Genomic DNA, 72,089 nt, shown 5'->3' on the forward strand with positions numbered 1-72,089 from the left:
GGTTAGGTTTCAATTTCCTAGTGAACCCATCATTGAATGGAAAGGGAACATTACTACACTGAAAGGTAGGTTTATTTCCTATCTTAAGGCAAGGAAAATGATCTCAAAAGGTTACATTTATCATCTCGTTCGCGTTAGGGATGCGGAGGCGAAGCCGCCTACTCTACAATCAATCCCCGTGGTCAACGAATTTCCAAATGTTTTCCCAAATGAACTCCCAGGCCTTCCTCCTGAAAGGGAGATTGAGTTTAGCATTGATGTATTTCCTGACACTCAATCGATCTCTATCCCTCCATACAGAATGGCCCCGGTAGAGTTGCGAGAGTTGAAGGTGCAGTTGCATGACTTGCTGGATAAGGGCTTCATTAGGCCTAGCACTTGACCTTGGGGTGCACCAGTCCTATTCATGCGGAAGAAAGACGGGTCATTACGGATGTGTATCGACTATCGACAGTTGAATAAGTTTACTATAAAGAACAAGTATCCACTTCCAAAAATTGATGACCTGTTTGACCAACTCTAGGGTGCCAAGTATTTCTCCAAGATTGATTTACGTTCAGGGTATCATCAGGTGAGGGTTAAGGAGAAGGATATTCTAAAGACGGCCTTCCGGACAAGATACATGAACTTTGAGTTCTTGGTGATGTCGTTCGGGCTAACAATTGCCCCAGCAGCTTTTATGGATCTCATGAATACTATATTTAGGCCCTATCTTGATGTGTTCGTGATTGTATTCATTGATGACATTCTAGTATATTCTCGTTCAGAGGAGGAACATGCGGGCCACTTGCGGATAGTATTACAGACGCTTCAGGATCGTAAGTTATATGCTAAGCTCTCCAAATGTGAATTTTGGCTGAACTTAGTAGCGTTCCTTGTCCATGTGATATCTGACGAGGGTATTAGTGTCGACACTCAGAAGATCGATGTAGTAAAGAATTGGCCGAGACCTACAACACCATCAGAAGTCTGCAGCTTCCTAGGGCTAGCAGGATATTATAGGCGGTTTGTAGAAGGGTTTTCCTCTATATCATCCCCATTGACTAAGTTAACACAGAAAGCTACCAAGTTCCAGTGGTCTGACACTTGTGAACGTAGTTTTCAGGAGCTGAAGAATCGATTGACATCCGCACCAGTGCTCACTCTCCCTGAAGGAACAGAAGGTTATGTGGTATATTGTGATGCCTCAGGTATAGGTTTGGGGTGCGTATTGATGCAGCGTGGGAAGGTGATTGCTTATGCATCAAGACAATTGAAGAAGCATGAAAAGAATTATCCAACCCATGATTTGGAATTGGCTGCAGTAATATATGCTTTGAAGATATGGCGGCACTACTTATACGGCGTCCATGTTGACATCTACACAGATCACAAGAGTTTACAATACATCTTCAAGCAGAAAGAGTTGAATTTGAGGCAGCGTAGGTGGCTTGAATTATTGAAAGACTACGACGTCGAGATATTGTATCATCCCGGTAAAGCCAATGTTGTGGCAGACGCTCTCAGCCGTAAATCAATGGGAAGCTTAGTACATATTGAGGCAGGTAGATGGGGGTTGACTAAAGAGCTTCATCAGCTAGCCAATATGAGAATCAGATTGTTAGACTCTGATGACGGAGGTGTTACTGTACAGAATACATCAGAATCATCTTTGGTAGCCGAGGTAAAAGCACGGCAATATGAAGATCCTATCTTAGTACGATTAAGAGAGAGCATTCAGCAGTGTAAAAGTATGGCTTTTGAGATCGGAAGAGATGGGGCACTGAGATACCAGGGCCGATTATGTGTGCCTAATGTGGCAGGGTTGCGAGAGAAGATTATGAATGAGATTCATCAATCCCGATATTCCATCCATCCCGGCTCGACAAAGATGTATCATGATGTCAAGGAGCAGTATTGGTGGGATAACATGAAGAAGTCTATTGCAGAATTTGTAGCCCAGTGTCCCAATTGTCAACAAGTAAAGATAGAACATCAGAAACCCGGTGGATTGCTTCAGAATATAGAGATTCCGACCTGGAAATGGGAGGTGATTAATATGGACTTCATTATTGGATTACCTCGCTCTTATCATAAGTTTGACTCCATCTGGGTGATAATTGATCGACTTACAAAATGTGCCCATTTTCTGCCAGTTAAGACAACTTACACGACTGAAGATTATGCGAAGTTGTATATCAAGGAGATTGTTAGGATTCATGGTGTGCCGGTATCTATTATATCAGACCGAGGAGCTTAATTTACAGCTAACTTTTGGAGGTCTTTTCAGAAGGGTTTAGGCACACAAGTGAATCTCAGCACTGCATTTCATCCGCAGACTAACGGACAGGCTGAACGTACCATTCAGACATTGGAAGATATGCTACGAGAATGTGTTCTAGATTTTAAAGAAAATTGGGATGACCATCTTTCACTCATAGAATTCGCCTACAATAATAGCTACCATTCTAGTATTAAAATGGCCCCATACGAGGCACTATACATGAGAAGATGTAGATCACCAGTTGGATGGTTCGAAGTCGGTGAAACAAAATTACATGGGCCAGATTTGATTCACCAAGCTATTGAGAAGGTGAAAGTGATACATGAGCGATTGAGGACGGCACAAAGCAGGCAAAAATCTTATTCCGATGTCCGATGTCGTGATCTGGAGTTTGAGGTTGGTGATTGGGTTTTCTTGAGGATCTCACCAATGAAGGGTATTGTGCATTTTGGGAAGAAAGGTAAGCTGAGTCCAAGGTATATCGGGCCGTATAAAATTCTTCGACAGATTGGACAGGTTGCTTATGAGTTAGAATTGCCATCCGAATTGGAATTTGTCCACCCGGTATTCCATGTATCTATGTTGAGAAAATGTATTGGAGACCCTTCTCGAGTCATCTCTATCAAAGATGTATAGGATACAGAGGACCTATCATATGAAGAAGTGCCAGTAGCTATATTAGATCGACAAGTCCGCAAGCTGAGAACAAAAGATGTAGCTTCCATCAAAGTATTGTGGAGGAACAAGAATATGGAAGAAATAACATGGGAAGCAGAAGAGGAGATGAAGTCTAAATACCCATACCTATTCCAGAATGAAGATAACAAGGATGCTGGTGGAACACATGATACATTGGAAGGTGAAATGGCTCTATGAGGTAAGCAATAACTTGAGAATACTCTTCCTTAATACAAAATGGCGATATGCAGATAATGTACATGTCCATAATGCTTTGCATACTCTTGTAAGGCCATACGTTGAGTTAACCGCTTGCAAGTTTGTCCTCTATTTATGGGAGAAACTTGGCCGGAATCCACGATGATTTAAACCCCCCATGAACCCTTACATTCGAGGACGAATGTTCCTAAGGGGGGAAGGGTGTTACAACCCATATCCACACGCGTTAGTTCATGCCATATATTAGTTAACATAAATCCAAGAAGGAATTACCTTTGAGATGATAAGAAGTTAATCCTATTGGTCTTAAGTGATACAAGGGTGTATAAGGGTGATTAACAAGTATTAGAAGTTAAACGAATCAAGGATGTTGTAACTCGTATTTTCAGGTAAACCTAGAGGTTCTTAATACACTCAAGAGGTCATGTATTAAGGTATTTGAATCATATAATATCCGTATCATAAGTCTTGAAGTCAAACGAGTTATGAAATAAAAGTCGACAAACGTTGTCGCAACTTAGGTTCATAATTTTACTTAAACATTAGGTCAAATGTTTCTAAGCTTTTCTCCCAATTTACAAGGAATTATGGGGTGATATACCCACCAAATTAAAGATCTATGAGTCTAGTTTCCAACTCATTAAACCGTTTGTCAATACAATCTCGGAGTATAGAGATATTCATATTTTTGCAAGTATGCGCAGATTGGTAGATGACAAGTAGGTGCATCACCTACTTGCCAAAATGATAGGAGAAAATTAAAAGACCTAAGTCGGCCAAGAGAGGACTTTTAAGGGGTTATGAATTCAGTTATTTCATCCATATTTCAGACCCTCAAAACCAAAGTTAACCCCTGCAACTCCTCCCCAAAAATCTCACACAAACTCTATTTGAAGGTAAAACCTAGAGTTTGAAGAACCAAGGGAAGGGCTGAGTTATCCAACAATAAGGTAAGTTTCCATCTTTCATACATTTTTCTCTGCTGTGAATTCATGGTAATTCGTTCTATACATGTAAGAACTCACAGGACGGTGATCGGAAGCCGTGAGTTTGAGTTATTCACTTGTAGCCGACTGTTTTGTGGACTGTTTTGTGTTGCTATTGAGCTGCGTGTTTTACTACTGTTTCGTGGAGTTTTGGAGGTGGAAGGGTGTGGAGAAACACCATATATATGTAGGGTTATGGGCTAATAGTTATTCGTAACATTTCCGGGTCGTTTGACATGACTACGGTGGCCGTCGTATGTATGATGTAATTAGGTTGTGCGTGGACTGTTTTGCGAGGCTCAATATGTTTATTATTGATGTTTTTAGGCTGTTTGGTGATTGTTTTGAATGGTGTGAAGTCATATATATAGGGTAGGTGTTGTCCGTTTCAACGCAAAATAGGTTGTGGTCGATACATAATAGTTATGACGCTTAAATGATAACGATAGTATCGTTTCTCTTATTGTAGACTAAGGAGTTGTGACAATTGCATAGCTTGAGATTGGGGCAGTATATACAAGGTATGTGAGGCTATCCCTTTCCTTCTTTTTCACGACTCCGATTGTACATAATGTAATGAACGAGCTTCCAAAGATACTCTACTCTTAGAAGCTAGCAGTACTTACATTGCTTTCCCTCTTATGGAATGATTGATGTTAATGTTGCTTCTCTTATTCTTATGTTATCAATGTTGTTGGTACTTCCTGATTCTTATAAGGTTCATAGTGAAGAGTTAGTCCTAATAACGTGTACAGAGGATACCGACCTTACATCACTCCGAAAGGTTTAGAATGTGATTCCATGAGCCGAGCATGCATTATATATATGTATCTATTTTACTCTACCGAGCCACGCTATAGTCGGCCGGGTACGACACCTATTGTGCAACCACCGATCAGTTGGATTTTACCAAGTTCCACGTGGCCGGGTACGATACTACAGAGCCTTATGATGGTTGGGTACGTTTTTTTTACCGAGCCTATTACGGTCGGGTATGATATGATGATGATGATGCCCACAGAGGCGTATGATTTAAAAGTTTATGTATTTATATATATGTATCATGCATTTCATGTCAGTAGCCCTCAGAGGTACTCAGATGTTACTGGTTGTATATTCTCTATTCCTGCTTACATTACTGTTCGTATTTACGGTTCCCTGCCTTACATACTCAGTACTTTATTTATACTGACGTCCTTTTGTTTGTGGACGCTGTATGTCGTGCTGCAGGCCCTGATAGATAGGCAGGTGCAGCTCTCCCACCACAGTAGGTTGTCCAGTTCAACAGTGATTGGCGAGATCCCTTCTCCGGACTTGCCGTGGTCTTGGTATGCATTTTTGTTGTAGACATTATGGGTATGTCGGGGCCCTGTTCCGGCTATGTTGCAGCACTTATGTTCATTTAGAGACTCATAGACAGGTGTCGACTCATGTATATTTTGGTATGCCTTGTCGGCTTGTTTTTGTTGTATAGTCTTTCATGGTAGCGTGGTATCTCGTACCTTATATGTAGTTTCTTGATTGTCTGGTCATCCTATGTTATGTATGTTCATGCCATCATATTTTATTATTGGTTGTCCATGATCCATGTCTACCATTTATATTGATATCGTCAACCCTAAAAGATAATAAAAAAAGGTTATATAAAATGTACGTTGATGCTCGGCAAGTATGGTCGGGTGCTAGTCATGGCCCTCCAGTTTGGGTCGTGACATTCAGGTTGATCCAAAGAAGATAGAGGCAGTTCAGAGTTGGCCTAAACCGTCCTCATCCATAGAGATTCGTAGTTTTTTTGTGTTGGTAGGCTATTATCGCCGGTTTGTTCAGGGATTCTCATCTATCGCATCGCCTTTGACCAAGTTGACTTAGAAGGGTGTTTCATTTGTATGGTCGGACGAGTGTGAAGAGAGCTTTCAGAAGCACAAGACAGCTTTGACCACATCTCCAGTATTGGTTTTGCCATCAGCTTCTGGTTCGTATACCGTATATTGTGATGCCTCGAGAGTTGGGATTGGTTGTGTATTGATGCAGGGGGGTAGAGTTATTGCTTATGCTTCTCGTCAGTTGAAGCCCCATGAGAAGAATTACCATGTTCATGATTTGGAGTTGGCTGCCATAGTTCTTGCATTGAAGATTTGGAGGCATTATTTGTATGGCGTATCTTGTGAGGTATTCACTGATCATCACAGTCTTCAACATTTGTTCAAGCAAAAAGATCTTAATTTGAGGCAGCGGAGGTAGTTAGAGTTGCTTAAGGATTATGATATCATCATATTGTATCATCCGGGAAAGGCCAATGTAGTGGCCGATGCGTTGAGCCGAAAGGCAGTGAGTATAGGGAGAGACCCCTTACAGTTAATGTTCAGGCTTTGGACAATCGGTTAGTGAGATTATATATTTCGGAGCCTAGCCAAGTGTTGGCTTGTGTGGTTTCTCGATCTTCCTTGTATGATCGCATCAGAGAGCGCCAATATGATGATCCACATTTGCTTGTCCTTAAGGACAGAGTTCAGCATGATGATGCCAGAGATGTGACCATCGGTGATGATGGTGTGATAAGGATATAGGGCTAGATCTATGTGCCTAATTTGGATGGGCTTCGGGAGTTGATTCTGGAGGAGGCCCATAGCTCTCGGTATTCTATCCATCCGGGTGCCGCGAAAATGTACCAGGATTTGAGGCAGCACTATTGGTGGAGAAGAATGAAGAAAGATATTGTGGGATTTGTCGCTCGGTGTCTCAACTGTCAGCAGGTAAAATATGAGCATCAGAGACCGGGTGGCTTGCTTCAGCAGATGGTTATTCCCGAGTGGAAGTGGGAGAGAATCACTATGGATTTTGTGAGTGGTCTTCCTCGGACTTTGAAGAAGTTCTATGTTATTTGGGTGGTTGTGGATCGGCTAACCAAGTCCGCGCACTTCATTCCGGTGTGTACTACCTATTCTTCAGAGCGGATGGTAGGGATCTTTATCCGAGAGTTTGTTCGATTGCATGGTGTGCCAGTGTCTATTATTTCAGATAGAGGTACTCAGTTTACTTCTCAGTTTTGGAGGATTTTTCAGCGAGAGTTGGGTACTTAGGTGGAGTTAAGCATAGCATTTCATCTGCAGACAGACGGGAAGTCCGAGCGTACTATTCAGATATTAGAGGACATGTTGCGTGCTTGTGTTATTGATTTCGGAGGTTCTTGGGATGAGTTTTTGCCGCTTGCAGAGTTTGCCTACAACAACAGCTATCAGTCCAGTATTCAGATGGCCCCGTATGAGGCGTTATATGGGAGACGGTGTAGATCTCCAGTTGGTTGGTTTGAGCCCGCGAGGCGAGGTTATTGGGGACATATTTGGTTCAGGATGCCTTAGAGAAGGCGAAGTTGATTCAGGAGAGACTTCGTACAGCGCAGTCGCGTCAGAAGAGTTATGCAGACCGGAAGGTTCGAGATTTATCTTACATGGTTGGCGAGAAGGTCTTGCTGAAGGTTTCGCCCATGAAGTGTGTTATGAGATTTGGAAAGAAAGGGAAGTTGAGTCCGCGATTCATTGGGCCTTTTGAGGTACTTAGGAGGATTGGGGAGGTGACTTATATGCTTGCTTTGCCACCCAGCTTGTCGAGTGTGCATCCGGTATTTCATGTTTCTATGCTCCGGAAGTATGCTGGGAACCCGTCTCATGTCTTGGACTTCAGCATGGTTCAGTTGGATGATGATTTGACCTTTGATGTGAAGCCAGTAGCTATTTTGGGTCGTCAGGTTCAAAAGTTGAGATCAAAGGATATAGCTTCAGTGAAGGTACAATGGAGAGGTCAGCCCGTGGAAGAGGCTACCTGGGAGACCGAGCGGGAGATGCGGAGCAGATATCCTCACCTGTTTGAGGCTTCAGGTATGTTTCTTGACTCGCTCGAGGACGAGCGTTTGTTTAAGTTGGGGAGGATGTGACGACCCAACCCATCGTTTCATGAGTTACCGCTCCGTTTTCCCCGTTTTCAGCTTCTTTATGCTTCATTATCTGTAATTGGTGTGATCGAGTCAATTTGGATTGGTTTTGGTAGAAAATGAGACACTTGGTCTCTTTAAGGAAGGCTTAGTTTGGAAAAGTCAACCAGATGTTGACTTATGAGTTAGAGGTCTCGGATGTGATTTCTGGTGATTCGGTTAGCTTTGGGGGATGATTTGTGACTTAGGAGCGTGATCGGAAGGGGTTTTAGAGGTCCGGTTAGAAATTAGCTTGTTTTGGCGAAGTTAGTATTTTGGCGATTTCCGGTTGGTAGGTGAGATTTTGATCGGAGGGTCGGAACAGAATTCCGAGAGTTGCAGTAGCTTCGTTAGGTGATTTGGGATGTGTGTGTAAAATTTCAGGTCGTTCGGAGGTGATTTGGTCGGGTTTTTGATCGAGTGCGTGTTTCGGAAGTTTTAGAAGAACTTAGGCTTGAATTCGATGTGAATTGACGGTTTTGGTGTTGTTCTAGGTGATTTGATGATTGAAACAAGTTTGAATGATGATTTAAGATGCGTTGGTGTGTTTGGTTGAGGTCCCGGGGGCCTCGGGGTGGTTTCGGATGGCTAACAAGAAGAGTTTGGACTTGTGTTGTTGCAGATTTTCTGGTGCTTCAGGTATTTTCGCACCTGCAGTTTGGGGACCGCAGGTGCGGTGTCACAGATGCGGGTTGGGGGTCGCAGAAGTGGAAAAGGCAAGGATTGGCTGGGACCGTAGATGCGGATAGGGTGCCGCACTGCGGAGCCGCAGATACGGCCAGGCGGGACTTATGAGGTTCCGCAGATGCAGAGTATCAACCGCAGAAGGGGTACCGTAGAAGCGGCTATTTGACCGCAGATGCGGTTATGGCTGGGCAGAAGGTATTTAAGTTCTTCTTTGCGAATTTGGAAGGGTTTATCATTTCTAACTTCGGACTTGGAGAATTTTGGATGATTTTGAAGAGGGATTTCAAGGAGCTTCGATAAGGTAAGGATTTTTGGACCTAAAACACAATCCTATGGTGTTATTACATGAATTAAGACTGGAAATTTAAGAAAATCATGGACTAAAAATGGAGGTTAGGGCTTAAACTTAAGAGAGCTAAGATTAGGGATTTGAGGGGTCAATTGAACTCCGATTCTTGTGATTTTTATATGTATGAACTCGTGGCGAGATAAGGAATCAATGATGTAAAAATTTCTAAGTTTCGAGAAGTGGGCCCAGGGCTCGGGGCTCGGGTTTTGCCAATTTCGGGATTTTTGATATTTTTCAATTGGGTATTATTCCCGTAGCCTATTGTGACGTATTCGTTGTGGTTTTGGTCAGATTCGACGCGCGAGGAGGCCTATTTGAGAGACAAGGGCATAGCTAGCTAGAGTTTTGGCCGGCTTGAGGTGAGTAATGATTGCAAATGATGTCCTGAGGGTTTGAAACCCCGGATTGCACATTGTAGTGCTATATTGAGGCAAGATACGTGCTGGATGATGAGCGTGTGGTCTTTTACTACTGGGGATTGTGACTTGGTCCATCCCGATTGATGATTTTACCGCGTATCTGACTGAATTCATTTGTTATCATCATGATTTGGGCTGATTGCCATATTTGGGCTTCGTGCCAACTATTTGAACCCTTCGGGGATTTTTATCACTGTTTTCTCACTGCTTGACTTATTATTTGAACTCAGTCCTGTTGATATCTACTATTTTACAAACTCAACCACTTTTACTCAGATTTGAAATTTAAATGATATTTCTACATCATGTTTTGGGCTGAGAACTACTGTTTTACTAATGCCCAAGGGGCTTGTGATGATTTTTGGACTGAGTGAGGCCGAGGGCCATATGTGAGGATATGCTGAGTGATATGAGGCCGAGGGCCTGAGATACTTTATATGCCACGAGGTGGCTTGAGTGATGTGAGGCCGAGTGCCGAGTGATGTGAGGCCGAGTGATGATGCCACAAGGTGGCTTGATATAGCGCTTGGGCCGTAAGGGGCCCCTCCGGAGTCTGCACACCCACAGTGAGCACGGGTACCCATTATGATCTGAGAGTGAGCCTGAGGGGCTGATACTGTTCCGAGTGATTGATACTGAGCCCGAGGGGCTGATATTGTTCTGAGCAATTGATACTGTGCCCCAGGGGCAGATTTCTACTTGTTATTTACCTGTTAAATTACCTGTTTTGCTTGTTTTTAAAAAGGAATATCATTTGATTTCTTCACTGATTTACTGCTTTAAGTGATTTTACTACTTGATATAGAATTGCTTTGTGTCTTTACGTGTTTTCATACTTTCAGCCATTATTTATAATTATTACTCACTGAGTCGGAGTACTCACATTACTCCCTGCACCATGTGTGCAGATTCAGGCATCGTAGAGTCCGCTCCTGAGTGCTGATTCTCCCAGTTCAGGCAGTGATTCAGAGACTACGAGGTAGCTGTTTGCATTCGCAGCCCCGTGCCTCCCTTATCTTGTCATTTTCATGTTTGTAGAACTATTGTATCAGATTTAGTGTTCAGTAGACTTGTATCCGGATTTCTTAGTTGCTTATGACTTGTGACACCCTGGTTTGGGCTGTGTCAGGATGGTTTCTACTATTGTTATCGTTAATTCCGCAATTTATGGATATTATATCATACCTTAGAACTATTTATGATATTTAACTGTTTGAAAGAGGTGTTCTGTTTGGTCTGGATGGCCTTGTCTTCACGAGAGGCGCCATCACGACCGGGTTCGGAAATTGGGTCGTGACAATTACCTTAAACTTATAGTGGCCCAAATGTGTTCTGAAAGCTGTTTTATGGATATCTTCCCCATTCATCCTAATCTGATGATACCCTGCTCTTAGGTCTATCTTATAAAACACATAGGAGCCACTTAATTCATCCAGTAAATCATCTACTAATGGAATTGGGAACTTATTCTTAACAGTCATCTTATTAAGTTCTCTATAATCAATGCAAAACCTCCAACTACCATCTTTCTTTTTAACCAAAAGTATAGGTGATGAGAATGGAGAATGACTAGGTTGTATAATACCATTAGATAACATGTCTTTAACTTGTTTTTCTATCTCATTTTTCTGGAAGTAGTTGTACCTGTAAGGCCTGATACTGATTGGAGTTGCTGCTGGTTTCAGGGGTATGAAGTGGTCATGCTGTCTTTTAGGAGGCAAGGAATTTGGCTCTGCAAACACATCACTGTACTGCTGTAGTACTCCTGAGAGCTCTGAAGGTAACTCTTCTTATTTTCCCATCTCTGTTGCTGTTAGTGTGAATAAGTGTCCCCGGAATACCTTCCTTTTTTGAACAATTGTCTTATGCTGCCACTAGATATACTCTGCAACATGGCCTGGTTGTACATACCCTTGAGCTCCACCCTTTTACCCTTATGTGACACTACATCTCTATATGCTACAAAGTCCAATAGAACTGGATTATGAGCCTTCATCCAGTCTCCCCCTAGTATCAGATCACAACCCCCTAACTGAATTAGTCTCACTAAGTTCTCAAATTCTATCCCTTGTATCTTCCACTTGAACATAGGGCAAGAATAAAGACTCATCAATTGATTTCCATTGGCCACAGTAACTCTCATAGGTCTAGCTTCCTTATGTATGCATCCAATCTACCTAGCAGTCTCCATATCCAAGAAGCTATGGGTGCTTCCTGAATCTAAAAGTATAGTTAACACCTTCTTTTTGGCTGTGCCATTCAAAGTGATTGTGTTTGGGACCTCTGTTCCAGACAAGGCATTGAGGCTAACAACTTCCTCTACCATTTCTAACTCCTGTGAGTCTTCAATGAACTCCAATTCTTAAGGTAGGTTATTTGTTTGGTCTGTCTCCCTTATTTCTTCCTCAGCTGTCATTGCATTGAGCTGCTTATTCTTACATCGATGACCAGGAACCCATTTATCTTCACACTTGTAGCACAAATTATGGTTCCTTGTTATCCCTGCATTGGATGTGTTCCCTGCCCTTCTCTAGACCAATTCCCTTGAGATCTGTTCACTATAGCATTAGTATTCTGCACTGGGCCCTTGTTCCAAGTGACCTTGCTCTTCCTCATTTGAGTTTCAATAACCTTCTTCTGGAATCTAGCCTTTTTCACAGCTTGGATCAATGTATAAGGGTTGAGCATTTTCACAGTGTTTCTGATTTCTTCCTTGAGCCCTTCCACAAAGAATTCTAAGAAAAATTCTTCTGGGATAGTAGGTCTCCTAACTAACACCCAAGTTTTGAGTTCTTCAAACTTTTCTAGATATTCATTGATTGTACCTTTTTGTTCTAATTTTTTGAATTCACCAATTAAATTGAACTTACTATTATATCCTTCAACAAATCTTCTGCAGATCTCTTCACAGAAATCCTTCCAGGAGATAGTTCCATGGCTCACCTGATATGAGAAGAACCAAGCCTCAGCTTTGCCCACCAGATGAAGCATTGCAGCCTCCAGTTTTTGTTGAAGATCTAGTACCTGGTTATATTGGAAGTATCGTTCACACCTCGCAGCCATGAACAAGGATCAAATCCAACTCCATCAAAATAAGGAAATTCGAATCTGTGACTGAAATGTCCTCTCCCCTGTGAAGATTCTGCTGCATCCCCATACCTATTCCTAGCTCCAGAGTTTTCCAACTGCAATCCTTCTCGAGGACCACTTCCTAAAATTCCATCGTGAGTGGGAAGAAGCTTCTCCATTAGAAGATCCAGTTTGCTGCTCAAATCCTCAAATTTCTGGTTCATCGAGGCCATGTGTTCCTGTAGTTGATTCTCCACTCTTTTAATATTTTCTTCAGTAGATTTTGATCTAGTCTTTGTAATTGTCATTGTTTTAGGGCCAAGAAAGTGCTCTGATATCAATTGTAATAAACCTCACTATTGAATGAATTGTAAACAAAAGGAATAGCGGAAGTTTTTGGGAAATTTTATTAGCTCAATCAATGTATTACAATATTATGAAACAGTAGCTACAAGCTTTCACAAGGTCTTCAATGGAGTCCTGTAGAAGAAAAAGAAGGAGAGAATTGGGTTAGAAGATAGAGAGAGAATCGAGAGAGAGAAGGAGGTTGAAGAAAGAGAAGAGTTAGTTGAATACCGTATTTGCTTGCTTGATTCTGTTGAGAATCTGTTATTAATAGGAGTTTTTAGAATATTCCCCATTAGATCTCCACCCTTGAATCTTATTAGAAATTGTAATCTAGGCCACACATCATAAGTGCTCTTGGACGCTCCAGATACTGCCACGTCACCCTTTTATTCTTTCATTTCTAACCCTACTCTTTATTCATTTCATTTCCTAACTCCTCTTCAGCCGACAACCTTAGGTTCATTATAGTATCATAGCCACCATAGTTAGGGATTAAGATCAAAGAATTAATCTTGAGTTCTAGAATACGTCATATTCTTCTATCAATTTGTCGGATAGTGATACAATACAGAAAAAATCGTTTCACTGTGCGGCTGTTTTCGGCAGCCTTCTGGTCGACGGTTGTAATCGTGTACATTGTTTTTACATAATGGGGTTTAACCCATATTTAAAGTCACAATTATCAACCAAAAGAAAACGGGTATAAGATTTGATACTTACCGACGGAATGGTGGAAACAGTGGTCAAAGATCTTTTGTTAGTAAAACGTTTGTTCTGATTATTGCGTAATTTTGGAATAGAAAGATTCTCGTATTTGGTTTTCGTTAATATCCTTAGAAATTGGGTAACATGAGCTTTATATGAAATTATTTTTATGAGAAGTTGAGATTTGTAGTTAGCTGACATGAACCGCTACAACGGTTGTCAGTTTGATAGTATATTATTTGTGATCAAGTTTTCTTATAAAGACCTGTTGTATTTCGTGCCTAACATGATTGTTGTATTAAGGATTCTATTTAATGATGTTGCTTATAGCCAGAGAATGGATTCAAAATTAATATAAGAAATAAATTGAAAGGTTTAAATTATATGGGTGCTATTTTATCACATGTATTAACGTGTATAACTAAGAAATTATGATTAATAAATAGGGTCACCAAAGTGGTCTGTTTATTTAGAGTCACTGAAAAGTTCTTAATATTATATACATGTGAGATCATTTAATACATCGGTTGAGAGTTATGATTAATAGACAACTTTCATCAAAGTGGTCTGTTTATTTGAGTCATTGAAATATTCTCAATGCACCATGTCTAAATTATCCTTTATAAGTGTACACTAGTGTTGGAGATTTTTCTTTTGATACTAGTGATGCTAAATTAATGCTAAGGATAAGTTGTTGTAAGAGGAGGTTTTTGTGTCTCTTACCTAAAGGAAGAACACAATGTATGCCTTGTACTCTTGGATAATTGGGGGACGTTTTATATCCCTTGCCTAAAGGTGAGGATGCAATGAATGCCTTGGACTCCTTGATTTTTTAAAAAGGGGAGACATTGCATTTTCTACCCAAAGGAGGGGTGTAATGGATGTTTTTGACTTTTTTGATTTATATATTCCTGCCCATAATTTATCTATTTTTTGTGTTGTTTACTTATACAACTGTTAACAACATGACTACTCAGTTGAATTCTATTGAAACTCAAATTAGTAGCAACTATAAGAAGTGGAAACAGGATGTTGAAATAGTATTAGGCCTGATGGGCCTGGACTTTGCATTGATTAAACAGAAATTCGCTGAACCCACAACTACTAGCACTGCTGATGAAAAGGCTAAGTATGAGAAATGGATGAAGGCTAACAAATTGAGTCTTATGATCATGAAAAGATCCATTTCTGATCACATAAAAGGTGCAATTAAGGATAATGGAAATGCAAAAGATTTCTTGAGTGCTATTGGACAGAAATTCCTAGAATCTGATAAAGTTGAGATAGGTAGCCTGATTAATTCCCTGTCTACCATAAAGTATGACCTTGTAGGTAGTGTCCGTGATCATATTATGAAATTGGTTAACATTGCTATCAAACTGAATAATTTAGGTGTAACCATTACCGATAATTTTCTTGTTCACCATCTCTAAGGTCCTTTACTGAGCAGTTTAACCAGCTTAAGACAACCTATAATGCACAAAAAGATAAGTGGAGTGTTGATAAACTTATTACTGTTTGTGTGGTGGAGGAAGGGAGGATCCAAAAAGAGAAAGTTGAGGGTGTAGTGAACTTTTTTAGTTCGTCTGGATCAGCTGATTATCCCTCTTATTAAAGAAAAGGCGGACCCAAATTTCATAAAAAGAAACATGGTCAATCTCATCATCCGGGTGGTAATAGTGGTCATACTAATAAGCCTGGTGTTAACCAAGATCAATCTCATAACCCTCTTGGTCCTCAAGCTGTAATTAAGAAAGAAATCAAGTATTGGGATTGCAAACAAGTAGGTCATAAGAAAGCTGCATGTCCTCTGAAAAAGAAATCAGGTAATCTTTTGGCTTTTGTCTGCTTTGAAACTAGTCTTGTTCATATTCCTTTAAATTCCCGGTGGTCGGATAGTGGTGCAACCGTATCCATGTAACCAATAACTTGCAGGACCTAGTAAGCAGACGGAAGCCAAAAGAGGATGAAGCTAGTGTTGTTGTGGGCAATAGACTCAAAGCAAAAGTAGAGTTTATAGGGACATCTATTTTACCTTTTAAAAATAATTCTAGTATTCGTTTAGAAAATAATATTTTTGTACCGTCTATGAGACGGAAATTAGTTTCAGTTTCACTTTTGGACAAAGATGGTTATTCATTTTAATAAGATAATAGTATTATTAAAATTTCCTATGATTCACATGTTGTTGTTAATGCCTTTTTAAGTGATGGTCTATATCGCTTGAATGTGTTGAATGAATTTTTTTCTGCAATGCATATTGAAAATATTACCCACAAAAGGTCTGCTATGAGTAAAACGTCTTACTTGTTATGGCATAAGCGTCTTGGTCATATTTCTAAAGAAAGAATTGAACGATTGGTAAAGGAAAATATTTTACCTATTCTTAATCCAAAAGATTTTGAAACTTGTGTGGATTGTATTAAGGGTAAAATGACCAAGTTTAAGAGAAAGGGTTCCACTAGGAGCTCTAAACTCTTAGAAATTATTCATACTAATATTAGTGGACCTTATGTACCTACTTTGACCAATCATAAGTATTTTATTACTTTTATTGATAATTTTTCAAGATACTGTTATATATATCTTTTAAAAGAAAAATCTGAAGCACTTGATAAGTTTAAAATTTACAAAATTGAAGTTGAAAAACAGCTTGGGAAGTCCATTAAGATAGTGAGGTCTTACCGTGGTGGTGAGTATTACGAGAAATATGATGAGTCTGGTCAATGTATGGGGCATTTTGCTTTATTTTTTCAAAAATGTGGGATAGTAGCACAATATACCATGCTAGGTACTTCTGAGCAGAATGGTATGGCTGAAAGACGGAATCGTACTCTCATAGAAATTGTGAAAAGTATGATGTCAAGGACTAGGCTACCCGAGTCTCTTTGGGATGAAGCCTTAAAAACAACTAGTTATATCCTGAATAGAATTCCTAAAAAATCTGTCTTGAAAACTACCCTTTAAGCTATGGGCAACCCGAAAACCTAGCTTGAATCATTTTCACATTTGGGGATGTCCAGCTGAAGTTCGTATTTATTCGCCCACAGAAAAAAAACTGATCCTAAAACTACAAGTTGTTTCTTTATAGGCTATCCTGATCATTCTAAAGGTTTTATGTTTTTCTGTCCTGAGAATGGCACTAGAATCGTTGAGTCTATTAATGCAAAATTTCTTGAGCATGATGTTTGTGATTGTTAATGTGGTAAGAAAATTGTATTGAAAGAGAAGGAAGTTATTGTCCCTGTACCTATTGTACATGAAAGGCAGTAAACCAACCTATTCATGAGGGGGAGAATCAAAGGAACAACGATGCAGATCCCATAGTTCCTGAGCAAAATGTACACAATGAACCACTCCGCAGGTCACAAAGAGAAAGAAGGTCTTCCATCTCTAATGATTTTATCGTGTATATAACTGAAAATCTTAGTGATACTGGAGAGCTGACTGATCCTTTATCATATGCTCAAGCTATTTTCTCTCCATTTGTCGATAAATAGCATGACGCAATGAAAGATGAAATGCGCTCCATGAAACACAATACAGTGTGTGAGTTAGTTGAATTGCCTTTAGGTTTTAAGCCTATTGGTTGCAAATGGGTGTTTAAAACTAAAAGAGACTCCAAAGGAAACATAGATCGTTATAAAGTAAGGTTGGTTGCAAAGGGTTACACTCAGAAAGAAGGTATTAATTATAAAGAAACATTTTCTCCTGTTTCATCTAAAGACGCATTTAGAGTTGTGATGGCTCTTGTGGCTCATTTTGATTTAGAGTTATACCAGATGGATATTAAAACTGCTTTCCTGAATGTGAGTCTGCTTGAAGAAGTTTATATGTTTCAACTTGAAGGGTTTAAAGAAGCTGATAAAGAATATCTAGTGTGCAAGCTTAACAAATTCATATATGGGCTTAAACAAGCTTCCAGGCAGTGGTACTTGAAATTCGATGAAATTATTACAAAATTTGAATTTGTGAAAAATAAGCTTGATGAATGTGTTTATCTCAAAATAGCTAATGGTAATTTCATTATTATGGTTCTCTATGTTGATGACACTCTGCTTGCCACAAATGATTTGGGCTTGATGAATGAGACCAAACAATTTTTGTCTAGGTCTTTTGATATGAAAGATCTTGATGAAGCTTCTTTTGTTCTTGGGATAGAAATTAAAAGAGATAGGTCACGTGGTTTATTGGGTTTATCACAATGTTCCTACATCGAGAGTGTTCTTAAAACTTTCAATATGCAAGACTGTAGGCCTGGTGTTGTACCTGTTGTAAAAGGTGACAAACTTAGCAAGGATCAATGTCCGAAAAATGATGTTGAAAAAAGAACTATGAGAGATGTGCCATATGCAAGTGTTGTTGGCTATTTGATGTACATACAGGTTTGTACAAGGCCTGATATATCATTTGATGTTAATATGTTGGGAAGATTTTCTTCTAATCTTAGGTGCGCACATTGGGTGGTTGCAAAGAAAGTGATGAGATATCTACAACGCACCAAAGACTTCATGCTTGTGTATAAAAAAGTTGATAATCCAGACCTGCTGGTATATTCAGATTCTGATTTTGCAGGTTATCAAGACACTATAAAATTAACTTCTGGGTATTTCTTGAAAAAGTGATAAACAGAGTATCACTGCTATATCCACAATGGAAGCTGAGTTTATTGCTTGTTTTGAGACTGCTTCACATGCTGTCTGGATGAAGAATTTTCCTACTAAATTATAAATTGTAGATTTTATATCTAAGCCGGTGACTATTTTCTGTGACAACAGAGCAACTGTGTTCTTCTCTAAGAATAACAAGAGAACCAGAGGCTCTAAGCATGTTAGCCTTAAGTTTCTTAAGATTAGAGACATGGTAAAAGAAGGTGATATACGTATTGAGCATATTAACACAGAATCTATGTTGGATGATCCTTTGACTAAAGGTCTTAGGCCTGTAGTGTTTAATGAACATGCTAAAAATATGGGTATTTTAGAGTCTATTGATGTGCTTTAGTCAGTGTCACGATCCAAAATTCCCACCTTTGGGGCCGTGATGGCGCCTAACATTTTACTTGCTAGGCAAGCCAACGTTAGAATAATATTACTTATTTTTAAACCCATTTAATTTAATTTATTTAATAACAACTAAACAATACGGAATTGAAATCTGAAATAAAGTGATTAATCCATAATAATAGCGACGTCTATAAACCATCCCAGAACTGGTGTCACAAGTGCACGAGCTATTAGAATAATACAAATAAAGGTCTGAATGAAAATAAAGCTGGCTGAAAGAAATACACAGCTATGATAAAGTGGAAGGGGATTTTAGAACTGCGAACGCCGTGCATCTATACCTCAAGTCTCCTGTGAATAGCTGAATCCGAGCAAGTCTACTGTAGTATCAGTACAATCGACCCCATGTACTGGTAAGTGTCGAGCCTAACCTCGACGAAGTAGTGACGAGGCTAAGGCGGGTCACTTACATCAACCTGTACGCAATAATAATAATAATAATAACAATAATAGAAGACATGAATAGAAATAAAATAATTAACTCATATCAACATTCGAAGCCAACTCGGGAGTCATAAATAATTATTACTTCGATAATTTCCTTTGCGACGTGCAACCCGATCCCATAATATATTCATATTCAATTTTGTTGCGGCGTGCAACCCGATCCCATAATATAATCAAATTAAATTCCGTTGCGGCGTGCAACTCGCTCCCATAATATATTAATTTTTATTTCCCTGCGACGTGCAACCCGCTCCCATAGTATAAATTAACAGTTCTTCCAAATGAAATTACTCCAACAAATGCAACAATTAATACGAATTCATAAGACAATAAAGTACACAATAATTATGATTCATTTGGGAAATAAATAATGACAAGTAGCAATTAAGTCACATAAATTCACATAAGCATGTAGCATTTATAGCATGAGTTCAAAGCATAATATTGAACAAGTTGATCCAATAATAACAAGTAACACAGTAAAGAAAAATACACGGCATCACCCTTCGTGCTTTTACTCTCAACCTCACCATATAATTAACAAGAAATGGCACGGCATCACCCTTCGTGTTTTACATTCTTCCTTGCATGATAATGAATATAAAATGACACGGCATCACCCTTCATGTATTAACTCTCATAATATGGCACGACATCACCCTTCGTGCTTTAACTCTCATAATATGGCACGACATCACCCTTCGTGCATTAACACTCACAATATGGTACGACATCACCCTTCGTGCATTAACATTCACTCACCAAAATATTGCATGTCATCACCCTTCGTGCTTTAATACTCTTTCTCACCCAAACAATGAGCAATATCAACAACGAGATAGAAATATTAACAACAAATCTTACCTCAATATATGGTTCTACAATATCAAGCACAACTTTGAATTCAATACTCAATTATCACCCAAAAAATCCGTAAATATGATAAAACCGATCAAAGTAACAATACTAGTTTAAATATAAATAACATGATCAAAGAAAGTAATAATTACAAAATACCAAGTAACAATTAATTCATGATTTAAAATGATTTATGATTTTCAGAAAAATTATGCAAACAATTAATTTGACGACATATAGGCACTTGTCACCTTGCCTATACGTTGTACACATAAAATTCACATAACAAATAATTCAAGGGTTCTATTCCTTCAAGTCAAGGTTAACCACAACACTTATCTCGCTTAGCAACCAAATTCAAGAATCCAATAAACCTTTGACTCACGAATTCATGTCCAAAAGCTTCAAATCTAGTCATGAACAATTCAATATACTCAATACAAATATTAGGAATTAATTTCATATGAATTTGCTAATTTTCCGGATTAAAATCCGAAATCTAACTCAAAAATCACCCATGGGGCCCACGTCTCGAAATCTGACAAAACTCACAAAATCTGACAACCCATTCCGATACGAGTTCAACCATACAAAAATTATCTAATTCCGACATCGGATTGACTTTCAAATCTTAAATTTTCGTTTTTGAAAGATTTGCTAAAAATCTAATTTTTCTTCTATAAATTCATGGATTCATGATGTAAATGAGTATGAAATCATGAAATATAATCAATACAGGATAAGGAACACTTACCCCAATGTTTTTCTGTGAAAATCGCCCAAAAATCACCCAAGAACCGTTCTCCAAAAATCCAAAACGAAATGAAAGAAATGAACATTTTTTGGTCCTTAAGTTTCTGCCCATCCGTCACTAAAAGTTCATTTTCGTCACTAAAAGTCGTCACTAAAAGTCCACTAGAAATAACTTTATCAGCCCTTATTCAGTCAATCATAACTTTCTGTACAAATATTCATATGATGAATGGTTTAACTTTATGGAAACTAGAATGCAAGGACTACAACTTTTATGTTTTGCAAATTTTTAGATTCCTTATAGATTTCGAGATATAAGCTTCCAAAATAGGCTCCTCGCATCAGTAATTTCTGGGGAAATTACAAAACAGCTTTACTAGCCTTCATGCAATCATTCTTAACTTTCTGTATAAATGTCTACATGATGAATGGTTTAGCTTTCTGGAAACTAAAATCGAAGGGCTACAATTTTTATGTTTTGCAAATTTTCAGATTCCTCATAGATTGCGATATATAAGCTTCCAAAGTAGGCTCCACGATTGCACAATTGCTGTCCAAAGACAGCTTCTGCAGCAGAAAATTCCAGCAGCCTCTTTTGTCCGAAATCCATTCCGTTAACCTTCTGAAATCCACCTGAGTCCCTCGGGACCTTAACTAATTATACCATGTCCCAAAATACAATGCGAACTTAATAGAGGCTTCAAACCACGTCAAACAACGCCAAAATTACGAATCATGCATCGAATTGAGTTGTCAGTTTTCAAATCTTCCAACTTCTACATTTTGCACCGAAATATATCAAATCAATCCGGAATGACTTCAAATTTTGCACACAAGTCATAAATGACATAATGGATATGTTCCAATTTTTAGAATCGGATTCCGACCCCGATATTAAAAAGTTAACTCTCGGTCAAACTTTCCAAAAATCTTCTATTTTCCAACTTTCGCCAAAATGCGCGGAATCGTCCTACGGACTTCCAAATCCAAATCCGAACATGCGCCTAAGTCCGAAATCATCATACAAAGCTATTGGAATCATCAAAATTCCATTCCGGGATTATTTTCTCAAAACTCAAATCTCCGGTCAAACTTACGAAATCTTTAGTCTTAGATTTCTAGATTCCGTTAAATGGCGATAATTTGAACTAGGGACCTCCAAATTCGATTTTGGGCATATGACCAAGTCCCAAATCACGATACGGAACTACCAGAATAGTCAAAACTCGGATCCAGGTTTGTTTGCTCAAAATGTTGGCCGAAGTCAACTCAGTTGAATTTTAATGCTCTAATTCACATTTTAATCCATTTTTCACATAAAAACCTTCCGGAAAATTATACGGACTGCGCACGCAAGTCGAAAAATTATTAATAATGCTTTTCAAGGTTTTAAAATATTAAAATAATTATTTAATTTAAATATAACATTTTTGGTCATCACAGTTAGTGGGAGTTACTTTGTAATTGTTGACTGAAATATTGCTTTAAATAAATTCTCTTTTTATGCAAGCTTGTGTTATTTTATATTTGTTATTCTTATTGACTAACATGATAATTTATTTATTTTTTATTTCCAATCGGATATTGCATAAACTCATGATATCTTTGAGTTTTGTTGTTTGTTGCCTTGATTATCCCGGGTAAGGCACAAGGAAAACTTCCTAAGGTGATATGATTTTAGTGTCATTTAATTTGGAGGCTCCTGAGGTGACATGATTATTATATCACTTGGAGGATTATTTCTTTCTAAGAGGTGTGACTCTATCACCTTGATTATAAAGATAATATGTTTAGCACACATGTTTGATCCATGATGATGGAAAATCTAGCATATGTGGTCGTAGATAGAATTCATACCTTAAAATGGTGTGATGCCTGCTACGATTCATTGTTAGTCTTCTCTATTGAGACTAGATGGATTGTTATATGGGTAATTCTATCCTTGGCTATGTGAGTAGTGTGGCCACTGTAGAGTCTAAAATATTTTTTTAAAATGTTTTCCTTAAACTCAAAAGTTTTAAAATTGCTTATTGTCCTCAATTAACGTTGGCGTCCAAGTGGGAGAATGTTAGAATTTGGGCTTACGTTAATTGGTTATAGCCTGAAAGGATAGTGACGTGGCCTAAGTGATGAATAGATAAAAGGCCTAATATTAAATATTGTGTGTGTGGACAAGTGAGGCTCAGTAACTATTAGCCTGTGATGGGCAGACACTCTTTATAAATAGAGGCCAACCCCTCTTCCCTAGCTATTAGAAAATCCTAGCGTATTCTGCCTCTTGAATACCTGGTAACGGTAGACGTCCTATCAGTCAAGTTCTCCGAGTTGTGAGAGCGCGTAGCTAGTGGATCGTGAAAGTTGGTCTCAGGCTTAATCACCGCTTATTGTTGCTGCTGTCTATGGAGTTTAACGGTACGCTTCTTTATACTCTAACTCAAGATTATGAAGTCTTAATCTTTGCTGTGACTGCGAATTAATAATCTAACATCAACAACTTGATACCCCTATAGTTATTGCAGTTTTGGATACCCACTTGTTCTTGTACAATGGAATCATCGTACTCCAACTCCACTCTTAATGCATCTTCCTCGTACTAAAAAATACGTTAAGCAACCTAGAGATTCCAAACCCGCCTTACCCACGCTCTTCCAAAATTTTACAGGGATCTCGTCTGGACCGGTCGCTTTACCCCAGCCCCACTCTTATGCGTCTACAATACCCAAAATCTCGATGTCGCTCCGAGTTCTCCAACTCACCCAGCACAATGCTCCTATATCCCTCTTCATTCAAGAGTTTATGAAAATAAGACTGCCATCTCTGTCTAATTTGAGCCTCCTCCAACAAAACTCTACCCTCCTCATCTTTTATGCACCTCACTTGGTTCTGATCACGGGCCTTCCCCCTCTCTCTCTCATCTTCGTCAGCCCGTACAATTTCTTGTCCCGCTTCTGTCCCCAAGTTCTTCATATAAACGACCAAAAGTCGCGGTCTTAGCCGCAGGAACCGCTAACTTTGCCTCCTTATACCACTCCTTGTTAGTCCTCTTCTTTTCCTCATCTATGCTCTCTACTAGCTTCAAATACGCCACTTTCTTAACTTTCACTTTTCCTAGAACCTCTTCGTTCCACCACCAGTCCGCTTTGTGACCACCAGAGAAACTTTTCGAGATCCCTAACACTTCTCTCGCTGCCTCTCTAATACAATGTCTTAAACATAATTTTTAAAACTTCATATGAGAAAAAAAACACTATTAGAACACGCGTCTGTCAGAAATATACTTATCGAAAATTAATTCTCACGGATTTTCAATAGAATTTCAATGAGAACATCTGTCGAAAAAACATATATTTCTAGTAGTTAATATAATAGTAATTATAAAGGAGTACTAAAAGAAATATTATATCGTTTCATAGTAAAATAAGATGTTATTCTTTAATTTGATAACACATCATTTCTTGAGATCACAATATACTTGAAGAACCCCAATTCTAGACTAGATAAATATACGAGAAGTTTTATTGTGTGCCTCACACAACTGATATTAGTTGTGTGAGACTCCTTTTTGTCTCACAAATTTGTCGACCCCAATCTTAAACTTCTGGGTCCACAACTGGGTTCACTAAACTGTGAGACAAAAAAGATATCTCAAGCTGTATAAGAATTAGACACAAAATAAATTTTTTCTAAATATACTAATTTGCTTGTGTTTCGTATCTGCACAGGGTACGGTTTTCTTGGATTTTGACAACAACATACCTTCTTGAATAAAAAAAAGCGATTTGCAGTAGTAAAAGGTGAGGTGTAAAACCTGTTTAGATTGACTTTTGGAATTAACAATATTAAGATCACTCTACAAAATAATTGTGCAATTAAATTAAGAAAAAGTATATAATGATTGATTATATTAATTGCTTAATGGTACACACTTTTTTCTTCTAAAAGACACTATGAAAGAAAAAGTTTCTCAAAAAAGTTTACTTAATCTACACAGTATTAAAAACACGGAGATATTTAGCGAAATACTATTTGTCTTTTTAACCTTTTTAAGAATTAATTTTATATTAAATGAAATAATAATTAAATTATTTTTCTAATATTTAACACTTTACAATTAACTAAAATTTTAACAATTAAATCTTTCCTTATATGAATTATGGCAATTCCTAATATCTAGGAATTAAAGTCAAATTAGATTGAATACATTACTTATTTAAATAGGGTAAAATAATGATTAGCCCTTCTTTATTAGCATGCGTATATACGGTTAAAACCGGGCCAACCCGATTTTACTATTTGACCGAGACCAGAGAGTCGCATCGAAGGTCGGCCTCGCAGTGGATCAGACCAAAACGCGGGGACAAGGCACCGAGTTCGGGAATCGAGGTACCGGTCGAGATCGAGGCCAGTGGCGATCGAGACCAAACGAGAAAGACATCGAGCAAAATCCGATGTAGCACAATAACATAAAGGCGTGATATCCGCGACTGGTCGAAGATCATGGCATTAATTTCGGAACGGATCAAATCAGGAACAATTAATTAGCTAATCATGGATCTCCTTCTGTAATTAGAGTTATACCATAAGTAGAGTTCATCTATTATATAAAGGTGGGTTCTAATCATTTGTAGGGACATTGTTCTCATGTACCAAGGCAATATAATACTTTCTCTCTAGTTTATATTCTTGTTCATCAGCTTGCTTGTATCTTAACTGTTTTGGCGTTAAATAGTTCAAGGGCACTGTAGCTCGAGGGCTGAACTACGTTACAACACTGATTTTCTTTGTCTTATTGTTAATTTCTATTATTAATCTTCATATTTATCAATTGGTATTAGGTGAAATCACGTATCCTTAAAACCACATTATAAGTTTAATTGTTATCCAATTTTTAGGGTAAACAATTTGGCGCCCACCGTGGGACTAAGGATAATAGTGATTGCCTGGTATTAATTCTCATAACACACACTGCTTTACGCTTGTTCTCGTAAGTATCTTTGATTTCAGGAATCAACATGTCAAACTGTCAAATAGCACTCACTCACACAAACAACGACCTTGGTCTCTATGGCGAGAACAAAACATAGTCGTCCCGGGAAACGGAGTACCTCCAATCAACCTTGACGGACCGCCGGCCGTAGACCCAGTCGATGTCAGCTCCCATATTGCCATTAATGGGAATTTGGGTGTCGACCCTGAAAATAGAGTCCGCAGAGATGCTCGAGCAGTCGATCAGAACGCACAGGGCGGTGAAGAAGGCAGAATTAGCCTTCGAATGATATTTGAAATATTGCAGACTCAACAAGCTACGATAGCACAACTCCAAAATTAGAATCAAGCACCAAGAAGAATTGAGCTCAAAACATCACAAGAAGTTGTTCATAGAGCCGAATCTGTACCAGAGAAATCGAACACCAATGAATCGGGAACTGACCCCGCTATTATGAAAATGCTCGAGGAGCTCACTAAATGGATTGAATCAGGTGAAAAGAAAATCGAGGCTAATGACAAAAAGGTCGAAACGTACAACTCTCGCATTGACCAAATACCAGGGGCACCGCCGATTCTAAAGGGTTTGGAATCGAAAAAGTTCGTGCAGAAGCCTTTCCCTCCAAGTGCAGCTCCGAAGGCCATCCCGAAGAAATTTTGCATGCTAGAAATTCCCAAATACAACTGAACCACCGATCCTAATGAGTATGTTACTTCTTATACATGCGCAATAAAGGGGAATGACTTAGAAGGTGATGAGATTGAATCCGTTCTACTTATGCTGAAAAAGTTTGGAGAAACTTTATCGAAAGGGGCGATGATATGGTACCACAATTTACGGCCCAATTCCATCGATTCCTTCGCCATGCTTGCAGATTCCTTCGTAAAGGCACATGCCAGAGCAATAAAGGTTGTGACTAGGAAGTCCGACCTCTTCAAAGTGAGACAAAAAGACAATGAAATGTTAAGGGAATTCGTATTTCGGTTCCAGATGCAATGCATGGACCTACCCTCGGTCATAGATGATTGGGCTATTCAAGCCTTTACTCAAGGTTTGAATGAATGAAGTTTTATAGCATCACGACAACTAAAGCAGAATTTAATTGAATATCCAGTTGTGACCTGGGCCGATGTACATAATCGATACCAGTCGAAGATCAGGATCGAGGATGATCAATTAGGAACCCCTTCCACTTCCGTTTACTCAAATAGGCCTGTCGGCAGAATTCAAAAGGACATCCCCAAAGAACCCCGATTGGACATTAATAACCATATAGTGCAGATCGTAAAATAGCGGCCCATGATGTAATATCGTTCGAAATGATCGAAGGAATGATTAAGGACAGAGATCTCGAGGGCTCATGAGTAAAAGTGGCTTCGATAAACATGTCGAGCCCATAGAAGCACCACGACTATCAGAATATAACTTCAGCATTCGATGCATCTGGTATTGTGTCAGCCATTGGACGGATCAAGGATACTAGATGGCCCAGACCCTTACAAACTGATCTAGCTCAAAGGAACCCTAATCAAATATGCAAATACCGTGGTACCCATGGACATAAAATCGAAGATTGTAGACAGCTGAGAGAGGAGGTATCTTGTTTATTCAATGAGGGTCACCTTCGAGAATTCTTAAATGATCGGGCCAAGAATCACTTCAAACACAAGGATTCAAACAGGCAAAATGAGCAAGAAGAGCCACAGTAAGTGATTCATATGATCGTTAGAGGGGTCGATATTCCATAAGGACCGGTATTCAAACGCATCAAGGTGACGATCACAAGGGAAAAGTGAACTCGGGACTACTTACACGAAGAAACCTTGTCTTTCAATGAAGAGGATGCAGAAGGGATCGAACAACCTCACAACGATGCACTGGCAATATCTATCCTTATCAATAAAATTTAAGTTAAACGTGTGTTGATTGATCCAGGTAGCTCGGCAAACATTATTCGATCAAGGGTCGTAGAGCAACTCGACCTCCAAGATCAAATCATGCCCACAACTCGAGTACTTAGCGGCTTCAACATGGTAAGTGAAACCACCAAAGGGGAAATCATTTTTCCAGTAAATGTGGCCAGGGCTATCTAGGAAACAAAGTTCCATGTGATCGAAGGTGACATGAGGTACAATGCGCTGCTCGGAAGGCCTTGGATTCATAATATGAGGGCAGTGCCCTCGATGCTTCATCAAGTCTTGAAATTCCCAACATCAGAAGGAATCAAAATGGTGTACGGTGAACAACCTGCCACCAAAGAAATATTTGCAATTGACGAAGTAGTACCGGTATCGGAGCTTTGATCAACAAAGGGATTGGAGTCGAAGGGAAAGCAAGAAGTCAAATAGCAATCACAGTTACCGGCCTCGGCCAGATCGGAGGAGCAGGAAACTTTCGAGGATGATGATTATATGATGCCTCGAACCTTCATAATCCCCGATGATTCTGATGCAACGAAGTCAACAGTCGAAGAGCTGGAACAAATCATACTGATTGAGCATCTGCCCAATCGAAAGGTATACCTGGTCATGAGGTTAACTCCCGAGCTCAGGAAAAAACTCGTTCAATTCCTTTTAAATAACATAGATTTTTTTGCTTGGTCCCACCTAGATATGACAGGGATCCCACAGGAGATCACTGCACATCAACTGAGCTTGGACCCGAAGTTCTGCTCGATAAAACAAAAGAGAAGGCCCCAGTCCGAGGTAAAACATGCATTCATTAAGGACGAGGTAACAAAACTTCTCAATATAGGATCCATTCGGGAGGTAAAATATCCCGAATGGTTAGAAAACATAGTTATAGTCCCTAAAAAGGGAAACAAACTTAGAATGTGCATAGATTATAAGGATTTAAATAAGGCATGCTTTAAAGATTCCTTTCCTTTGTCGAATATCGATTGCATGATCGATGCCACGGCCGGCCATGAGATCCTTAGTTTTCTCGATGCCTACTCCGGATACAATCAAATACAAATGAACTCAGAGGATCAGGAAAAAACTTCGTTCATCACTAAATACGGCACCTATTGCTATAATGTAATGCCGTTTGGACTAAAAAATGCTGGTGCTACTTATCAACGCCTAGTAAATCAAATGTTCGAAGAACAAATAGGTAAATCAATGGAGGTTTATATTGATGATATGCTAGTTAAGTCCCTGCGAGCAAATGACCATTTAAAACATTTGCAGGAGACCTTTGACATACTAAGAAAGTACAACATAAAGCTTAACCTGGAGAAATGTGCATCCGAGGTTTCGGGCAAATTCCTCGGCTTTATGGTATCAAATCAAGGGATCGAAATCAACCCCAATAAAATCAAGGCAATCGAAGATATCACAGTTGTTGATAATGTCGACGATGTACAAAGGTTAACAGGGCGCATAGCCGCCCTGGGTCGATTTATTTCGAGGTCCTCGGATAGGAGCCACCAGTTCTTCTTACTTCTTAAGAAAAAGAGAAATTTCTCATGGACCCCGAAATGTCAACAGGCCTTGGAGGAACTCAAGATACCTGTCGAGCCCACCATTGCTTCACACCCCGAAGGCGGACGAGCAACTTTACTTATACTTAGCGGTCTCGGAGATAGCGATAAGTGGGATCTTAGTTTGAGAAGAGAAAGGTACGCAATTTCCTATTTATTATGTTAGTCGGACCCTAGGTGAAGCCGAGATCCGGTACCCATACTTAGAAAAATTAGCGCTTGCTTTAATAAGCACCTATAGGAAATTAAAACCATATTTTCAATGTCACCCAATTTGTATTGTAACCACATATCCCCTTCACAACATTTTGCACAAGCCCATACTCTCGGGTCGATTGTCCAAATGGGTCGTCGAGATCAGTGGGTACGGTATCGAGTATCAACCCTGAATGGCCATCAAGTCTCAAATCTTGGCAGACTTCGTGGCCGACTTCACACCAGCCCTCATACCCGAGGTCGAAAAGGAACTATTATTAAAATTGGGTACATCATTGGGGGTGTTGACCCTCTTTATAGACGGCGCTTCAAATGTAAAGGGGTACGGGCTAAGCATCATTTTGAAGCCACCCACAGGTAATACAATTAGATAGTTTATCAAAACTTCAAAATTAACTAACAATGAGGCCGAGTATGAGGTCATGATTGCAGGTCTCGATCTAGCTAAGAGCTTGGGAGCGGAGGTCATCGAGGCCAAGTGCGACTCCCAACGTGTGGTAAATCAAGTCAACAGAACTTTTGAGGTTCGAGAAGATTGAATGTATAGGTACTTGGATAAATTATAAGTGTCTCTACATCGATTTAAAGAATGGACCCTGCAACACGTACCTCGAGAACAAAATAGCAAGGCCGATGCTCTTGCAAATTTAGGGTCATCGATCGAAGAAGATGAACTTAGCTCAAGGACTGTCGTACAACTTTCGAGGTCAGTAATCGAAGAAGGACACGCTGAAATAAACTCCACAAGTCTAACCTGGGATTGGAGGAATAAGTACATCAAATACCTAAAGAACGGGAAGTTTCCATCGGATCCTAAATAATCGAGGTCTCTACGCACGAAGGCTGCACAGTTTACATTGGCCGAGGATGGAACACTGTATAGGAGAACGTTCGAAGGACCGTTAGCAAAATGTTTGAAGACCAGGAGACACCGACAACATTCTACGGGAAATCCACGAGGGCACTTGCGGAAATCATTCTGGTGTCGAGTCATTGGTTAACAAAATCATCAGAGTTGAATACTATTGGGCCGATATGGAAAAGGACACCAAAGAATTTGTTCGAAACTGCGACAAATGTCAAAGGTATGCGTCGATGATCCACCAACCCGGAGAGCAACTCCACTCAATCCTATCCCCATGGCCGTTAATGGGGGATGGATATCGTCGGCATTCTACCATCGGCCCCAGGTAAAGCTAAATTCATTTTGTTTATGACTGACTATTTCTCTAAATGGGTTGAAGCACAGGCCTTCGAGAAATTCAGGGAAAAAGAAGTCATAAACTTCATCTAGGACCACATTATATGTCGATTCAGAATGCCTGCCGAGATCATATGCAACAATGGAAAGCAATTTGTCGGCAACAAAGTGACAAAGTTTTCTCAAAAACCACAAAATAAAAAGAATCCTGTCAACGTTGTATCATCCTAGTGGGAACGGAAAGGCCGAATTGACAAACAAGACCGGCATCCAAAACCTGAAGAAAAGATTGAACGAAGCTAAAGGAAAATGGAGAGAAATATTGCCCGAGGTCCTTTGGGCGTATCGAATAATGTCGAAATCCAGTACAGGGGCAACACCATTCTCTTTAGTCTACAGTGCCGAAGCTCTAATCCTGGTCGAAATCGGGGAACCTAGCTTCAGGTGTCGGTATGCAATGAAAGAGTCAAATCACGAGGCTATGAATACGAGCCTCGAATTGTTATATGAAAGACGGGAAGATTCCCTCATTCGAATAGCTGCACAGAAATAGCGGATCGAGAGGTATTACAATCGAAAAGCCAATCTTCGACATTTTAAAATCGGGGACTTAGTTCTGAGAAAGGTCACCCTCAATACTCGAGACCCAAACGAAGGAATACTTGGCATGAACTTGGAGGGACCGTATCAGGTCTTCAATATCGTCGGAAAGGGATCCTACAAACTTGGCACGATGGACGGCAAGCAATTACCAAACAATTTGAACGTATCAATCCTCAAACGATATTACTGCTGAGGTATGACCTTCTCCACTTTCATTTATATTTTATACTAACCAATTGCAGGTGTTCAATTAAATACATCGAAGGATTATTCATCACAAAGTCCTTAGGTCTGAAAGCACGCATTACACTCTTTTCCCTTAGACCGGTTTTTGTCCCAAATGGGTATTTCCAACGAGGTTTTTAATGAGGCAACCATTGTTCGTGCTAACTTAGAGAAATTCAACAATATCCGAGGCTTCTTTGCAATCAACCTAGAATACTGGGGGGCATCACCCTCGGATGTCAACTTTGTTACAAGAAAGATACTTCGTGTCGACAGGGTCTCGATAGGTAAATTTTGTAAGGGCCAAACGGTCAAACGAAACATGCCCATGTAGATTACTCGAGCCCTAAATGCAAACATGTACGCATGTATAATCTCTTGAGAAAAGTATTTTTCCTTGCAAAATATTTCATGCCTTAGAGAAATTTTTTACTCCCTCTGTTCCAGTTTATGTGAACCTATTTTCTTTTTGGTCCATTCCAAAAAGAATGACCCCTTTCTAAATTTGGTAACAATTTAGCTTAAACTTATAGTTCTACCCTTAATGAAAAGTTTTTGTAGCCACACAAATACTCTGGGCCCCTTTTTGACTTATTTAGGACCACAAATTCCGAAAGTCTTCATTTTTTCTTAAACTTCGTGCCCAATCAAATAGGTTCACATAAATTGGAACTGAGGGAGTACTTTACAATTTCATACTTTTAATCTATTGTGGAAATAGGCTTAAGGACCGATCACAACTGAAGTTCAAACAACTTACCCCATACTTGGGGACTGTCGTCCGAAAAATTGACATAATCGAATTATTAAAGTCTCAAGATCATAAGACCTTAAAAAAGGTAACCCTTGTTTTTATAGGCCACGGCCACCCCTTTCAGGGACTGACACTTCAAACGAATTCGAAGTGTAATTGGGAAACAAGCCCAAGAGGCAAATCCCAAGTTAAAGTCTACATCCAAACTAACACGGTTCGGATACGTCCGAATTCTGTAATAAAAATAGGACTTTTAATATCTTCACAAAACCGGTTAAAAAAGCTACCCTCGACAAAATTATAAAGGGTTTTGATAACATCAACCCTCAAAAACCCTAAGGGGTACCGGATTTTTCGAACTCCAAACAATCGTATTTCATGCTAAGGCATAGCAAATTTTTATATGATTAACTTTTTAAAGCCGAAAAAGGAAAAAAGCCATTTTTTAGGCTATATCGGCCTAATTCAAGAGCCTAAGGGCCATTTTGTTTTTTGAGTTCGAGAAGTCATCCTCACTTAACTAAAACCTAATGGTCATCCTACTTTGAGTTCGAGCAGTTACTCAGTTGATTGTAAAGACTACACTAGCCAGACCTCGATCAAATTGCCTAAGCTTCGAACTTGTGAACAAAATTTTCATATGGCATAAATGAAACATAAGGCAGAAATAGAAGTGAAAACAAGTCAGAAAGAAAAGAAGTCTTTTTATATATAAATATATTTACAAGGACCGATCAGGATCCTACACAAAAGATCAAAAAGAAAAATTCTAAGGTTCCTAACTATTCTCGTAGGCAACTTCCTCTTCACCAGAGTCCTCACACTCTTAGACCCGCTCTTGCTCCCATCATCATCGTCATCGTCGGAGGAGGCCAATGCCTTAACATCTTCTTCAAGCTCTTTGGCCTTCCTTATCTCGTCAGTAAGATCGTAACCTCGAGCATGAATCTCCTTGAGGGTCTCCCTCCGAGATTGGAACTTAACGAGCTCGACAATCCAGAGAGATCGAGTTTGAGCGGCCTCGCCAGATTCTCTTGCTTGGGATTGAACAGCTTCAACATCAGATCGATAGACGGTCACGATCGCCTCCGCATCGGCCTTCACCATTTCTGCCTCAGATTTAGCTTTTGCTAGTTCGGTGGCCAATCGAGCCTCGAGCTCCTCTATTTTCTTGGCCTAAGCTAAGTTTTTTTCCTTCACGCCTTGGAGCTGACTTTTGGCCGCTAATAATTGGGCTCGAGCAGCCTCTTTCTCTGAGGCAAGTCAGTCCATGTTTTGTTTTCACCCCAAGGTCTCCGCCTTCATCATGTTGCCCTCCTCACAGAGATGTTCGATCCTCTGGGCCTTTTGTTGAACCTATGAGAATGAAGTGTTAGCCATAGTACCCAAACTGATACCATGAACTTCTAAGATTTTCATTACCTGCTTAATCAAGTCGATCTGTTCTTTGTGAGCCGTGGACAATTCGGCTCGAAGGTCCTTGATCTCCTCTTCTTTTTGCCCGCTGAGAAGTTTGAGGGCATTTCTCTCCTTTGTAATCCTTTGAAGATCGGCCTCGCATCGGCTCAGCTCTTCTCGGGATTTAGAAAACGCCTCCTGATGGAGTGTCAAGGCCTATGCAGAAAGAAGAAAGGAAATTAGACAAGAAGAAATAAATACAAGTGTGATATCAATGAGGGGAGTTGAGACTTAACCGACTCAGGATTCGTTGAGCCTCATCGAAGAGATTCGATGCTTCACTCAGGTCGGTAGCATCTTCGACTTCGGTAAAGCAACCACAAAAGAGGTGCTCCCCTCCGTGGGCTCCTTCTCGGAAGTCCTCATATCTTGGGCATCCTGAATTGCCTCCTCAGAAAATGCAGAGAGAGTCAGCGAGTCTCCAATTACTATTGCCCCAAGTGAGTCACTTGGGGCATTCTCTTCATTTCGAAGGGCCTCGGAGCTGGCCACTTCTGGCATACCCGCCGACTGCTCATTTCAGTGGGAGGCATCTTCAGTCTCTAACAACTTGGGGGATTTTCTCGGGTCCTCTTCTAAGACCCTCTCAATTCGAGGCGGAATCTCTTCAACCCTCACCGACTCAGAGGCCTTTGGGGCCTCGGTGTTCCTCTTCACTCGGGCCACCATCTCGAAGCCATCGTCTTCATTTTCTTCTTCTTTTTCCTCTCTCAGCCGCTGAACTACCTCCGCATACAGGGCGATGATGTCTTTCTTTGGCTTATGAGCCAGATTTTCTTGGGATTTGGATCCTCGGATGTTGAGATCCTTTTCCTCTTCTTATGCTTCACCGGTTTCGGGGCCGAGGGCGAAGTCCCCTCCTCACCAGATGAGGGTCTCATGACAACAACTTTTCCAAGGCCTGTATGAAAGGAAATCAAGTGAGCATGAACGAGACATTTCAACAAAAATCATCACATACGTGAAAAAGGGGATTACCATAGTTTTTGGCCTCCCATCGGCCCCTTGCTATGTCACGACCCAGATTTCTCACCCTCGGGGTCGTGATGGCGCCTACTCGTAGAAGCTAGGAAAGCCGCGAAACGTAGAAATTACTAACTCTTTCGTTTTTAATCCTTTTTAACAATCTGTATTAACTGGTAATCAATATTTAAATATTAATGACAATTGAAACCAAGCAGAAGATTTAGTCTAATATAATAACCAAAATCAGTACGGAAATGCCAACATATGTCTATACCTGGAATCCAGTGTCACAATATTCACGGACTGTCTATGAGTACTACATACAAATGTCTGAAAGAAATACAATCTGTCTCGAAGTTTAATGAAAACAGAGTACATAATAAAGTAGAAGAGAACGTCGGGCCTGCGGATGCCTGTAGGACTACCTCGGGATCTCTGGCTGGACTGAAGGCAGGCTCCCCAAGTGCTACTATCCAAAAGCTGCTTCGGAATCTGCACATAGTGCAGAGTGTAGCATCATCACAACCGACCCCATGTGCTGGTAAGTGCCTGGTCTAACCTCGGCGAGGCAGTGACGAGGCTAGGACCAGACTCCAGATAAACATGTGCAGTTATATAATATACAGCGGAAAATAAACATAAATAAACAATTAACATGGGAGGGGGTACATGCTACGGGGGAAAATCCAACTCCAGCAGAAACTTAAGAGAAACATGAGAGAACAATCCAAGATCTACAACAGCAAAACAATAATAACACTGTTGTGGCGCGCAACCCGATCCCTATCATTTAACATTGTTGCGGCATGCAACCCGATCCATTTATATCACTATTGCAGCGTGCAACCTGATCCAATATAACATTGTTGCGGCGTGCAACCCGATCCACATATAACATTGTTGTGGTGTGCAACCCGATCCAATATAACATTGTTGCGGTGTGCAACCCGATCCACATATATTTATATACCTTTAACAACAACCATACCAAGAGTCCCGGCAAGGGATAAACAATAAACTACACTATCCCGGCAAGAGATTTGATAGTAAAAATAAATACGTCCCGGCAAGGGAGAAACAACTATAACCAATCTTAACCCAACTTCTACTCATCTCAGCTAACATCAATACTCAATCATAATTAATTTCCACGAAAAAAACTTAATCCTTGCTCAATATCAAGAATAATCAATTAAAGCATCCGTAGTACTATTTAAGAACACAAAATAAATTGCAATTTAAGACTCACGGTCATGCTCGACACCAAAATATAGATACTCGTCACCATGCCTATACGTCGTACTCAACAAGAAACAAATAGCAAATAGGACACAACTCCTAGTCCCTCAAGCTAAGGTTAGACCGAACACTTACCTCGAACTTCCACAGTCAACTCAAGCCTCAAACACCGCCTTTCCTTTTGAATTTGACTCCAAATCAATTGTATCTAGACATAATCGACTTAATAACACCAATAAATGCTAAACAATCCAATTCCAATGCTTAACTATAGCTTTCCCATCATTCTTCCCAAAAAGTCAAAAATTGACCCCGGGTCAGCTTGGTCAAAACACAAGGTTCGGACCAAATCCGATCACCCATTCACCCACGAGCCCGAATATATATTTTGTTTTGAAATCCGACCCCAAAACGAGGTTAAATTCCCAAATAATCAAAAAGCCCTAACTCTACCCAAATCCCTAATTTTCTACCATTAATCTCATGTTTTAGGCCTAGAAATCTAGTGGGTGTTGATAAAAATGGAAGAAAACGAGCTTAGGATTACATACCTATGAAGCTATGGTGAAGTTCCTCTTCAAAAATCGCCCAAGAAGTGTGGAGAAGATGAAGTTTATGAAAAATGGTGGAAATTCCATAATGTATTCTGTTTTTGAAACTTAAAATAATTTGACGAATTTGGTCTTCGCGTTCGCGACAGGCTCATCGCGTTCGCGATGAGTCAGGCTTGAGAGACCTTCGCGTTTGCGTAAGTGGGCTCTCGATCGCGGAGCACTAACTCCTTGAGCCCTCACGTTCGCGTCTAGGTGGTCGTGTTCGCGTAGGTATAATACCCCTCCCCCTGCCCGGGCTCATAAGCCTTCGCGTTCGCGTTACCAGGCCCGCGTTCGCGAAAGGAAGACCCTCCAAAGCTTCGCGTTCGCGACCGGGGTCTCGCGTTCGCATAGAAGGAAATTTCCTTCAGCAAGAATAGCTCATCGCGTTCGCGAGGGTCCTCCCGCGAACGCGAAGAAGAAAATAGCAGCGCACCAGAAACTGAAAAGCCTGCAACTTTTATGAGTTCAAAAACCTTCCGAAACACATCCAAAACACACCCGAATCCTTGGGCGCCAAACCAAATATATGTACTAACTCAAAAACATCATATAAACTTATCTGTGCGATCAAATCGCCAAATTAACCCCTTAAACAACGAATTAAACCTCAAAATCAATGAAATATTTCAAAACTTCTTAAAACATCAAATTTTGCATTTAAGGTCCAAATCACGTCAAACGGATTCTGTTTCTTACCAAACTTCACAGAATTATCTTAAATCACATATAAGACCTATACCGGGCTCCGGAACCAAAATACGGGCCCGATACCAACATGTTCTAATCAAAATTCGTTTCCAAATCCTTTAAACAATTTCAGAAAATAACTTTCTTTAAAAATTTATTTCTCGGGCTTGGGACTTCGGAATTCGATTTCGGGCATACGCCTAAGTCCCATATTTTCCTACGGACCTTCCGGGACAATCAAATCACGGGTCCGGGTCTGTTCACCCAAACGTTGACCGAAGTCAAATTAATTCATTTTAGAGTCAAAACTTATCATTTTTCACATATTTTCACATATAAGCTTTCCGACTACGTGCCCGGACTGCACACAAAAATCAAGGTGATGCTAAAAGAGGTTTTTAAAGCCTCGGAATGCAGAATTCTTTTTTTAAAACAAGTGATGACCTCTTGGGTTGTCACATGATAAGTCGCGCCATGAGCGCTCAACGTATGAAGAAGTCGAGGCCAGGTCCCGAACCCATCTCTCGAGGTTCGTAATTGCACCGGGCATCCAAAAGATCGCTATATCATGGAAAAGGATATCGATAAGAAGCAACGAAGGAAACAAAACAATAAATGGAAGCTAAAAGTAGGATTGTACTTATGATGCATATTCTATTTCTCGGGAAATGACATCTTCTCAGTTGGGATTAGGTCGGAAATCTTCACTCGAACAAATTGGCCCATCTATCCTCGATCCTTGTCCTCATCTGTGCTCGAGAATAGCACCTTGGTGGCCCAACGCTGAAGTTTTATTAACTCGCCTCGACAGAGGCGGGGGCTGTACAACCTGATGAGGTAGTCGAGGGTGAAAGACATCCCCTCGACTTTGCCCACGAAAAATCGAAGCAGAATAACAATCCGCCAAAATGAGGGATGGATTTGACTTGGGGTTATTTGATATTTACGGCAAAAATCGACGATGACGGGATCGAGGGAGCCCAGTGTGAAAGGGTAAGTGTAAACACTTAGAAACCCTTTCACATGGGTGGTGATGTCCTCTTCAGGGGCCGGAATCACCACCTCTTTGCCTGCCCAGTTGCAGTCCTTCTTTAACTGCTTAAGGAAACTCCTAGTTATCGAGCATATATACCTCGACATTGGCTCGCATTGACCAGGGATCGACGAAGTTTTCTCGATCTTAAAGTCGGAAGTAAGGATGCACCTCCCGGGAACACACTCCTCAAGGCACGACTCCACCGGTGTTTTGTCACCGGCCGACCGTGATGAAGAAGCGTTTTCCTTTTGAGGAACAATTTTTGACGTTTTTGCCATTTTGGTATGAGTTTGAAGAGAGAAGAAGATAATAGAACTTTGAGTTTGGGAGGGGATTAACAACAAACCCTGAAGGTTTTGTAGAAAGGAAGAACTTAAGAGATGAAAAAGCTTGGAGATTAAAAGAAAGTGAAAGTAAAATCAATGGGAAAAAGGCCTATTTATGGGATTCACGACGAGGGTTCAAAGGCACTAGTGACCGACCACCAGCTGCCATGCAGTAATGACTTGAGGAACTATACCGACGGGATATTTCAGTCACTTCCGTCACTTACGTCACAAGAATGACGTTATGACGGGTGAAGGTAGAAAATCGAAGGCTCAATTCATTTCTTGTCGTTACACTCCAAAAAGTTTCACGTTAGAAGACATATAGTTTATTTATTTACTTCATAATTAAGAATATGTTTCTTCCTCGAGGCACCAATAAATAAATATTTATAAAACTTGTAAGAAAAAACAAAGCCATATTTTAATTTGTTGAAAACAACGAGGACTTGACTTTGGAAATATGAGTTACTTATTAATTTTTGTTATATATAAATACCCATTTCTAGTATGGTTTGGAAGAATTATTTTTTAAAATTACCTACTACATATTTGATTATTTATAATTTTCATTTAAATAACAAATATTCTAAAAGTATAAAAATGACTGCTTAAATTCTAGAAATAACGATAAAGTAAAAAGGTCAAGTAAAAAATTTAAGGAACGTAACAACCTAAAATATTATGGAGTAAATTATATAAAGTTAATTGTCAGTGGCGAAGCAGAGCTTTCGCAAAGGATGTTCAAAGTTTAATTTGTATATATATGAATATAGATAAAAAATAATTTTTACATATATACAATATAATTTTCTATATAACATAGTATTATTTTTCAATGAAAGGTGTTCAATTGAACACCCTTCACACTATGTGGCTACCCTACTGTTAATTGCTACAGAGTTGAAGCTGGTCAGTATATTCATTTTACACCTTTAAAACTAAAATATTTCTTCAGCATTACTATGAAAACACAAAATTCTAACATGAAATGCTGATCGATTTTTCTATCCTTTGTAAGTACATTTCTTTGTTGGATAAAATCATAATTACAATTAATTGTAGTTATTTTTGGTAGAACTAAAATGTAGGATTTTGATGATTTCTACGGCCAACGTTTTTTCTTTTATTGAGTTAGGTAAATAGGATCGACATTTATTATTTTTATAATTTTTTACTTTTTAATTAATTTTTGTTATATAATTAGAAATAATATTATAATAATATTTATGTTATTTTAATATCTATACAATTATAAACTTCGAATCTATTTAAACATGGGACACACGCATGCACGTACAAAAAGACTAGTAACTTTTAAATTCGAATCATGAAATTTAACGAGTCTCATTGTTCTCGTTTAGAATGCACGAATCATTCAGAGAACTATTGTGACCTACGAGTTAATATTGAAACTTCTTAACATTAATTACAGTGGTTAAGAGAATTGTCCCTTAGAAATTTAATTTGAGCCATGAAGAACGAATTTGTGCGGAATGGTAAAGTTTTTTTCCCAATTTGTATGCTATCCGAAGTTCTGAAATTTTTAAGTGAATGAGAGATTGCCATGACAGAAAGGTTCTACTCAGGCTGTGGTCCTTTCTTGGTCTAAGCCTCCACATGAGACATGGAAATGCAATATAGATGCATTTATCTTTCTTACTTAAGGTTGCAGACAGTGGTGGCAAAAAGATTAAAAAAAATAGTTATCCACCCATGTTATTTATCTATCTATATCTATCAATCTATATTATTATAAAAACACGAATGTTTAGAAGCTAAATATTAAGTGACAAAAATATCCTCAAAATATCAACTGACTTTTTTACCCTTAAAGTTAAATTTTCTTTCAAGAAATAATTTAATATTGGATATAACTGTCATAGCGAGTAGAAACTCAGTACTTTGAATAAGAAGAATTCTATGCTATATCAGATACAAAGATAGAGTAACCTATGCTGAATAGATTACAAAGCAACGAACTAAGCTCCAAGCGGTTTGGAATTCCAAACACTCTGTTCGACTTCAAATTATTTCTTTATAGATATTGTTTGGTATTGGATAGAATTGTAATGTTAAGGAGTCTTCCAACAGTTATGACTTTATCGATTGTGATATGTGATAAATTCTTAAAAATTGCATAGAAGTAGGACTTTAATTATAAAGTCTTAAAAACTGCATAGAAGTAGGACTTTAATAATTACGAATGAAGCCCTAACTGAAAATCAATGAAAAAATATGTCATTCCAACTAATGCCGACTTTAAAGACACATGTCATTCTTTAAAATTGGACCAGTTATATTTTCATATCAAATTATAATTTCTTTACGAAAATTGGATCATTATGTTCTAGATCACAATGTAGTTTCTTTATGTTAGAGTCGATTTCTTTAAGTTATAACACACTTAAATTTTAAATTTTTCTTAAAGAAGTCATTTCATACCAGATAGAATTATAATACTTAGGACTGCCTAATGTTGTGATTCCATTCTGCTATAATGTAGTTAATTATCCGCGGTAATATTTCAGTTCACGTTGTTATGGCCTATTTAATTATTTGCAAGTGATATTTTATATTGTTAAAGAAAGAAGGAGAACTTACAGTAGGATTAAAATTTTCTAACGTACATATTTGTATCCTTTTGAAAAACAACCAAACACAAACTGATTTCGTATAAAAAGATGTTAGCCACCTTATTGACTCTACAAAAGAGCTCAATCAGAATATTAGTGCATGAATTATTAGTCGACTTTTACGAGTCAAATAACTTTTTCTCTTTTTTCTTTCTTTCTTTCTTTCTTTGCTTTAACTTCCTTTAGGACATCTACCGTGAAGATTAGTGTACTATTTTTATTTTTATTTTAAATGGTTATAATTCTAATTGGTTAGGGCATCAACTAAATACTGCTCCGAAGAACAACATATTAGGAAATCAATATGATTGTCATTCTAGTTTCAACTAATCTTTTATATTCTTTACTGTAGAAAAAAATAATGCTGATCAAATATAATATTTATCGCAAATTTTTGCATTGTAATAAAAATATCATATCTCATTCTTTTTATTAGTGACTTTTACTTTGCCTGCAAAAAGAATTACAAGAAAGATTATACATTATATTTTTGAGGAACTGATTATTGAACTTCCTATATATTTAGTTACAATTAATTTTAGAATACTATCCACTCAAAAATTTATTACTACTTTTGGAACGTGCTCGGTAATATTTGACTGAAAATTCGTGCATCACACAAACGTAGAGACTGGTACTATATTAAAAGCACGAAGGCCCTTAGCGAAATGTCGTTCGCCTTTTTTGCCCTTTAAAAATAAATTTTATAGTAGACAAAATTATAATTCAGTTATTTTCCTAATATTTAGGACTTTAATGTCAAGTAAATTTTTTTAAATTAAATCTTTCCTTATTCCTTAAAATTGTAATTCAGTTCTAAATCAACTAAAATATAAAATTATGTTAAATATCTTTTTCCTAATAAGAACCAAAAATTTTAAAAAAATACAAACACATAGAAGGTAAGTTTCTTTTCCTACATGAAAATTGACGATAAATATTTTGTAATTTTTGTTTTCTTACCAATTTTGCCTCTTTATTTTCTTTTCAAAAGAAACTATTTGATATGCTTAAAATTTTAATCAACAAGTATGCATTTAAAAACTTAGTCATTAATATATCTATTTTATTGGTTAAAATGATAAATTTCAGTTAAAACTTTTACAAAGTTATCTAAAAAAGAAGAAATATACTGCTGAAATAAATAATTATTGTATGTAGAAAAAATATAATTTTTTTTATATATAACTTCATTACTATTTTGTTTATAATTTTTTGTTTGACCAAAAATAATGGAGCTCTAAGCAAGTATATTTTCATATTTTTTAAATAAAAAATAAACAGTTATAATAAATAATCATTGCATCTAAAAATAAATTTATAAAAAAGTATACAATTGCAACTCTATTATTTTGGCTATACATTTTTATTAGACAAAAAAATAATGGAGCTCTAGCCATTTTTTTTACTGAAAAATAAAAATACACCATTGACAAAAATATATAAGAAAAAACAACAAGAAGTACACCATTAGAACTCTATTATTTTTTATTAAAAAAATTGATTTGGCCAAAACAATGGAGTTTCAGCTAAGTTTTTTACTAACCCCGAAAAAAATACAAAGTTGAATCAACTAGCCATTATTTCTAAATAAAAATTAAAATATATATATTTGGGGTAAGGTATGCATTGTATATTAAGACGAAGGAATAAGAAATATATAATTCTAATAAATAAATTATTGTATTTGACTATGTAACAAGTAACGAGAAATACCCTATCTAGAAATCGATTTTTTCCACTCTCACTTGCCTAAAGGAGAGTGTGTCCACGCTCTTTACCGTGTAAATGTCCGGAGATATCAATTATCAAATAACAAAATCCAAATGAGTAATTAATACTACAAATAAGTTAGGGTATAACTAATAACTCATGCGAAGATTAATTTTAAAAAGAAAATATATAAACTCCAAAATTTCGCTCATAACTCAACATAGTCCTTTTTAGAATCGATTAACAGTAAGTAATTTCATTACAATCTTAGGCTCTTACTTCCATAAAAAAAATATTCATATGCATAGTTATGTGCTTGGATAAATAAAGAAAGCTCGGTTTAAAATGAAGAATAGATTAATTAAAGTATAACATCTGAATCTACTATGTTTGTAATAGCATTTTATTCAGTTCTAACCCATTGAAAATAATTTCTATTGTACTTAGTATTAACTTAGGAATAAAACAATTGCGTTTTAGTCGTGAGAAAAAAAAAGTTGCCTTTCAAGATGATTAAGAACTTATAAGAATTTCTTATTTTATTGAATTAGTTAAATAAGATCAATAGTCATCATTTTTTAAAAATTACATTTTTGCTAACATTTATTTTATAACCCAAATTTACATAATTTTTAAAATTTTATATTAATTGAGATAAAGTATACGCACAATGCGCGTACATGAAGACCCTTAGCGAAATGTTGTTCGCCTTTTTTACCTTTAAAAAATATGTTTCATATTGAACGAAATAGTCCTTTAATTTTTCTCCTAATAATTAGGAATTGTAAATCAACTAAATTTTGAATATTGAATTCATTCCTTATTTGAATTATATAACATAAATTTTTAATGAGGCTTTGGAATATTTGGAACACAAGGAATAAAAATATTTACAAGCAACTGCGTCAACCTGTTAGCATCAACTTTACTACTCAGCAGACCACTGAATTCTGCTATCTTATAGCTTCTACACATAAAATATAACGACACATAAGAACTCCTCTAAATGGATACCACCAAAGCCTAACATATATAAACTAAACACGGATGGAGCTCATTCATTTACTCAGCATAAGAATGGAATTGAAGGAATAATTAGAAACCACAATGGAGACTGAATTATAGGTTTTTTGGGCAACATTCCATATCAATCTATTACTACAACCGAGATATATGCATTATTACAGGGACTTATATTGGCTAAGCTTCATAACATAATACCAATCCAAGTGGAAATGATGCCAAAGAGGTAATTACACTACTACGTACTGATAACTTAACATTTGCTAATCTATTAAATGATTGCAGGCACCTATTATGGACGCTCCATGCTCCGCTGGTTAACCATGCGTACATAGAACAAAATAGATTAGGAGATAAATTAGCAACTTGGGGAAGTCTTTTGGAAAGGACCTATAAAATGGAAGTTTTGCACCGGCCACCACTTTTTGCTCAAATTTTTTTGGAAGACGACAAGCAAGGACTGCAAAGGATACGTTCAATACCACAAACTACAGCTGATTTCCAAGATGAAGAACCTACAGTGTATGGAAGGAACACATAATATCAGTCCAAGCTGTGTTGGCTGCTTCAGTAATATCTCAAATAGGAATATAACTACTACTAATAACTTAGCTTGTAATATAGGACCTACTACTGCTACTGACTTAGTTTGCTCTGTGCCAACTACTACAACAAATAACTTAGTTTGTAATACGGTGCAATTTAATCACCAACATCTCTGTACGCATGTTTAATGAATATATAATATCTATCTTTAGTACCAAAAAAAACATAAATTTTTAATAGACAAATAAAAAATAGAGAACGATTATGCATGCAAGCATTGACCGAAATAGTTATAAAATTAAATTAAAATCCATTCAATCATCAAGAGATAGAGAACAACCAACCCATATGCATCTCTCTCCAAGAGTGAGTTGTCCTAAACATCTTTGCTTAAAGGTAAGAGAGTACTGATGTCTTTTGGATGATTTCAAATTCATCCTAATTGGCAGAAAATAAGTAAGAACGTAGCTATTATTTGTTGTTGGGTTGAATTATTCTTCGTCATAGAATTATGATCAATTAATTTTATATAGTATTTTGTCTTAATATAATTAAAAATAAAATAGAGAAAGATTAAATATGAAACTATAACCAAAGGCGATAATATCGGTTGGCAGTCCTTCAATTTTTTGTTTTCTCAATTATAGATTTATAGGTGGTCATCGAATTAAAACTAATTAACTCTATGTAATTTAATTATATTAGTAAAAATAAAAAATAAAATAAAGAAAGATTTGTAGATATTGTGTTCGATCGTTTGGGCATACAATAGTATGTTCATTAACCTTTAATCGAACATTCCTTATATAAATCTTACTATATAAATGTAAATACATATATTCTAACAAATATCATAATTAGATATATGTTGTATTAATATCTATAATTATTATATTCTTTAACTCAATATTAAATTAAAAAAATACTTCCGATATGACACTAACAATTGCACGTGAAGCTTAAATAGTTAAATAATAGTTATATGGTTTTTAAAATTTTATACTTATTATATAGGGTACACGCGCGAAGCGAGTAGCATAAAATTATTATATTAAAACTATGACTGCCCTTAGTGAAATGTTATTCGCCTTTTTATCCTTTATAAATACATTTCATTAGACAAAGTTGTAATTTAATTGTTCTCCTACATTTAGGGATTTAAAAGCAACTAAATTTTTAATTATTAAGAAGTTCCTTAATTATTTGAATTATGTTGAAAGTCCTAATATTTTGAAATTTAAAATTGATTAAAATTTTATTTTATATAATATTTTCTTCTTTAAATTATGTTCTATATATGAAACCTCTTTTTCATATTAATAATTATTATTTGTAAGGTAGATCATTCAAGGCTCCTCTTGGTGATGACCATGCGAATGTAGATATGTTGGATACAAAGTTAGATACTCTATAGCCTATTGGTAAATAAAATTAAAGAATATATATTTTGATGATTTTGGTGAGAGATATATTATTAATTTTGGAAAGAATTACCTCAGTAAATATGAAATCAAATGTGATAGCTTTCTTAATATTGGTGATTTTGTAAACTTTTTATAGCGTGGGCATTATTCTAGACATATAGATAATTTTTTGGAAAATTAGGAAATTTGCAGCCGTTATTCTTTAGGTGTGCTCTCGTAAAACCCACTCCAATACAATAGTTCGTAAATCACACTTGAGAGGTAAACTGTAACGACCCTATCGGTCGTTTTATTTTTTTATAACTCCGTCCCCCTAAACAAAAATTTTCCGCGCTTGCTTTAACTAATTTACGACCTGCGGGGATGGTTGGTTTGGGATTTGGAAGAGTTTGGGTTGAAATAGGCTCATTTGATTCCTTAAGATTTTCTTAAAAGGCTAAGTTTGACTTTGGTCAACATTTTTAGCAAACGGACCCGGATTTATGTTTTGACGGTCCCGGAGTGTCCGTAGGAAAATATGGGACTTGGACATATGCCCGGAATCGAATTCCGAGGTCCCTAACCCGAGTAATGAATTTTTATTAGAAATTGCTAAACTGAAATTCTAAGGATTTAAAGAAACTAAATAATGATTGATCACGTTGGTATCAGGCTCGTATGCTGGTTCCGGAGCCCGGTATAGGCCCAATATAACATTTAAGACTTGCCCGCAAAATTTGGTGTCAATCCGAGTAGTATAAGCACGTTTCGGCACGTTAGAACTGAATTGAAGAACTTGAAGTTCATAAGTTTGATTCAATTGGTTGTTCCAAAGGTTCAAGCAAGTCCGTTTCATGATTTCAAACTTGTCGGTATGTTCGGTCGGGGCCCGGGAGCCCCGAGCGTCAAACGAACGAGGCTAGAGTGAAGTTGGAAAATTTGCGAAGAGCTGAAGCGATCGTCCTCTCGCAGATGCGGCCAAGGCAGGCCAAGCGAAAGCCGCAGAAGCAGCTTCAAGACCGCACAAGCGGTCCCAGCTCTCTTAGCTAATTCCGCAGATACGGCCTTCCTCTCGCAGAAGCGGGACCGCAGATGCGGTCCCCTGACCACATATGCGAAAATCACTGAAGCAGTGAGCTTCATTTAATACGGGCTCTAAGCCATTTTGGCCATTTTTCACTCACCCATTGGCGATTTGGAGCTCTTGAGAAAGGAATTTCACCTAGCATCTTGAGGTAAGTTTATCCTACCTATTTCTAGTTTAATACTTGAGTCTTGGGTAGATTAACACACAAAGACTAGGGTTTTGATAAAAGTTGGATTTAACCACGAAATTATTATGAAATGAATTAGAAATCATATATTATTGATCCTTAGGTTATAAAGAACAACTCTCTTCGGAAATTTTTAGAATCCGGGCACGTGGGCCCGGGGCCGTATTTTAAGAAATTTGTTTTTAAGGTTGGGAAATTACTTTAGTAATTAAAATGCGAAATCTTGAGCTTGTATTGACTAGTTCCTACCTCGTTTAATTAGTTTTGGATCGTTCGACTCCAAATTGAGGGTTTTGAGCACGCTCTTGGTATTGGAAGTACACTTTGGAGCGAGGTGAGTCTCCTATCTAACCTTGTAAGAGGGAATTGTCCCCATACGTGATGTAATCAAATAATTTACCATTAAATGTGGGGGGCTACGTACGCACTAGGTGACAAGAGTTCATGCGTAGCTATTATTATGCTAAGTCCGGGTAGTCTAGGACCCAAAGGCATGCTTTATATGATATTCTTATAACTTTATGTTTAATTTGAATAATTTAAAACATGTTGATTATGGTAAATGAGACTAGTAAGAGGAACATTATCTTTCTTTGTCCTTTTTAAAGAGAAGTTGATATTTCTGTGAGTAACTGCTCCCCAGACACATATTCTTGTCTGCTTGTTGTTGTGTTTAATTTTATTTGACCGCGTTGCATGTCTGATTCGCGAGCCGGATAATAGATGCATCTATGGTTCACACCGTTCGACCCTAGGCAGTGCACAATTTACTTTTATGTTGGATCGGGCCGTACGACCTCGGCACTACTTGCGTATGCTTTTACTCAGTATTTTTCTGTGGATTGAGGTTTGTTATATGCCCTGAAATGTAAGTGGCCAACTGTGATATTATCTAGGAAATGACCTGTTATTTCCTGCTATAAACTGTTAATTATTTGTACTATCCATGCTCAGTATGATTCATTTCTCATATTATTTGACCCTAGTAAGTGTCAAGTCGACGTCTCGTCTCTACTTCTTCAAGATTAGACAGGATACTTACTAGGTACATATTGTTTATGTGCTCATACTACACTTCTGTACTTTATTTTACATGATCTGAGGCAAGTACATCTGGTTACCAGTCTGGTGCGCATTCTTGATCAGTGTCCGAGACTTCCACGGTGAGCTGCTCCCTTCCTGTGCCATTCAGCAGCATGATGGAGTCTCTCTTTATTTTGGTTGTCTATTCTCTTTCAGATAGTAGGATAGATTTATTCTTTTGTATATTCTACTAGTTGCCCATAAGCTTATGACACCAGCTCTTGGCACACACATTGGTAGACTATTCTCTTGGGGATTATATAACTATTTTTGTACGTTACTAATTATCACATGCTTTGAACTTCAAATTTAGAAATTTCTGTACTTGTTTTAGTAAAGTGAAAATGAGAACTTATTAATACTTCCGCGTTGGCATGCTTGACAAGGGTGTCGGGCGCCATCATGATCTATAATGGAATTGGGTCGTGACAACATGGTATCAGAGCACTAGGTTCACGTAGGTCTCACAAGTCGTGAGCAAACCTAATAGAGTCTTGCAGATTGGTACAGAGACGTCTGTATTTATCTTCGAGAGGCTATAGGGTGTTAGGAAAACTACTCTTTATTCATTTCCTATCGTGCAGTGATTGGTATACTACATTTTCCTCTTCTATTCTCTCACAGATGGTGAGGACACGCACGACTGATGTTCCAGACCCGGGATGAGCTGCTCCCCCCGTTGCTAGAGGCAGAGGCAGAGGCCGGGGGAGGGCACCGGCCCGAGGTAGGGGACGAGGGTGTCCCAGATTTATCCCAGTAGCGCCACCAGCAGATCCTGCAGGAGATCCTATCATTGAGGAGCAGGGCGAGGTGCCCGTGGTTGAGCCTACCCCGGTGGACTTTGTGATGGCACCGGGTTTCCAGGAGGTCATGGGATGTATGATGTGGTTCATGGACACCATGACTCAGGCTGGTTTATTCCCAGCGGATCCAGCTACATCACAAGCGGGAGGGGGAGCACAGACCCCTACTGCTCAGGCTCCTAGTCATTCAGCTGCAGTGTATCAGACTCTGGGTGCACTACCCGCAGATGGGGCTTAGCTAGTTGCTGTAGTGGTGCCCGAGCCCAAACCAACCGCGGATGGTGACCTGCAGAAGTTATTGGATAGATAGACTAGACTTTACCCTCCTGTCTTCGGGGGTGAGCGTCATGAGGATGCCCAGGACTTCATAGATAGGTGCAGGGACAAACTACACAACATGAGGATATTGGAGTCGCATGGGGTTGACTTCACTGCTTTTCAGCTGGAGGGCAGGGCCCGTAGATGGTGGCAGTCTTATGTTCTTGGTAGGCCAGCAGGTTTTCCTTCCATCACTTGGGATCAGTTCACATAGTTATTCTTGGACAGGTATATTCCACCCTCTAAGAGGGAAGAGCTGTGACATTAGTTTGAGTATCTTGAGTAGGGTCAGATGTCCGTGACCGATTATGAGGCGAGGTTTTCTGAGTTATCTCACCATGCACTCATGATACTTCCCACGGATGCAAATAGAGTGCGGAGATTTGTTGTGGGGTTGCACCCCGGTATTAGAGTTAGCATGGCCCGAGAGGTGGAGATGGGTACTGAGTATAAGCTAGTGGTGGAGATTTCTCGTAGGATTGAGGGTTATCGCCAGAGGGGTAGAGAGCAGATTCAGCATGACAAGAGGGCCCGATTTTTTGGAGAGTTCAGAGGTTCCCTAGATAGGGGTAGAGGGCACTTCGGGGGGGTCAGCCCAGCAGGCCCCCGTATTCAGCAGCACAACCACCTCCCCGAGGTGCTCCAGTGAGGCCTTATTTCAGTGCGATGCCAGAGGGTTCTTACCGTCCACCAGCTATTCAGGGTTCCTCCAGTGGGTATTCTGGTCATCAGGGTTCTTCCAGTGCTTACTTTAGTGCCATGCCAGAGAGTTCATATCATCCACCAGCCATTTAGAGTTCTTCTAGTGGATATTCAGGTCAGCAGGCTCAGACTTTAGGGCAGCAGGATATGGTTCCGAGAGGTTGCTACGAGTGTGGAGATCCGGGTCACATGAAGAGGATGTGCCCTAGGCTTCGGGGCAAGGCAATACAGCAGGGTCAGCAGCCTATGATTTTAGCATCAGTTGCCCAACCGTCTAAAGGTGGGCGGCAGACTAGTAGAGGCCGTCCTAGAGGTGAAGGCCAGACAGGGAGAGGTCAGCCAGCTACTGTTCAGTCAGGTGGAGGCCAGCCAGCCGGTGCTCTAGCCAGATTCTATGCCCTTCCGACTAGGCCAGATGCATTGGCCTCATATGCCGTCATCATAGGTATTATTTCCGTATGTGGTAGAGATGCTTTAGTATTATTTGCTCCAGGGTCCACCTATTCATATGTGTCATCTCTGTTTGCTCGTTTCCTGGTTATTTCTCTTGAGCCCTTGGGCACTCTTATTCATGTGTCCACCATGTGGGCGATTCTATGGTTGTGGATCGGATATACCGGTCCTGTGTGGTCACATTCTGTGGTTTCGAGACTAGAGCGGATCTCCTGTTGCTTGATATGATCAACTTTGAGATCATCTTGGGCATGGATCGGTTATCTCCATATCACGCCATCCTAGATTGTCACGCCAAGACTGTTACATTGGCGATGCCAGGGTTACCAAGGTTGGAGTGGAAGGGTTCCACAGTTGATATATCTAGTCGGGTAATCTCTTTCCTGAAGGCTCGGCATATGGTCGAGAAGGGGTGTTTGGCTTATCTGGCTTATGTTCGGGACACCACAGTAGAGTCTCCAACGATTGATTCAGTTCCAGTGTTCAGAAATTCACCGATGTGTTTCCTTTTAATCTTCCTGGCATGCCACCATATCATGATATTGATTTCTGTATTGATTTGGCTCCAGGCACCCAACCTATATCTATCCCACCGTACCGTATGGCTCCTAAAGAGTTGAAGGAGTTGAAGGATCAGCTTGAAGAGTTGTTAGCAAATGGGTTTGTTAGACCCAGTGTATCACCTTAGGGTGCACCAGTGTTATTTGTGAAGAAAAAGGATGGGACTATGCGGATGTGCATTGATTACCGCCAGTTGAACAAAGTCACCATCAAGAACAAGTATCCATTGCCTTTTATCGATGATTTGTTTGACCAATTGTAGGGTGCTAGGGTGTTCTAAGATTGACTTGAGGTCAGGGTATTATCAGTTGAAGATTCGGGACTCGGATGTTCCTAAGACTGCATTCCGTACTAGATATGGCCATATGAGTTTTTGGTGATGTCCTTTGGCTTGATTAATGCCGCAGTAGCATTTATGGACTTGATGAACATAGTTTTCAGGCCTTATATTGATTCCATTGTCATCGTCTTCATTGACGACATCTTGATATACTCGCATAGCCTGAGAGATCACGAGAAGCATTTAAGAGTAGTGCTTCAGACCTTACGAGAGCAGAAGCTATATGCTAAGTTCTCCAAGTATGAGTTTTGGCTAGAGTCAGTGGCATTCTTGGGACATGTTGTGTCAGGAGAGGGTATTAAGGTGGATCCCAAGAAGATTGAGGCAGTTCAGAGTTGGCCACGTCCTACTTCAGTGACCGAGATCAGGAGTTTCTTGGGGTTAGCAGATTATTACAGACGATTCGTGCAGGATTTTTCATCTATTGCATCACTTCTGACTAGATTGACCCAGAAGGGTGCTCTTTTCCGTTGGTCCGATGATTGTGAGGCGAGCTTTTAGAAGCTTAAGATAGCTTTGACTACAGCATAAGTTCTTGTGTTGCCTTCCGGTTCAAGGATGTATACGGTATACTGCGACGCTTCGCGTGTTGGATTGGGATGTGTATTGATGTAGGAGGGGTGAGTTATTGCATATGCTTCATGTCATCTGAAGATTCATGAGAAGAATTATCCTTTACACGATTTGGAGTTGGCCGCGATTTTTCATGCTCTTAAGATATGGAGGCATTATCTGTACGGGGTGTCATGTGAGGTTTATACTGATCATCGCAGCTTACAATATTTGTTCACGCAGAGGGATCTCAATTTGAGGCAGCATAGATGGCTTGAGTTACTGAAGGATTATGACATCACCATTCTTTATCATCCGGGCAAGGCAAATGTGGTCGCGGATGCCTTAAGTAGGAAAGCAGAGAGTATGGGTAGCTTGGCATTCATTCCAGCAGATAAAAGGCCACTAGCTTTGGACATTCAGTCCTTGGCTAACAGACTTGTGAGGTTGGATATTTTAGAGCCCAGCCGAGTTCTTGCGTGTGTAGTTGCTCAGTCTTCATTATTGGGGCAGATCAAGGCCCGACTATTCAATGATCGACATTTGGCGGTTCTTAGAGAGACAGTGCTGCAGGGAGGTGCCAAGGAGGTTTCTATTGGCGAGGATGGTGTTTTGCGACTCCAGGGTCACCTATGTGTTCCTAATGTTGATGGTCTGAGGGAGAGGATACTAGAAGAGGCACACAGTTCGCGGGATTCTATTCATCCGGATGCGACGAAGATGTATTGTGACTTGAGATAGCATTATTGGTGGCGGAGGATGAAGAAGGACACAGTGGAGTATGTGGCTAGGTGTTTGAATTGCCAATAGGTTAAGTATGAGCACCAAAGGTTGGGTGGCCAACTTTAGCAGTTGCCTATACCAGGTGGAAGTGAGAGCGCATTACTATGGACTTCGTAGTTGGGTTGCCCCGGACTTTGCGGAAGTTTGATGCAGTGTGGGTCATAGTTGATAGGTTGACCAAGTCGGAACACTTTATTCCGGTTGTGACTACTTACACTTCAGAGAGATTGGCTCAGATTTACATTCGGGAGATAGTCCGGTTGCACGGTGTGCCTATTTCCATCATATCAGATAGAGGCCCTCAGATCACTTCCCATTTTTGGAGAGCCATTAAGAGTGAGTTGGGGACCCGTGTAGAGCTTAGCACAACATTCCATCCTCAGACCGACGGGCAGTCGGAGCGGACAGTTCAGATCTTGGAGGACATGCTTAGAGCATGTGTGATTGATTTTGGAGGGTAGTGGGATCAGTTCTTGCCCTTGGCAGAGTTTGCTTACAATAACAGCTATCAGTCCAGCATAAAGATGGCTCCATTCGAGGCCTTGTATGATCGGCAGTGTCGTTCTCCTATCGGGTGGTTTGAGCATGGTGAGGCTAAGTTATACGGTACAGAATTGGTGTAAGATGCCCTGGACAAGGTAACGTTGATTCAGGAGAGGCTCCGCACAGCTCAGTCGAGATAGAAGAGTTACGCGGATCCGAAGGCGCGTGATGTATCATTCATGGTTGGCGATAAGATCCTCTTGAAAGTCTCACCAATGAAGGGTGTTATGAGGTTCGGGAAGATGGGCAAGCTAAGCCCAAGGTTTATTGGTCTATTTGAGGTATTGAGGTGAGTTGGGGAGGTTGCTTACGAGCTTGCCTTACCCCCCAGTTTATCAGGAGTTCATCCAGTTTTTCACGTGTCAATGCTTCTGAGGTATCATGCTGACTTGTCCCATGTGTTAGACTTCAGTGCTATTCAGCTGGATGAGAGTTTGAGTTATGAGGAGAAGCTAGTTGCCATTATTGATAGACATGATCGCCAGTTAAGATCCAAGAGGATTTCAGCGGTGAAGGTCCGGTGGAAGGGCCAACCAATCGAGGAGGTGACCTGGGAGTCTGAGGAGGACTTGCGGAGCAGATATCCACATTTATTCAGCACCTCAGGTACTTTTATATATCCGTTCGAGGACGAACGTTTGTTTAAGAGGTGAAGAATGTAACGACGCGACCGGTCATTTTGTTTTTTTAAAACCCCGTCTACCTAAATAAAAACTTCTTGTGCTTGCTTTAACTAATTTATGACCTGCGGGGATGGTTGGTTCGGGATTTGGAAGAGTTTGGGTTGAAATAGGCTCATTTGAATCCTTAAGATTTTCTTAAAAGGCTAAGTTTGACTTTGGTCAACATTTTTAGAAAATAGACCCGGATTTGTGTTTTGACGGTCTCGTAGGGTCCGTAGAAAAATATGGGACCTAGGCATATGCCCGGAATCGAATTCCGAGGTCCCTAGCCCAAGTAATGAATTTTTATTAGAAATTGTTAAACTGAAATTCTAAGGATTTAAAAAACTAAATAATAATTAATCAAATTGGTATCAGGCTCGTATGTTAGTTTCGGAGCCCAGTACAGGTCCAATATAACATTTAAGACTTGCCCATAAAATTTGGTGTCAATCCGAGTAGTATAAGCACGTTTCGGTGCGTTAGAAGTGAATTGAAGAACTTGAAGTTCATAAGTTTGATTCAATTGGTTCTAGGGGGTGATTCTTAGATTTAAAGTTCTTTTGGGCGTTCCGAAGGTTCGAGCGAGTCTGTTTCCCGATTTCAAACTTGTCGGTATACTCGGGCGGGGCCCGGGAGCCCCGAGCGTCAAACGGACGAGGCTCGAGTGAAGTTGGAAAATTTGGGAAGAGCTGAAGCTTCAGGTTGCTGTCATAACCGCACCTGCGGTTGGTCAGCCGCAGGTGTGAGACCGCAGAAGCGGTCATCCTCTCGCAGATGCGGCCAAGGCAGGCCAAGCCAAAGCCGCAGAAGCGGCTTCAAAACCGCAGAAGCGGTCCTAGCTCGCTTAGCCAATTCTACAGATGCGGCCTTCCTCTTGTAGAAGCGGGACCGCTTCTGACCACAGATGCGACAATCACTGAAGTAGTGAGCTTCATTTAATACGGGCTCTAAGCCATTTTGGCCCTTTTTCACTCACCCATTGGGCGATTTTGGAGCTCTTGAGAGAGGACTTTCACCTAGCATCTTGAGGTAAGTTTATCCTACCTATTTCTAGTTTAATACTTGAGTCTTGGGTAGATTAACACACAAAGATTAAGGAAAAATCATGGGGTTAGAGCAAAACCGAGGGTTTTGATAAAAGATGGATTTAACCACAAAATTTGTTATGAAATGAATTAGAAATCATATATTATTGATTCTTAGGTTATAAAGAACAACTCTCTTCAAAAAAATTTGGAATCCGGGCACATGGGCCCGGGGTCGAATTTTAAGAAACTTGTGTTCAAGGTTGGGAAATTACTTTAGTAATTAAAATGCGAACTCTTGAGCTTGTATTGACTAGTTCCTACCTTGTTTGATTAGTTTTGGATCGTTCGGCTCCAAATTGAGGGTTTTGAGCACGCTCTTGGTATTGGAAGTACACTTTGGAGCGAGGTGAGTCTCATATCTAACCTTGTAAGAGGGAATTGTCCCCATAGGTGATGTAATCAAATAATTTTTCATTAAATGTGGGGGCTACGTACGCACTAGGTGACGAGAGTTTGTGCGTAGCTATTATTATGCTAAGTCCGGGTAGTCTAGGACCCAAAGGCATGCTTTATATGATATTCTTATAACTTTATGTTTAATTTGAATAATTTAAAACATGTTGATTATGGTAAATGAGACTAGTAAGAGGAACATTATCTTTCTTTGTCCTTTTTAAAGAGAAGTTGATATTTCTGTGAGTAACTGCTCCCCAGACACATATTCTTGTCTGCTTGTTGTTGTGTTTAATTTTATTTGACCGCATTGCATGTCTGATTCGCGAGCCGGATAATAGATGCATCTATGGTTCACACCGTTTGACCCTAGGCAGTGTACAATTTACTTTTACGTTGGATCGGGTCGTACGACCTCGGCACTACTTGCGTATGCTTTTACTCAGTATTTTTCTGTGGATTGAGGTTTGTTATATGCCCTGAAATGTAAGTGGCCAACTGTGATATTATCTAGGAAATGACCTATTATTTCCTGCTATAAACTGTTAATTATTTGTACTATCCATGCTCAGTATGATTCATTTCTCATATTATTTGACCCTAGTACGTGTCAAGTCGACCTCTCGTCTCTATTTCTTCGAGATTAGACAGGATACTTTCTGGGTACATATTGTTTATGTACTCATACTATACTTTTGTACTTAATTGTACAGGATCTGAGGCAGGTACATCTGATTACCAGTCTGGTGCACATTCTTGATCAGTGTCCGAGACTTCCACGGTGAGCTGCTCCCTTCCTGTGCCATTTAGCAGCATGATGGAGTCTTTCTTTATTTTGGCTGTCTATTCTCTTTCAGACAGTAGGATAGATTTATTCTTTTGTATATTATACTAGTTGCCCATAAAATTATGACACCAGGTCGTGGCACACACATTGGTAGACTATTCATTTGGGGATTGTATAACTATTTTTGTACATTACTAATTATCACATGCTTTTAACTTCAAATTTAGAAATTTTTGTACTTGTTTTAGTAAAGTGAAAATGAGAATTTATTAATACTTCCGCGTTGGCTTGCCTGACAAGGGTGTCGGGCACCATCATGACCTATAATGGAATTGGGTCGTGACATAAATCGCACTAGGCTAGCCCCGTGCGACTAGCTTAATCGAGAAAGCATGTAGGGGGTTCGAACCTACGATATCCCATTTGGGGTATCCTACTCAATCAACTTGGCCACCCTTACGAGAATGGTCTAATTGTCACTTTTTATAGGTATCATATATCAATGATCACATTTTACGAGTAAATGATCAAAGATTCATTTGAAAATACTTGAATATATGAAGATGCATGTCTGACGAAGAATGTCTTCAATTCTAAGTCACTAAATTTTATTAAAATTTAAAAATTTAAGGAGGCTAGCAGGTAGAAAAGAAAAGGATATAATATTCACTAAATATGCCTTTAAAATGTAACTTTTTGATCTTTTATGGGTCGAATCGATTAACATGATAGACAATTAGAGAATGTTAAATGTTAATTTGTTAGACTGACTCGATCTATAGAAGAGTAATCAACAATAAGAGTGAAATACTCAAGCACCCTTAAGTAAGTACAAAATTAAACAAATAAAATTTCATAGTTAATTATAGGGGCACAATAAATTTGTTGGTCTAAACACTACAAAAAGGACCTTTAGTGGCAATAAAAACAGCATTGGCGGCAATAACAATAGACGCTATATCATTTACCGGCAATTGATCTTTAGCCAGTGATGCCGGAGTCGGTAAAGCCTTTAGCGGCATTTCTGCCAAAAGCTGGTAAAAGGTATGACTTATTGCCGCTAAAACTCATCTGCTTTAACGGCAATTGTTTGCGGCAATTATTATGGCTACTAAACCCATTCGAAAAACGACTAATAATGCTCCTTTAACATCCATTTTTATAGCCGCTAAATTCAAAATATTTGTCGCTAAAAGTCCATAGCTTTAGCGGTAATTGTTTTGTGGCAATTAAAGTGGCAACAATATCTCTTCTAAAAACGTATTAGTATGCCCCTTTAGCGTCCATTTTCATGGATAGTAAAGTCAATTAAATTGCCGCTAAAAATTATCTTTAATAGCAATATAATGATTATAATATCCTTGTATAAACATCTTAATCCTGTTAAATTGGCACTAAAATTCACAAGCTATAATGGTAGCCACCATTAATAATAGCTACTATATTCAACCAAAAAATAATGCAAATAACAAAACATATTGATATTAATTCATAATAGTATATCTCGTTAAATCTTAACAAACAAAAGGAAGTACTAATCCAAAATTTTAATATCACAAAACTTTAAAAAATAACTCATATTGTTTGAAGTAAATAGCTAATGTCACTATATAACTAATCTTAACGAATAACAATCTTCAAATAATCTCTGAAACTCTTCGTCATATTGAAATCTTCCACCCCCTAAATTATCGAACATCAGACTCTATGACCTGAAATTATAAAATAACTATGTCAATAGGAAGTAAATGTTGCCAAACAACAAAGCTGATAATAGTTTGCGAGGTTATGAAACTAAAAGTCCATAACCAGAAAGGGACACAAGCAAAATTGCAAGAATCTGCTTCATTAATGTCCCAAAAGTATGTATAGTCTCATCTATTAAGTATTTTAGTATATCTGTAAATGCATATCATACAAGCAAACATATCAAATCAACCTTTTGAGCATTCTTCACCCAAAATTTTCAGTTGGCAACAGATTTTCTGGTAAAGCAAATCTTACTGCATGAATCTAGTGCTCTATAGCTTAGAAATTTAGCTATTCTCAAGTCATTTCGTAACTACTTTAGGTATGACAGTATAATGACAAGGAAAGGTTTAAATGGTAACTGATGGAGATGCTGGAGGTGATGCAACTGGTTTAAATGGTAATGGGATATCCAAGGAGTTAGTACCATACAACAACAGTGCCAAAGAACCTCTGGCCAGTGGCAATTTACCGAGGGACAACCATGCTCGACCAAATGTTTCAAAGAAAAATCTGGTGGAGGAGCTTACGGGCAAACATGCTCATAACTCTAATGTTCCAACACTGCATTTTTCTTCTCCTCACGTCGAACAAATTATTAAGGATGCTCAAAATGCAATAATGTTGAATAATTATATGGTGAAACAACCTATGGTTACATTAAACACCTCTGTTTTTGAAGTTCCAACAGAGTCATTGGAGTCTTGTGGAGAACATGGCGGTGAGCAATTGGTTCTGTCCACAGGAAACAACAAAGAAATAATCAAGGCAAATTTTAGGGAGATGGTAATTAAAACCAAGCTTTGGTCTCAGCAATGTGAATATGAGGGTGAAGAAGACTGGGCTAGTGAGTTTGCAGGAGACTCAATTGAGGAAGATGATCAAGAAAGTGAAGAGGAAGAGAGGTTATCAGTTGGCTCGCCTACACTGCCTAGAATTAGCAGCTCGTCAAAAGTAGGTTCAAGCAGTAGCTTAATGCTAAGGCACCAGATTTCATTCCTTTATCGAGGCAGCAGTTTGATAGAATAAACAAAACTGAAGCTCGATCAAAGACAGTGACAGTAACAAAGCAAGATGGGCAGCAGCAGCTTCAGAACTCTTCAGTTGCTGCAATAAAAAATGAAGAAGCTGGAAGCAAATTTCAAACAGCAGCAACTCCCAATAATCAGATTACTCAATGTGATGTTTCAAGCCACTATGTGCAGCAGCAACAGCTTACTACAGTTGGTACTAATGTTGATGGTCGACGAGCAACAACACCTAACAATTCCGGACAGCAGAAGCAGAATGCAATGACAGCAGGAGCTGTAGGTACACTTACAACAGGTGAGCAGCAACAGCAGGACATAACGTCACCAGCTATCACTTGGGAGGACAGTAATTTGCTCGATGCCTTGGTAAGTTCCAAACCACTAAACTCTATATTTTCAGAACACTATATAGACACTATTTCGATCAAGCAAGGCAACCAATGATATCAGATTAAGTAGAATTCAGCTAGAATCCTATAACTTTACTCTTTCAACTAGAATGAATGGAACACTATAATAACTTTCAAATAGGCTAACTATTACTACTTCAGCTGTCACGCACGGATTCAGCTAACTAGCGCAAGGGATGACTTAATCAGAGATGGAGAAGAAGATTAGAGTCAAGAAGAAAGGTGAAGATGAATAAGGTTTGAAGAAATTCACGAGAATTTACAGAAGAAGGAAGAAAACTGCAGAAGTTTGATCAAACAATAGAAAATTCAAATATTAGCTTGCCGAAGGATAAAGATGAGTAGTACCATGAGACATTGAAGTATTTTCAGCATCATTAGGTATCCTTGATATTTGTGGTACTCGTTCATGGCCACTATTGGCAACAGGGACCTGATAAATATTAACACATCAAATAACAATACTTTTATAGGATTAAAACTTCATTAATAATGTACATAACTTATAAAATCGAGTTACCTGTTTAATTGAGGTGCCATTGATATTTTGAGGCATAGATTCATTGGAAGCATATTTGCGTATCAATTGTCGCATTTCGAGTAATTCTGATTGTATCTTCTCCTGATTTTATTTTATCAGATTCATTTCTTCATTGTGTTTATCCTTTAACTCGGTTATCTCTTGTGTTAACCTTTGGACAGCTTCATTAGACGAATCCTCTCCAACAATATTTTCTAAGGAAGATCTACTACCCCATAGAACAGAAGGAGTTGGACCAAGTCCTAAACCACGAACATATCCACTTTTGTCATTTCCGAACACCTGAGAATACAGATCGCCTTCCCAAGCAACAACGTGAGGAGGTTGGTCAGTAGAGCTCTCACTATTGTTCGCCTTTTCATTTATCATTTCCTGGCCATAAAATACATAGATTCAATTTGGAATTCATTTATTCGCTTTTATGTTTTTTCCTAACTATTTCCCAATTAAGAAAATAAAAGAAAAAAAGAAATCTTACAATTGCCTTGACAGAATCATCATCCAGTGGTCTACCATCCTTACGTTTTGTATGAGTTAATATGAAAACTTGTGCTCGTGTAGGCTCTATCCCATTTACAGCCTAATACAATAAAATTGATGTAAGATATGCGTGGAAAAAAAATTAAAACATTATAGTAAGTAATTTGAACAAGTTTACCTGCTCATCCATCAAGGTAGCAATACTTTTGGATCCTCCTGTGTGACACATCTTTTGATTGGCCCTATTATTTCTATTTGCTTGGGAACGCCTCTTTCGTTGAAATATTAAAATTATATCTTATAAATTATACATAAAAATTGAGCATAACTAAAATCAAAACACTGAAAATAATCAACTAGAGGTGTTTTAAAAATTTATCAATACCTTAGCTTTTTCTGAAAGTCAATAAGGAACAAGACCACTCCATTGATCCCTCGGTATGCGACTTGGTCTATTTTTCAGCAAAAGGTCTTTAGTCTTATTTTTTGCAAATATTCGCCTTTTAACTCACACTTGTAATCTTTCCATTTCTTTCCTAGTGGCTTTAGGACATAAGTTTCTCCTCGTCTTGGGATAGAGAACTTCTTCTAAAAAAATAAAGCCAATATTTTGAAAAAAATATCATGTATAAAAGATTGAACCCATTCATATAATAATAATAATAATAATAACTACTCCATACCCTCACAAAATCCACCAATTTCTTCTTTTCCTCCTTTTCAAAATTTCTCCAATCATCTACATGTAAAGGTGTTAGTTCTGGAGTTCTCGCAATGATTCCTAGAAAGCTAGCAAGCTTTCGACCTTTTTCCCCAATAGCTTGGTTACGATTATTAAACGGCACATGAACTACCTTCCCCGGAGGAAGTTTCCAAATATCTTTTAGTAAAGTAGGCCCACGAACCTTTCTTGGCTCCAAATTACCTAGAATAGAAGATTCAAAGGTCATCAAATGGCAAAAACTTATATGGTTAAATCTGTTAAATAACAGTATAATGACAAGGAAAGGTTTAAATAGTAACTGATGGAGATGCTGGAGGTGATGCAACTGGTTTAAATGGTAATGGGATATCCAAGGAGTTAGTGCCATGCAATAACAGTGCCAAAGAACCTCTGGCCAATGGCAATTTACCGAGGGACAACCATGCTCGACCAAATGTTTCAAAGAAAAATCTGGTAGAGGAGCTTATGGGCAAACATGCTCATAACTCTAATGTTCCAACACTGCATTTTTCTACTCCTCACGTCGAACAAATTATTAAGGATGCTCAAAATGCAATGATGTTGAATAATAATATGGTGAAACAACCTATGGTTACATTAACCTCTATTTTTGAAGTTCCAACAGAGTCATTGGAGTCTTGTGGAGAACATGGTGGTGAGCAATTGGTTCTGTCCACAGAAAACAACAAAGAAATAATCAAGGCAAATTTTAGGGAGATGGTAATTAAAACCAAGCTTTGGTCTCAGCAATGTGAATATGAGGGTGAACAAAACTGGGCTGGTGAGTTTGCAGGAGATTCAATTGAGGAAGATGATCAAGAAAATGAAGAGGAAGAGAGGTTATCGGTTGGCTCGCCTACACTGTCTAGAATTAGCATCTCGTCAAAAGTAGGTTCAAGCAGTAAGCTTAATGCTAAGGCACCAGATTTCATTTCTTTATCGAGGCAGCAACTTGATAGAATAAACAAAACTAAAGCTCGATCAAAGACAGTGACAGTAACAAAGCAAGATGGGCAGCAGCAGCTTGAGAACACTTCAGTTGCTGCAATAAAAAATGCAGAAGCTGGAAGCAAATTTCAAACAGCAGCAACTCCCAATAATCAGATTACTCAAGGTGATGTTTCAAGCCACTATGTGCGGCAGCAACAACTTACTACAGCTGGTACTAATGTTGATGGTCGACGAGCAACAACACCTAACAATTCCGGACAGCAGCAATAGAATGCAATGACAGCAGGAGCTGTAGGTACACTTACAACTAGTGAGCAGCAGCAGCAGGACATAATGTTACCAGCTATCACTTTGGAGGACAGGAATTTGCTCGATGCCTTGGTAAGTTCCAAACCACTAAACTCTATAAATACAACTCAAGTTTCTAGCACTGGACATTTGAATAAAATCAGACAAGAAAACAAGGCTGCTTTGATTCAAAAAAAAGGTGGAAATACATGACTATGTTCTTATAGACATGCATACAGATTTAATGATATTGAAGAATGCAGTGGAAGGAGAATGGCCTATCCCTTGGTCTATAGCAAGAGAGGTGGAGGAGATCAAGCAACTAATGTCAAGATGCAATGTTACAATTTCACATACACTCAGAGAAGACACTCTCTTAATTGTTGCAAGTTGCACTATATAACTAGTTCGATATCACAATAGAAATTATAGAAAATCACAGTTGCTAATTACATTATATAAACTAGTTAGATTAACCATTGTATTCACACAATTGAGATTTAAAATGATTCCAGAGAAAAGTGTTACCTGATTCATCATCATTTTGTTGAACTTCAGTACCACCAGCAGAACTATTTAAATCATAAGATTGATCATCATGTACGTGGTCTTCAGAAGAGTTCTGATTATCCATCAACTGCTCAATATAAGGTTGGGTTGCAGAATGGTTTTGACCATACATAAAATACTCAATATAAGGTCGCACATCTTCATCGTCATCTTGTTCAATTACCAGTCGGTTGCAACCTCTAGTTCAGATAGTTCCTTCTCCAAAATAAAAAAATTATCTAGCTGCATTACACTATATTAGTACTAGATTGACTCCAACAAATCAGCAGTCCACTTGCAAAACATGAGGAAGCATCATCCAAATCTCAATATGTGAAAAATATCAACAACTCAGATAACGCAAACAAAGCCTTGCGACAAATATTGTTCTAGAGATAAGAGTTATTTATGCACTAGGAAAATAATTATCAAGTGATAGTACCACCTTATAATATCACATTTAAATGGATACAATAAGCAAAATATAAGTAGAAGAAAGAACAATAAATTCACTCAAACATCCAATATTCAAATTTCTGAAGCAAAAAAATAACACCCTTAGAGTTTATTACATAACACTTGCAGCAAAAATATTCTATAAGTACCACCTATCTTATTCAGAATCACATTCATTTTCTATGTTATTTTCTCCCTCAACATTAGCTTCACCATCATTTGGAGAAGGTTGAGAATCTACGTTTGTATCAATTATTATCCCATCAACACCACTTCTTACTCAATCATTATACTCATCTTCTAAAACACAAGCATTTTCTAAAAGAGCCAAGTCAGTGGCATCACTTTGCGTTGATGACTCAAACTGCACACTATTTTCTTCTCCCATATTAAAAATGTCTCGAGGTTTAATTAACCTAGGGACAAACCATTCATGATCTTGAGGATCTTGCACAAATATTACTTGTTGAGCTTGTTCTGCAAAAATAAAGGGCTCATGACGTTCTCGATCGCCAGAGTCTGTCAGGTGTGCGAAATTCACAAGTGTGAAACCCAAGTCATCTTCCTTAATTCCTCTACCTTTGGTTACATCAACCCAATCATACTTAAATAAGATGACCTTAAATTTTTCATAGTAGTTTAACTCCACAATATCATTCAATCTGCCATAATATGTGATATTTGTAGATTTTGGAGCATTATCACTTGTACTTGCATAACTTTCAGTCTTTGAAATGACCATAATACCACTATTTTGTGTCACATTGAACTCTTCACTTTGTTTTGTTCTGTTCGGAATCGATACCCATTATTAACATTGAACACACTGAATCTTTTTGCAATGTAACTCGGTCCTTGTGCTAGGACTTTAACATCCTTTAAGATATTAGACGTGGCTTCCAACTCCTTTACCTAACCAAATAAAAGATACAACTATAAATGTGGATATTTGTACAAGGATAATAATTTAACGTAAATAATGACTTAGTCCTACTATTTACTTGCTCCTTGAACCACTCATGAAATGTATCGAAACGCACACGATCAAGTTGATGTTGTGGCAAACGACGCCTACGATGTGCTCTTTTGATATCAACGATATGTTCCTTATACATGTAACTCGCATATATCAATTTTGTTATAAAATAAGTAATATATATATTAAATAATAGATATAACACTTACTTTTTATAATTCTCAACCACTTCTGATTCAAGATTGAAAAGCACATGCCGATGTGCTTGCAACCATGTTTTGTCATCCAACTCAAATACATCTACTCTACCGTACGACTCCCCAACAGTAGGAAAAAGAGATTCTTCTTTATTAGTCTCATGCTCAATTTCATCACTCCATTTTCTTGAACAATAAGACCTTGAATCTCCACCCTCTAAATATGTGAGCAGAATGCCATACACTCATTTGCTATGTATGCTTCCGCTATTGAACCTTTTGGACATGCACGATTATGAACATATGATTTTAAAGTAGCCAAATACCTATGGAACAAAGTAATGTTATTAGTTTGATATTAGAGTATTTAACAACTAAAGACATATAACAAAGATTTAGTGATATTCTACATACCTCTCAATTGGATACAACCAGTGATAATGTACTGGTCCCGCATGTTTAGCCTCAGTTGCCAAGTGAATAACCAAGTGTATCATAACAGTAAAGAATCCTGGGAGGAAGAGTTTCTCCATAGTAGACAATGTTTCTAGGATTTTTTCTTCAAGTAGGTTTAACTCTTCTAGTTTTAGCTCTTTGCTACACAAAACACGAAAGAATGTGCATAGTTCAATTAAAATTGAACTTACTCTTTTATCTACTGATTTCTGCAAGGCAAGAGGAAGAAGTTCTTGCATTATAACATGACAATCATAAGTTTTTAGCCCAGATAACTTTCGTTTGCGAATGCAACGTGAAATATTATACCTATAGCCATCTGGAAACTTGGCATTGTGTAGTACTTCATAAAATAACTCCTTTTCCTGTTGAGACATTGTGAAAAAAGTAGCAGGAGTATATGCTCTCCCACTAGCTCGATATTGAGGCCATAATCTTGGTCTTATTTTCATCTCCTTCAAGTCCAATCGAGCTTCTAAGTTGTCTTTAGACTTTTTACCAAGATTCAACAGTGTATAAATTAAGTTATCGCACACATTCTTTTCTATGTGCATCACATCAAGATTATGGCGCACCAAGTTAAATTTCCAATAAGGATGATCGAAAAAAATACTTCTCTTTTTCCATGTGTTTTTCATCACCCCACTTACCCCTTCACTTGATTGGCCGAGAGTAAATTTTATATCTTTAACTTGATTCAGCACTACTGACCCAGATGCTGGACAATGTGTCATGCCCCCAGTTCGCCCTTCGTGAACCATCATGACGGCACCTAGTCTCTACGACTAGGTAAGCCTAAACTTGCGTAAGATAACCAAAACTTGTGGAAGATAACCAAAACTTGCAAAAGTAAAACAATTTAAAAACAGAAATAAGGCAATAACAATGTTAAATATGTCGCTCGACATACACCATATTTATATAGATCTCAAAACCAATATCTAAATCCAAGACCCAGAAACCCATGATTCACAAGCTAAGAAAAGGAAATACTACATAACTCTAACTCCGGAATTTGTCTAATAAGAACAGAAAGTACAGAAGGGCTAAATACTAAAAGGAAGGAATAGAAAGGGACTCCTTGGTCTGCGAACGCGGCAGATATACCTCGAAGTCTCTAAGTAGTCGCCTCCCTCAAGGATGATAGGCCTGAGTAGAAGTACCTAGATCTGCACATGAAAAACATGCACAGAAGAGGCATGAGTACACCATAGCGGTACTCAGTAAGTGCCAAGCCTAACCTCGATTGGGTAGTGACGAGGAAGGTCAAAGCCCTACTTAGGTTAAACAAATATAAAGATCAACAGTATAGGACAGAATAGTATAAATAAGTATGGCAGTAAAATAATACAGGATATACAGAACAACAACAATTATATAGAACACGGTAAACATGGAAAAGAAATACAGCTCAGCACCAATAGTAACAATCGGGGATCTCCCAGGATACCATCTTGTAGTCCCATCTTTACATATCCAGTGAATCTCCCGGGATACCGTCCCGTAGTTCATCATATATATGTCCGAAGGATATCCCGGGATCCCGTCCCGTAGTCCAACTCATAGTGCGCGGGGATCTACCGGAATCCCATTCCGTAGTCCTAAATGTAAATACCTAGTACTGGGGGAATCTACTGGGTGCATTCCTTTAGTTCCATATAACTGTGCGGGGGATCTACCGGGAATCTGACTCGTAGTCCCAAAGTAAATGTGCAAGGGGATCTACCGGAAATCTAACCCGTAGTCCCAAAGTAAACAGTCAAGGGGGGAGCTACCGGAATCCAACATTCGTAGTCCCAAAATAAATACACAACAGCAGGAAGATAAACAGAAATAGCAAAATTAATATTAAGGCAATAAGTGATTCTACCCTAGCATGCTGCACATAATTCAAGTAAGGCAGGTTAAATCAAATGAAGCAATTAAGTCACTTAGACATGCTTTACTAAGCTAACAACAGGCTTAATAGTGCAAGTAATAGAAACATGAAAGGAAACATACCAGTAAGTACTTAAAGAAAATCGGATTTTCAATAATTAGCACAAGTACGCACTCGTCACCTCACGTACAAGGCATTTCAATTACCAAATATACCAATCCTAAGGGGAAGGCCCCCCACACAAGGTTAGACAAGCCACTTACCTCGAACCGGCCCAAAATCATCCCAACACCACGTCTTTGCCACGAGTACTCGACTCCAAATGGCCCAAATCTATTCAATTCAATCGTATAATGTAAATAACACTTCAAGTAACTAATTCTACAATTAAATTCTAAGCTAATACACGAAATTATGTAAAATAACCAAAATTCCCCTCGGACCCATGTCTCGGAATCGGGTGAAATTTACATTTTCAGAAATCTCGTACTCTCACGAGTCTATACATAATAAGAACACTGAAATCGGAGTCCAAATGGCCCCTCAAATCCTCAATTAAAGGCCTCTTAAACTCAAGCCCTAATTACCATTTTTCCCAAATTTCTCGCCACTAATTAGGTCTTTAATCACATAAAAACGAGTTATAAAGTCAAGGACGTTACCTCCAAGTGATTCCCCTTTGTTTTCCTCAAAAATCTCTCTCAAAAGCTTCAAACCCGGATGAAAATGGTGAAAGAATCCCTCAAATTCGCGAAGGCAACTATTTATATGTTCTGCCCAGCGATTTATGCATTTGCGGCCCTGGGACCGCATCTGCGGACACAACGTCGCATCTGCGACTTTCATTAAAATGCCAGCTTCCGCATCTGTGGACCTCTAACCGCAGGAGCGGTTCCGCTTCTGTGATCCCTTCACCACATCTGTGGTTCGTGAGGAATTGACAAAGCTGCTTCTGCGGCCCTTTAGCCGCTTCTGCGGCGCCGCATCTGCGGTCCCCAAACTGCAGATGCGAAAATATCAGAAGACCAACTGCTGCTGCAGCTTCACTCCAAAATTTCCTTTGTCAACCATCCGAATTCATCCCGAGGACCCCGGGACCTCAACCAAAGACATCAACATATCCTAAAACCTTATTCAAACTTGTACAAATCTTCAAAACACTTCAAACAACATCAAAACAATCAAAACCCATTGGATTCAAGCCTAAGTTTCTAAAATCTTTTGAATTCCGCTTTCGATCAAAAACCCAATCAAAACACGTCCGAATGATCTGAAAGTTTGCACACACATCCCAAATGACATAACGGAACTACTGCAACTCTCGGAATTCCATTTTGACCCTCGGATCAAAATCTCGCTATAAAATCGGAAACTTCCAAAATTTAACTTTCGGCATTTCAAGCCTAAATTAGCTACGGACCTCCAAAACACAATCTGAACATGCTCCTAACCCCAAAATCACCCAACGGAGCTAACAGAACCGTCGAATTTCCGTTCCGAGGTCGTCTTCATACTGTTCCGACTACGGTCAACTTTCCAACACTTGAGCTCTCATTTAGGGACTAAGTGTCCCAAAACTCCCCGAAACTCAAAGCCGAACATCCCGTCAAATCAAAATAGCAGAAATAAACTTGGGGAAAGCAGTTAATAGGGAATCGGGGCATTAATTCTTGAGACGACCGGCTGGGTCGTCGCACAAGGTGCAGGTTTTGTTTCTTTAGTTGCATCAAATGATTTCGCATCATTCCGATATTTGTGTCCCGACTTCAAGAAGCGTCGATGCCCCATGTAACAAAACTTTCTGCCATGTTTCAGCCTTCTAGATTGAGTGTTTATGTTACAAGGAGGGCATGCAAACCGACTATAAGTACACCATCCAGAGAGAGTAACATATGCAGGAAAGTCATTTATAGTCCACATGAGAAATGCTCGCATTTGAAATATCTCCTTAGTAGAGACATCGTATGTTTCTACCCCAACATCCCATAATTCATTTAACTCTTCTATTAGAGGTTGCAAAAAATACATCGATATTATTGCCAGGCGCTTTGGGTCCAGGAATAAGTAAGGACAGAATGAAGAACTCTTGTTTTATGCACATCCATGGAGGAAGATTATATGGCATTAAAATCACTGGCCATGTACTATGAACAGTTCGCATTGTGCCAAATGGATTAAACTCATCAGAAGCTAATCCTAGGCATACATTGTGAGGGTCTCCAGCAAATTCGGGATATTTACTATCAAATTTTTTCCAAGCTTCAGAATAAGTAGGATGTCATAGAACTCCATCTTTGTTGCACTCTTCATAATGCCAACGCATTGCTTTAGAAGTTTCCGAAGACATAAACAGTCTTTATAGCCTTGGTTTTAAAGGAAAATACCTTAGGACCTTGGCTGGAATTTTTCTAGCATCATTTTTCCATCTAGAAGCTCTACAAACATTGCATTTATTGACATTCTTATTAGCAAACTCTTTCCTAAAAAGCATGCAATCATTGGGACAAGCATGAATTTTCTCACACTTTAAGCCCAAGCCTTCAATTATCTTTTTGGTCTCATAGAAAGAAGGAGGCAATTTTTCTCCTTTAGGCAGCGCATCCTTCAATAGTCCAAGCAAAGCATTAAACGATTCATTTGAACATTTGAACATGCATTTTGTATGGTACAAATGCATTAAAAAGGACATTTTGCTAAATTTCTTACATCCTGGATATCGTTCTTCATTTGCCTCCTTCATGAGCCGTTCAAACTTATCCACCTTTGGATGCGGTTGATTTCTAGATGGATGAGCAGTATTCTCTTGTAAGTTATGCTCTATGTCACCCCCTTCACTAACGTCAGTATCCATGAACTGTGTAAAGCCTCCAAAGGCATCATGTATCATTCTTGTCATATCATCGCCCCTTAAAGTTGACTGGCTGCGATTATTTGCTTGAGCATTGTTTGATCCCTTTAGAGACTCACCATGACAAAATCAACTATCATATGATGGCATAATACCATTAATCACAAGATGATCATATGTTGTAGTCCGATTTACTTGATGGATAAGCACACACTCCGTACAAGGACATGCAATTTGTTCTCCATCTTGTTTTTCAGAAAAGGCATGGTTTATAAACTCCTCTACTCCATCCAAATATTATTTACTAACTCTATCACAATGCATCCATCTTTATTTCTAGGATTGTCCATGACGTTCAAGATATTCTTTTTTGTTCTATACTTACTGCAAGAGCTAAAAATTCATTAGTAAAAAGAGAAAATTAATAAAAAAATATAGTTCAAATAAAACAACCATCTTATTAGTAGGTAATTCCATAGCTCAAAGATATCATTTTAAGAATTAAAACTATCAAACATAAATCCATTAAAACTATCAAATAGTTAAACTATCTCTAATTTCTTCAATGGTTTCCATATATTGGTTCATAAACTTTTTAAGAATAGAATTATGAAACTTATAAATTATACTTCTTCTATGGTTTTCATATTTTTGTTCGTAAACTTTTTAAGAATAGAATTATTACTTATAAATTATAGAAGAACCATACGCCATATATTTTAAAATTGAAGATATTACAATTGTCAAACCCTCACTGTATATGGATATGAGCTAGCTGAATAATTTGCAAATTTCAGCAATGATATAGCAATTTGCAATTTTAGAAATGTGAATGAGGTCATTCAAAGGCATACATTATTTTCTTGAAGTATGATGTGTTATAATCCCTTAAAAAAGATGATGAACTGTTGTACTACAATCCCTAAGTAAAGCAGAAAAAAGCTGATAGTTTAAATTTTTCTCATGGTCCAACTTCTTTCTTCACTTCACAAATTATTTATTCATTCGATAATTTTTCTTAACTTTATTGTTTTGCCATACTCATAGCGAAAATTGAAGTGTAGATTGTTAGATGAATTGAAAAACTTTTTGATTAGTAAACCCAATAACCTATCGGAGAAACAGTTAGAGCAAAAGGATCAAATCAGTCAAGCTGAGCATATGCTTATTTCGTACAGAGGCATCAGATTTATGAAAATAAGAAAAGCTCGCATCAATTAGCAAAAATAAAAAACAGTATGTATGTCGACTAGTGGATTCATGTCCCGACTAGTGGTAGATTCAATGAAAATATCAATATGCATCGACGACACTTAAAAAGTTTCTGAATAGTCACAAGAATAATAGTAGCCTTAGAAAATATACAGAGGAATCAATTCATAAAACAGTAGAGGAACAGAGGAGGAATAAACTCAATCAATCGCACATCAATTTAACAGCAGCTGGTTATCACAAACGACTTAGCATATGCAGAAAAACTATACTTTCACAAATCTCAAAATGCAATAGTTGGATATCAAAAATTACAAATGTTTACCTGGTAAGCAGATTTTTTTGCAAAAAAGACAAGAAATTGAAGGAGATGATAAATTTTTGCAACAATCTTGAACCTACACAAAAAGAGAAGTTGGAGACGGATTAAAAGGAGAATACTGATGACGAAGATTGAGCATAATCGAGCAGCACCAATACCAACTCAATTTAAATCGCACTTGCTGGGTAAGAAGAGAAGTTATACCTGGGGAAAAAGAGGATTTATCTCTGGAAAAAGTTGATGGAGACCTGATCGATGTAGGCTAGCAGAGTCGCGACTTTGTTAATCCTGTTCGATGTGGGATTTGGCACAATTCTACATCCGTTCAACGAAGGGAAAAAGATGATCGAGATCTGGTCGAAGTAGGCTTGCAGAGTCGTGACTATGTTTGATGTTAATCCTGTTCGATGTTTTTGGGCGTGATTATGTATCCGCTCAACGAAGGGAATATGTTTTCCTCTTATTTTCTAATTGGAGGGAATTATTCATTGTTGTCCAAAAAAATTGGAGGGAAAGATTATTATATTTTGAAGTGTGGAGGGAAAGATAAAATAATAAAAATTGATTTTAATTAGTACTTTTTAGTAGCAATTATTTTTATTGTGGGTAAAAGGATATTTTTTTAGTGGCTAATGGTCATGTGCCGCTAATATTTCAGCTTAAAGAATCTATTAGCAGCAATTGCATTATTTATTTATTTTTGGTAAATACTGACTTTTCTATTCATTCAAAAAAATAGCTTTACAAATCAGGTAGATGCTA

General features: G+C 38.5%; 2 protein-coding genes across 2 annotated transcripts; both read right to left on the reverse strand.

The window, feature by feature from the left end:
• Positions 1–12,064: 12,064 nt before the first annotated feature.
• Positions 12,065–12,945, reverse strand: LOC138881657 (uncharacterized). Its single transcript, XM_070161902.1, has 2 exons — positions 12,652–12,945; positions 12,065–12,592 (listed from the first exon to the last, which is right to left on the reverse strand). The coding sequence occupies exons 1-2, from the start codon at positions 12,943–12,945 to the stop codon at positions 12,065–12,067; spliced, it is 822 nt and encodes a 273-aa protein (XP_070018003.1).
• Positions 12,946–60,076: 47,131 nt separating this feature from the next.
• LOC104228909 (uncharacterized) lies at positions 60,077–61,419 on the reverse strand. The gene is made up of 4 exons (XM_070161903.1): positions 61,153–61,419; positions 60,648–60,740; positions 60,468–60,569; positions 60,077–60,361 (listed from the first exon to the last, which is right to left on the reverse strand). The coding sequence occupies exons 1-4, from the start codon at positions 61,417–61,419 to the stop codon at positions 60,077–60,079; spliced, it is 747 nt and encodes a 248-aa protein (XP_070018004.1).
• Between the last annotated feature and the right edge of the window lie 10,670 nt (positions 61,420–72,089).

Source organism: Nicotiana sylvestris, chromosome 11 (genome assembly GCF_000393655.2).
Source record: "Nicotiana sylvestris chromosome 11, ASM39365v2, whole genome shotgun sequence".
Lineage (NCBI taxonomy): Eukaryota > Viridiplantae > Streptophyta > Magnoliopsida > Solanales > Solanaceae > Nicotiana > Nicotiana sylvestris.

Excerpts from the sequence above, each read along its gene's own strand:
- LOC138881657 (XM_070161902.1), bottom strand. The coding sequence starts at position 12,945 with ATGACAATTACAAAGACTAGATCAAAATCTACTGAAGAAAATATTAAA. Across the intron at positions 12,593-12,651 it reads AATTTCCTTATTTTGATGGA|GTACTAGATCTTCAACAAAA; the intron begins GTTGGATTTGAT and ends CAATATAACCAG.
- LOC104228909 (XM_070161903.1), bottom strand. The coding sequence starts at position 61,419 with ATGACCTTTGAATCTTCTATTCTAGGTAATTTGGAGCCAAGAAAGGTT. Across the intron at positions 60,570-60,647 it reads CTACCTTGATGGATGAGCAG|GCTGTAAATGGGATAGAGCC; the intron begins GTAAACTTGTTC and ends TTATTGTATTAG. Across the intron at positions 60,362-60,467 it reads ATGATTCTGTCAAGGCAATT|GAAATGATAAATGAAAAGGC; the intron begins GTAAGATTTCTT and ends TTTTATGGCCAG.